Source organism: Scleropages formosus, chromosome 1 (assembly GCF_900964775.1).
Source record: "Scleropages formosus chromosome 1, fSclFor1.1, whole genome shotgun sequence".
Classification (NCBI taxonomy): Eukaryota; Metazoa; Chordata; class Actinopteri; order Osteoglossiformes; family Osteoglossidae; genus Scleropages; species Scleropages formosus.
In genome coordinates this window covers 21,337,454-21,398,401 of record NC_041806.1, presented here as the reverse complement: position 1 = coordinate 21,398,401, position 60,948 = coordinate 21,337,454, and the positions used below count along the sequence as shown (strand labels likewise).

General features: G+C 44.0%; 4 protein-coding genes and 1 non-coding gene across 7 annotated transcripts in view; 2 read left to right on the top strand and 3 right to left on the bottom strand.

The window, feature by feature from the left end:
- The first annotated feature begins 9,115 nt into the window (after nucleotides 1-9,115).
- On the top strand, nucleotides 9,116-15,565 carry LOC108933099 (gastrin-releasing peptide receptor-like). The gene is made up of 3 exons (XM_029251404.1): nucleotides 9,116-9,741; nucleotides 11,917-12,268; nucleotides 15,137-15,565. Exons 1-3 carry the CDS (start codon nucleotides 9,356-9,358, stop codon nucleotides 15,563-15,565), a joined length of 1,167 nt encoding a protein of 388 aa, XP_029107237.1. The 5' UTR covers nucleotides 9,116-9,355.
- A 28,575-nt stretch (nucleotides 15,566-44,140) lies between these two features.
- Nucleotides 44,141-46,609, bottom strand: piga (phosphatidylinositol glycan anchor biosynthesis, class A). The gene is made up of 6 exons (XM_018749963.2): nucleotides 46,419-46,609; nucleotides 45,308-46,079; nucleotides 45,066-45,198; nucleotides 44,842-44,974; nucleotides 44,542-44,748; nucleotides 44,141-44,454 (listed from the first exon to the last, which is right to left on the bottom strand). The coding sequence occupies exons 2-6, from the start codon at nucleotides 46,017-46,019 to the stop codon at nucleotides 44,230-44,232; spliced, it is 1,410 nt and encodes a 469-aa protein (XP_018605479.2). The 5' UTR covers nucleotides 46,020-46,079; nucleotides 46,419-46,609; the 3' UTR covers nucleotides 44,141-44,229.
- Nucleotides 46,610-46,964: 355 nt separating this feature from the next.
- trnae-cuc (transfer RNA glutamic acid (anticodon CUC)) lies at nucleotides 46,965-47,036 on the top strand. The gene has a single exon. It is a non-coding gene; the product is annotated as a tRNA-Glu (tRNA).
- Nucleotides 47,037-47,420: 384 nt separating this feature from the next.
- Nucleotides 47,421-56,359, bottom strand: vegfd (vascular endothelial growth factor D). Of its 2 annotated transcripts, none has more exons than XM_018749871.2 (7): nucleotides 56,257-56,359; nucleotides 51,789-52,068; nucleotides 51,394-51,584; nucleotides 49,828-49,955; nucleotides 48,738-48,853; nucleotides 47,805-47,958; nucleotides 47,421-47,576 (listed from the first exon to the last, which is right to left on the bottom strand). In XM_018749871.2, the coding sequence occupies exons 1-7, from the start codon at nucleotides 56,338-56,340 to the stop codon at nucleotides 47,567-47,569; spliced, it is 963 nt and encodes a 320-aa protein (XP_018605387.2). In that variant the 5' UTR covers nucleotides 56,341-56,359; the 3' UTR covers nucleotides 47,421-47,566. The 2 variants fall into 2 exon arrangements, with proteins under 2 accessions (XP_018605387.2, XP_018605388.2); XM_018749872.2 differs by having other exon boundaries at nucleotides 51,789-52,038.
- Nucleotides 56,360-57,130: 771 nt separating this feature from the next.
- The window catches only part of pir (pirin), an 11,716-nt gene continuing 7,898 nt past the window's right edge, over nucleotides 57,131-60,948 (bottom strand). For both annotated transcript variants that reach the window (XM_018749874.2, XM_018749873.2), the window contains exons 8-10: nucleotides 60,636-60,718; nucleotides 59,149-59,215; nucleotides 57,131-57,700 (exon numbers count right to left, since the gene is read on the bottom strand). In XM_018749874.2, coding sequence (XP_018605390.1) covers nucleotides 57,582-57,700; nucleotides 59,149-59,215; nucleotides 60,636-60,718 — 269 coding nt within the window. In that variant the 3' untranslated portion in view covers nucleotides 57,131-57,581. The remainder of the gene's footprint in view (nucleotides 57,701-59,148; nucleotides 59,216-60,635; nucleotides 60,719-60,948) is intronic.

The following is a 60,948-nucleotide window of genomic DNA, read 5'->3' as shown; positions in this document are numbered from 1 at the left end:
ATTCGAACCCCAGACCCACTGGAGAGTAGGACCGTGGTCCAACCCACTGCGCCACCGCACCCCCCGCCTATTCAAACTCAATCCATTGATATTTATTTTGCCTGTTTCAATTGAACACTCTGCATTTTGTTGCACTTGGAGTACAACATGACATTTTAATCTGCATGCATGTTTGGAATAATTGTAAAACTGCAAACAGAAAAGATTATTACAGAGCTATTTTCCGTGCCTGACTCTGTAAGGGAGTCACAAGTCTTGTTTTTGTAAAATGGCAAGGATGACATTTAGAAAGACTAATCAAGTTTTCAAACACAAAGCTTTATTTAGAGAGATCTAAATCGTATATATTTAGAATCAAAAGAATAATCTTGCTCAGCTAAAGGCTTATGTTAATGATGTACAGGTATACATAAAAAGTCTAATAGCTGGTACAAAGATCAATACCGCTTTTGCCCAGAGTTTTGAGCACACGGTGTGCTCAATACTTTCGAACATAATGCAGTTTATCAGAAGGAATGTAGAGGTGTCTATGATTTAATTTTCACCCAGTGTATTGAACCTGAAACTAACATTTCAGTTATTCATTTCTAAATCTTCTGTGCCTATTTATGGCAGATGTACTTATTTATTACTCTAACTCTGGACCTTTTTAACTGCAGCAGAACCTTGATGTTACAGCCATGCTGTTTGAGCACAATGCTACATCCTGCCACAGAAACCAATCTTGCACTATAATGTAAGAGTAATTATTACACATGACTTATGCTATATATTCTAAAAACATCATATTGTAAGAACATTTCAGACGTTTTTTTCGGGTCAGAACTATTCCCTACACTTACAGTTTTACTGTAATTCCTGCTTTGACATATTTGAGGGTCTTAAAATATTTTTTAATGCCAGCACCGTTGTTTTCGTTTGGAATGCTAGTGCTGACTTGTGTTTTCTTTAGTTTTATATTTCATGTAATTTCCTGAGCAGTTTCTTCGTGATCATTTTCCAGATACCCGTTGGGCTATGAAAGATCTTCTTCTCCAGATTCAGATTACTGAGCAGAACGTTTCTTGACATCACATTAACGCAACGCTCCTATTTTTTCCCTTTGGCTGCTTTCAGGAGCTGTGCATTTTTAGCAGGTCAGAGCTGCATTGAGCAAAGATGCTGATCTTTGTTTGCGTCAATAATTGGTCAAAGGGCCATGTTAAAAAAGCTGCAGGAGTCCTACACCTGCTGTGCCAAAGAACAAACAGTACTGTTTCTGCATGGATCATGATTTTCAGCAACTTTTGTTTCTTTCTTGCCTGTCCTGGAATGATCCGCCTTATCTGGTAACAAGGTTTCTTACTCCTTTCCAATCACCACAAGTGTGATTCAGTTATTATAGGGATAGACTTCATTTTCATGGAGCTCAAAATGTAAAAAGGGACAGCTGAGGTGTTTCTCACAGTACTGTTCTGCTCTGCAATAAGCAACCTGATTTTCTCTAAGGATCAGACCTCAAATCCACCTTTAAGCCTACTGCAGTATATTTTCATGTATTAGCATTTTAAACATTGTTTTTCCAGTTTTTTTTTTTGCATCACTCATGTTCTAGCTAAATACTATGTGCTTTGGAGTTCTGGAAAATTGATTGATCCAAGACAAAGGTCCTTCATTGTCAATAACGTTTCACTTTGGTCATCTGAGCAGATTCTAAATATGGTGGAGTGCTCCCATACCCTTTCTTCACAGCTGTGTGACCGACTGCCTCTCAGGTCTCTGTCATGCAGCCATAACCATGATCTGCAATGAGGTTAAATCAATCACAGTTTTATGTTACAACTAAGTTCTAATTATAATCCAATGGAATGTCAAAAGCTTCTGTTGAAGGTATCCAAGGACAATGACAAACACAAGATTAACAGGGGCCAGCAAGTCTCCTCATATTTAGCAACCGATGGACATTACTTCTTACACCAAGTCTCAGTTTCTGCCTGTAAGCGAGGAACCATTACAAATCTCTGTTGGGTTTTACTGTACTGTAGCAGATCAATTCATGTTTTTTCTGAAGTTTGCGTTATTATGTAGAAAATAATGAAGTGCTTTTGCTACAACACCTGCATTTATTTAATCAATGGGACTTCTTTTATATACCTTTGGGAAGAAGCGCTTACTCACAAAGGGATGAGCACTAGGGCTATACATCTTACAAAAAAAAACACTATCAATGACATGGACAGTATCTCTCCCAACTCTGAACCTGCTCTTCATTCTTGGCCAGACAATGGATAATTACTGGTACATCCATGGGCTGTATGTGCCACTCTGGATATATTCACCGCAGGCTCCTCCACAAGTGGAGAGCCCAGTATCCTGCCGTTATTTTAGTCCGTCTCCAGGAGACAAGCCCTAGATGTACTTAGGGCTTTTCAATGTGCCTGTGCCTCAAATGAAAGAAGGGGCCACAGTTTGAGGCTCCATGTAGCAGTTGGTTATGTCTGAGGTGCTTGCAGGGGGGCTTGACAATATCAGGGTCTGACCTTTATTAGAATACTTGTGGCAACAACTGTCAACACTGCCCAAGGACCTGGAGTGCATCCTGATGCCGGGTATGGATGCCAGTCTGAAAAGCAGAGCTCTGCAAGGTCAAGAGAAACTCCAGCACTTAAACAAGGCACACAATGGAAACAATGAAAACAATACACGTACTAAGGTTTAATTTCAACATAAATAACTTTCTGTGGTTGAGCAGCACAGCGAATGTTTGTAAAGTACACAGTTTCACAACCTAGAGGTTGCTGGCTGAACTTCATGAATGGTGTCATTTAAACAGCTACATAAATAAATGTAAAAAGTACAGTACATTTGAATAAAAGCACTGGCAAATGAACGGATTGATAATACGCAAAAAAAATTCTGTCATCAAAAGGGACGTGTGTTGTGCACTTCATACTGGGAAATCGAGCACCTCTATAGAGCTCTCTGAGCTGCCAATACACTCTGTCTCAGATTAACCACACATGTTCCAAAAACACATCCTTGGATTAACTGTCAACTTCTTTGAATTCATCCCTACTCAAGCCACATGGCATGTCTCTCTGTATTGTTTTACTTTCCATTTTGTCCAGGATGCTCTAGGACAGAAAGACATCTATCTAGTAATGTATCATTTGTCAGATATGCACCAAAGTAGTCTAAACTTGGTCAACCATAAATGACCATTCTAGTAAATTTTCAAGTGCAGAAACATTATTTTTCTCAAGTGATACAAACAGGAGGGACTGTTTCCAGGCTCAGTCCAACTGACTGGACAGTCAATGCAAATTGAGGGTCAGAGACACAAGTTAATAGCCTTGAGTCACACATCTGTTCTGCCCCATGTCTTAACCCTGTGTTTCCATGGCAACATCTCATTTAACATTGTTTTCAACATACTTGGCACTGCTTGACACTCTGGACTGTATGGAGGAACAAATCTGTGCTATATGAAATATTGATTTCAAAATGTCTCTCATTCTTTCATTTAATTTCTGTTACAAACTACTGTTTCATTGATTTTTATGGTCAAAAAAGCAAGAGAAAAATCATTAATTCATTCAAATCATTTTGTATAACTAATTTTTTGATTTTATTCTATCGATCCTGTTGTTAATCACATTTATAAACTTAACACACACACACACATTTTCAGAACCGCTTATCCCATACGGGGTCGCGGGAGCCTACCCAATAACACAGGGCGTAAGGTCGGAAGGGACATACCCAGGACGGGATGCCAGTCCGCCGCAAGGCACCCCAAGCGGGACTCGAACCCCAGACCCACCGGAGAGCAGGACTGCGGTCCAACCCACTGCGCCATTGCACCCCCTCATATAAACTTAACAATCTGCCCAAACAGATTGAAAAATATGGAGGTTCAGCAAAGCACTCAGATTTAATCACACAACACACACACACACACACACACACACACACACACACAGAGTCTGAAACTGCATGTCCTGAGTGGGGTCGCGGCGAACCGGAGCCTAACCCAGCAACACAGGGCGCAAGACTGGAGGGGGAGGGGACACACCCAGGATGGGATGCCAGTCCGTTGCAAGGCACCCCAAGCGGGACTTGAACCACAGACCCACCAGAAAGGAGGAACCGGCCAAGCCCACCACACACCCCCCCCCAGATTTAATGATTTTATTAAATAAGAGAGGTTGGAGGAGAATGGCCAGATTTGTTAAACTCAACAGGAAGCCCACAAATGTAAAAATACCAGCTCAGTATGGCAAAGGGGTGCGGAAAGGTTTCTCTGAATGAACAACTCATTGAACCTTGAAGCGTATGGGCTTAAGCAGAAGAAGATCATACCGACTTCAAGTCTTGTGAGCTCAAAGCAAGAGCTTGTGGTTCCAGGAAACAGGTTATCACCAAACAAAGACAACTGAAGTGTAGGAGAAGGATGCTTGATTTGTCAAACCTCAGTTTCTGTAGCAACACACTGAGGTCAGAAACTGGCGTAAAAAGAATGATTCCATGGACACAACTTGCTTGTTACTAGTGGTACAGATCAGTGGTGGTGGTATATTTGTGTGTAGAATGGCGCACTTTAGGTTTTCAGAATTTATGTGAATGCCACCGAACTATTATTCTTGACCAGGTGCACTCTTCATGGTCAGAAAAGCCTTTCTCATGTTGAAAGTTCTGCCATGAAGATGTGCCAGGTCACATAGCACACATCATCGGATGGTTCCACAAACAAGGCATTGCCTTTACTTTACTCCAACGGATCACCTTTTTCACAGTGCTGGGGGACGTAATCTAGGCAGAATGAATGTCCATCCATCCATCCATTTTCTTGCCTGCTTGTCCTTTTAGGGTCACGGCGGCAACAGGGAGAGCAGAGAGGCCAGAGGCCCCTGTCCCCCACAACTTCCTCCAGCTCAATCTGGGAGATCCCCAGCCGCTCCCAGGCCAACCCTCCAGTGGGTCCTGGGCCGACCTTGGGGCCTCGTCCCAGTTGGCCATGCCTGGTATTCCTCCAAAGAGAGGCGCCCAGGGGGCATCCTTACCAGATGCCCAAACCACTTCAACTGGCTCCTCTTAATGTGGAGGAGTAGCGGCTCTACTCTGAGTTCCTCCCGGCTGTCCGGACTCCTCACCCTGTCACAGAGAGCGAGTCCCAACACCCTGAGGAAAAAACTCATTTCAGCTGCGATTTTATTCTTTCAGTAATTACCCAGAGTTCATGACCATTGGTGAGGGTAGGGACATAGAGCGACCGGTAAACAGAAAGGTTTGGCTTATGGCTCAGCTCCCCCTGCACCACTACAGACCGGTACAGCGATCGCATTACTGCTGTCGCTGCTCCCAGTCTGCAGCCAATCTCATGCTCCCTTCTCCCCTCACTTGTGAACAAGACTCCAAGTTACTTAAACTCCTCCACCCGGGGCAAATTTTCTTCCCTTACCTGGAGGGGATGTGCCATCCTTTTCCGTGAGAGAACCATGGACTCAGACTTGGAGGTGCTGATCCTCATACGAACCGCTTTATGCTCGGCTGGAAACCGTTCCAGTGCGTGTTGGAGGCATCCATGTGACGGTGCCAAAAAGACAACATCATCTGCAAAAAAGCAGAGACATCACCTTCCGACTCCCACATAGAATGCTCTCCTGACCTTGGCTGCGCCTTGATATCCTGTCCGTGAAAACCACAAACAGGAGTGGGGACAAGGCACAACCTTAGCGGAGTCCAACACCCACATTGAACGGGCTTGACTTAATGCCAAGTATGCAGACACAGCTCTTGCTCCATGTGTACAGAGACCAAATGGCCTGCAGTAATGGTCCTGGCATCCCATACTCCCAAAGAACTTCCCAGAGAATTCCTTGAGGAAAACGGTCATAGGCCTTTTCTAAGTCCACAAAACACATTTAGACTGAATTAGCGAACTCCCATGCCCCCTCAATTATCTGTGAGAGGGTAAAAAGCTGATCCACTGTTCCACGGCCAGGACGGAATCCGCGTTGTTCCTCTTCAATCTGAAGTCCAGCTATCAGCCGAAGCCTCCTTTCCAGCAGCCTGGCATAGACTTTCCTGGGGAGGCTGAGAAGTGTGATACCCCGATAGTTTTCACACGCTCTCCTGTCCCCTTTCTTAAAGACAGAGACCACCACCACATTTGCCAATCCAAGGGCACTGTCCTCGAGGTCCATGCAGCACTGCAGAGGCGTGTCAGCCATGACAGCCCTACAACATCCAGGGCCTTAAGCAGTTCCAGGCGAATCTCATCCACCCCTGGTACTTTGCCACTGTAGGGCTTTCCAACTACCTCAGTGACTTTCACCAGGGAAATGGATTCTGATACCCTGGAAGTCTCTGGCCCTGACTCCTGTAAGGGAGGCATATCTCTCGAGTTTAAGAGTTCCTCAAAGCGCTCCTTCCACTTCCCGACAATGTCCTCATTTGAGGTCAGAGTTTCTCTACTTTTGCTGAGCACAGCTTGAACGAAGCTCCTCCGACCCCTCCTAAGCCACCGGATAGTTCTCCAAAACCTCCTTGAGGCTGACTGATAGTCATTTTCCATGGCCTCTCTAAACTCCTCCTATGGTCTGGATTTTGCTTCTGCAACCGCAGTCTCTGCTGCCTTTTTTGCCTGCCGGTACCTATCTGCTGAGTCAGGAGTCCCCAGAGCCAACGAGCCCCTAAATGCCTCCTTCTTCAGTTTGATGGCTTTCCTCACCACCGGTGTCCACCAGCGGGTTCTTGGGTTGCTGCCATGACTGGCAACGACAAGCTTTTGGCCACAGCTGTGCCTGGCTGCTTCCACAATAGAGGTTTTCAACAGGGTCCATTCAGACTCCATGTCCCCTACCTCCTCCAGGACATGGGAGAAGTTCTCCCAGAGGTGTGAGTTAAAATCATTCCAGACAGGGTCATATGACAGTCGTTCCCAGTACACCCTCACTATACACTTGGGTCTACTGGGTCTGTCCATCAGTTTTCTCCACCATCTGATCCAGCTCACCACCAGACGGTGATTGGTTGGCAGCTCAGCACCTCTCTTCACCCGAGTGTCCAGAACATGTGGCCTCACGTCAAATGAAACAACTACAAACTCGATCATTGACCTTTGGCCCAAGGAGCTCTGGTACCAAGTACACTTGTGAGCATCCTTGTGTTCGAGCATGGTGTTTGTTATGGACAATCATGACTAGTACAGAAGTCCAATAACATTTCACCATTCAGGGTTTAAATCAGGCAAGTCGTTCTTCCCAGTCACCCCACTATAGATTTCCCAGTCATTGTCAATGTGAGCGTTGAAGTCACCCCGCAGGACTATGGAGTCTGTAGGTCGGGCCCTGTCCAGAACCCCACCCACTCTCTCCAAGAAGGTTGAATACTCTGAACTGCTGTTTGGTGCATAAGAACACACAACAGACAAAGTTTTCCTCTCTGTGACCTTAAGTCGCACTGAGGCGACCTTCTCATCCACTGGGATAAACTCCAACTGTATGGCACCTGCCTGGCGCCTCTCACCTTGTGCAACTCCTGAGTAGGAGAGAGACCACCCCCTATCGAGGAGTTTGATTCCAGAGCCAACACTGTGAGTGGAGGTGAGTCTAACTATATCTAGTTGGTACTGCTCAACCTACTGCACCAGTTCCGGCTCCTTCCCCGCCCAGTGAGGTTATATTCCACGTGCCAAGAGCCAGTTTCTGCCACGACGGGTTGCGACAGCATGTGCCACCCTGCCCCCTCCTGCTGCCTGAAGAGCATTGCACCCGACCCCCATATTGGACCTTGAGGGTGGTGGGCCCACGTGGCCCCCCCACATTGCTTTTTTTGGGCTGAGCCCGGCCGGGTTACGTGGGCTGCGCAGCCCCTCAAGCGCTTGCCAAGGAACACTACCCCCAGGCCTGGCTCCAGGTGTAGGTCCTGGTGAGCATATTCTGGGTAGGGTAAATGTTCTCTTATTCCCATTTGCCATAGGGATTGTGTTAGTCTGGATCTTCACTCCAGACCTGGTCGCCATGGGAGGCCCTACCAGGAGTATACTGCTCTCGATGATATAGCTCTGGAGATCCCTAGATCACGAAAACCCTTCTGTCTTGAAAAGGCCCCAATCCAGGAAGGGCAGAACAAATGTGCTGCCAAAAAATCCAGTGAAAGTGTATGAAGCTGTGAAATCAGCATGTTCCAAGAACCCCATGGAATGTGTTTGGTGACTTATTTCTGATCTGATGTTGTTCCGGAGGTAAAAGGGGTTCAAACCTAGTAGGCTAGTATCTAGGTTTACCTAAGAAACTGGCTGGTCAGTATATGTTATACAGTAAACTGTGAAGGGATTAAAAAAATTTGGCACAGTGGGCAACACAGTGGCACAATGAATAGCGCTGCTGTCTTACACCACCTGGGTGGTGCAAGAAAACATGGGTTTGATCCCTGCTCAGTCTGTGTGGAGTTTGCATCTTCTCCCTGTGTCTGTGTGAGTTTCCTGTGGGTGCTCTGGTTTCCTCCCACAGTCCAAGGACATGCTGTTCAGGTTCACCCATAGTGTGTGAGTGACAGAGAGTGTGTTCCACCGATGCATGGATGAGTGACCCAGTGTAAGCAGTGTATCTAGCAGTGTAAGTCACCACGGTGAATAAGGTGTGTGGGCTGTTAACACTACATAGAGTTAATTGGAAGTCGCTTTGGAGAAAAGTGTCTGCTAAAAAGAAATAAATGTTTTAAAAAAAATTGCCCTTTTGAAGGTTCTTGGTTCAAATCCCACCTCTGCTATCATACTTGAGCAAAGTATTTGCACTAAATTGATTAAACAAAAGTACCCTGTGGGTGTAAATGTCTAAATCTTTGTAAAGTTCATCATATTTAACCGGTGACCTTGGACAAAAGTGTCGTATGTGTTTATGAAGATGTGCGGCCCCAGCTCCTGCGAAAGAGCCGTCAACGATGCAAAAATGAGCTTACAGAGGCTCGCTGCTCCGACTGCATCTCCGACGCGGAGAAGCGAAGCTGGCGACCGGACGCAGTGCTGCGCACGTGCAGCTCCTTCCTGCGAGGCGGGAAAGAGCGCAGACTGCGCAGACACTCCGCCGCCTGCACGTAGCAACTGCTGGCCATTACTGGAGAAAGTGCAACTTTCACCATGAGCGCGGTGCAGAAGGTGTAAGTAAGGCGTGCTTCTGCGGCGGCTGGTATGAAAGTATTGCGGGAGACGACACAAAGCTTGGGGAACAGTACCGTAAGGAAAGTGTTGTAGTAATTGTTCCGTCCGCGAGCGCGCCGCCTCACTCTGAGGCAGCCTGAGGCGAGCACGAGGACGCGCTTCCTCCCGCGGAAACATCCCCCAAGAGCAAGACCCGCAACTTAACGCAAGATCATGTCTATGGAGCAAATGTTTGTTTTCAGCGCCGAGCCGGAGGACGGGTCGCTCCCCGCGCACCCGGCGGAGCCCTTCGTGTGGTACCCCGGCATCGCCATCGCCACCGTGTACGGACTGGTCATCCTCGTGGGGCTCGTGGGCAACATCACGCTCATCAGGACGTTCTGCACGGTGAAGTCCCTGCGCAACGTGCCCAACCTGTTCATGTCGAGCCTGGCGCTAGGGGACCTCTTGCTGCTCGTGACCTGCGCGCCCGTGGACGCCAGCAGGTACCTGGCGGACGAGTGGCTCTTCGGCAGGATGGGCTGCAAACTCATACCCTTCATCCAGTTCACCTCCGTCGGGGTGTCTGTGTTCACGCTGACGGCGCTAGCGGCAGACCGGTAAGAGGACGATGGCCGCTGCGGCAGCAGCTGCAGTGAAGGCGGCCACTAGGGGGCGTAGTGGTTGGAGCTCCTCCTGTCTCTTAATCTTAGGTTCTCGGGTTAATCACACTCCTGCCGTAGTACTCTTGCTCAGTGCCCTTACCCTGATTTCTGATTTGATACAAAGGGAATACCCTGGTGTATAAATTAAGCATTTGTGACAGCTGGTAGCGTAGTGGTTAGAGCTGCTGGCTTTAGACCCGAAGGTTGCGGGTTTCATTCCCACCTCCAGCTGTAGTACCCTTGAGTAAGGTGCGTACTCTCGGTTGCTCCAGTAAAAATTACTCCTATGTATGTGCAAGTAATTATTTAAGTGCGATTATAATTGGAGAGAAGTGTCAAATAAATGTAAATTATTGTACTTAGACAAACGTGTCAGCTAAATAGTTACAATGTGTTGACGAAACAACAGTCTTAACCTTCCACTGGTGAAAGTCGAGCCATGTGTGGTCATGAAGGCTGCGGAAAATGTGTTCGCAATTAATACATCTGCAATCTCCAGTTGCATGTTCTTTTTTCAGAATTTATACAGTATAATTATCAAAGGCACAGGGCATTTAGTCATTTGACACTTTTCTCCAAAGCAACTTACAGCATCAATACCGCAGTTATTACAAGTTATTACAGTTATTTACCCGTTTAGCTAGGTAATTTCACTGGCGCAAGTACCTTGCTCAGGGGTACTCCAGCCAGGGATGGGGATTGAACCTGTAACCTTTAGTTCCAGAGGCAGTAGTGCTAATCCCTACGCTACTGGACAAGAAAAAGTAACTTTAAAAGAAGTTTAAAATGTTTAGAATGATTCTGCATTCCGTTAAACAAGCAATTGCCAGCATGTTGTTTCTCTGGAATGGGTTTGAACTGAAGTCCAGCAGTTAAGGTCCCACAGATTAAATTTATTTTTTTCAGAAATACCACATGTCTTTCAGAACATACAAATTAGCTACATTCTTTATACTTAATTTAATTTTTTTGTATTTAAAAACAAATGGATTAAATGACTACTTCTATTACCTCTGATGGACTATTATTAGGTGGATATTTAATTTATGTGCTGCTTGATTAACTACTATACAACAAACTTCACAGTTAGCAACCAATATCAGTTTCATTAGGAAATCACACACACACACACACATTGTCTGAAGCTGCTTGTCCCAAGCGGGGTCACAGTGAACCAGAGCCTAACCTGGTAACACAGGGTGTAAGGCTGGAGGGGGAGGGGATGCACCCAGGACGGGACACCAGTCTGTCTCAAGGCACCCCAAGCAGGATTTGAACCCCAGACCCACCAGGGAGCAGGACCTGGTCAAACCTGCTGTGCCACCGCACCCCGCTTCATTAGGAAGTTTGAACATTTAACTGTAATTGAGGTTTTACATATGAATTACATTCTAAAAGTATTAAGACAATCACAGTGATACTCTGCATGATTTAGATGGAAACTGGAAGATTTATTATCTAGATTTATTATCTATTGTTTGAAGAATGATGCACAGTTTGGACTGCAGGGCACTTTGAATAAGTAGTGTATGTTTCACAAATAATGTACAACCTCACTTAACATTCTACTTGATTTCAAATAAGTATTGTAAAGTGGTGAGAAGTGTAGACTCGTTGACGGGGAGTTTCACAGTGTTTTTCCATTACCAGTTTTCCCCCTTAAATGAAGACAAACTACTTCTGTTTAAGCAGACATTTAGAAGAACTTATGAGACTCCAGGTTTACAATTATGTATCTATTTTAAATTGGCCACTCCACTGTCATCTCATTTTTTCTTATATCCCTTTCAGTCACATTTTCTAACAGTCTACATGGAGACTGTTATTATTAACTTATCCTGCCTGGTTCAGATGTCTCTATGAGGTGAGGATTCATAAGTTTCACAGGCTGCACAAGCTTTTCTGGAAACTTTGGAGGACCGAGAAAAGTTTACAAAAGTTCTTGAAAGATCTGAATATCGACTTGTTTTTAATGGACTTCACGTTGTAAAAAAATTATGGGAGATGTGTTTTATTTTATTTATGGAGGTTCTGGGTTGCTGCTACAGCTGGAATTAGAAGTAGAACTTTTTGATTCTTCCACAGGGGAGCCATTTTTGATCATTGTCTTTGTTTATTTTGTTTTCTTAGATACAAAGCAATTGTGAAACCAATGGATATAGAAACATCCAACGCCACAGTAAAGATCTGCATCAGGGCTGGAATTATCTGGGCATTTTCCATGACACTGGCCATCCCTGAAGCCATTTTCTCTGATCTCCACACTTTCCACATTGCCAAAACCAATGAGACATTTGTCACCTGTGCCCCCTACCCTCACAACGGGGATCTGCACCCCAAGATCCACTCCATGGTCTCCTTCCTTGTGTTGTACATTGTACCGCTACTCATCATCACTGTCTATTATGTCTTCATTGCCAAGAGTTTGATGAGCAGCGCATCCAACATGCCTGTGGAAGGAAATGTCCAGGTCAGAAAGCAGGTGAGCATTTTCAGCTGCACAAACAATGACCTCTTGGCAAAACCATAAACTGTTCATGTTCTGTTAAGTGTACATTATTTACTGCACAGTATTCTACAGTAGTAGGTGCTGACAGTGCTCAAAACTTTGTGTCAGTAAACACTTTTTATAGACTATTCCTTTATTACATTTTAATGTTGCAGTGCATTGAAAAAAAATTTAAAGATAAATTTAAATGTATTAATATTTAAATTAAAATAAATGTAAACAAATTAAAATTTTAAATCAGGTCGGTTTTGTTGTGTGCAGGGTTGCGGTGATCTGGAGCCTATTGCTACAAAGCAGGGTGTGGAGTACAAACCGAGATGGGACATAACATTTTAAATGTGAATTTTTTTTTTTTTCATAAGATCAGTTTGGTGAATTAAGGAATTCTGTCACCGGTCAATAGAAGAATATAAATTAGGATGGTTTGTTCAGGAACATCTGCTTATAAAGATAATTTTTTATAAAAAGAACTCTGTTAGCTATAATTTAAATGGGAATAATAGAAATGCCTTACTGAACCACAAAGTTTCGCCAAACATGCTGTATTTAAAAAAAAAAAAAAAAAAAACGAAGAAAGTATCATTTGAAAACAAGTCCAGATAATCGGAACTACTCTGGACATCTCTAAATCCAGGCTTAAGACCCACATGTTTAAAATCGCTTATAGATAATACATTTGCTTGTTTCCTAAAACCCCTTTCCCCCTTTCTGTCTCATTATTTATGTTACTAATATTTTCTCTTTTTCTTTATTTTAATGAATCTGGATCAGTCGGTGCAGTTTATCGGTTTTCCTGCTGTTCACATGGGCTTTTTCCAACAGTTGAAAGACTTCAACTGAACTAGTGTCTACAAATTAGCCTTATATTGTATATGTGAGTTAATGAGTGTGTGTGTATACATCTGTGTATGCTGGGCAAGTGGTTATTAATAATGCTTAGGTTTTGTTCTTTTATTGTAATTTTAAAATGTCATTGTTTTAAATTTTGTTCTGTGGTTTTTTAAAAAATGTTTAATAAATAGTTTAAATAGCTTAATTCACATAAATTTCCATGTGCTTGTGATGGTGAGAGTCATTTTTAATTTTGAAATGCCAAAATTTATTGCTAATTCAAATTTTAATCCATATATCTTTCATTATTCTAAAAGACTTGAAAAAACTGCTTTCAAATACTCTACATATTCTAAAAATTATCCAAAGAGGCAATTTTCGAAATGTAATCACTGTAATCTCACATAAGGCTAATAGTCCCTCTCTGCAGAGCTAATTGTGACGAAGGAAAAGTAAATCAAATCCTGACACGCAAAGTAATTGGTAGCTATCCTGCCTTTGAAGACAATTCTGTGCTTTTTATCAATTCAACTTTTGTATAAAGGTTTTTTATATAAGGCTTCACTTTGTCTTTTCAACTTTGTGTACTTGCTTTAAACTGTTTTGCTTCATTTCTCATTATTATTATTATAGATGGGTATTTGAAAGCTCACATATGTGGTAGGATGCATGCCACACCTGTTTGACTTGTGTGTTGCTCAGCATCGCCAAGCATTCTTTCTGAAATGAAATTTTTTTCCTCATATGCAGTTTCATAGGTAAGAGCTTGTAGCTTGTAACGCAAATTTTACAAGTTAAGTACAAATTAAACTGCCTTTGCTACACAAGAGAACCCTGCCTTTAAAATTTGATACATTGATGTGTGATGCATCTGCAAAATGAAAAAATGTAAATGTAATGATTTGAAAACTATCTTGCTTAGTCTGACTAATGAAATAGGGAGTCTTCTTAAATAGACCTAAACTGTCATGCTTCTGTCAGGGAAGAGAGTCGTCAGACACAAGTGCAGCGCAGAGGTGCACAGGATAGGGGAGGAACTGAGAAATGTCGTCCGAAAACTGGTGAAGGTCACCGAGGCGCTGTCGTTGTTACTGGGATAATCCGAAAGCCGTGAGTGGAAGAACAAGCAATGGGTCGAGGGAGGCGAAGAGGGTTAGGTGATTCAGGAGGAGGGTTGAGGAACAGGGACAAGGATGGGGAGGTCAGGAAAGGTATCCAAAGCAATGAGAGAAACGAGCAGCAGCAGTAAGGCTGAACGTGGTTCCACGTCTTCCTGCACTCCGTGCTTTCCTTTTATGTGCCCAGTCCCTGATCAGTCGCAGGTGTTCCTCGTTGTGCCGAGGTGGAGGGCGTGACATAAACCAGGATAGTTTTACACTGATTGACTTTTTTTTTTAAAAAAGAAAAACAAACATTCCTAATTGGCTGCTTAGTATATGGTATCCTATGTATAGCCAGAGACTTACCATATTTAATGTCTCTATACTATTCAGTGTGAGAGTTTGGCACTTCACAGATAGCGGGGAAGCACGGTGGTGCAGTGTGCAGCGCTGCCATCTCATAGTTCTTCCTGGGTATAGGTTTGAATCTGGCTCACTCTATGTGGAGTTTGCATGCAACTGGCGACACTAAATTTCCTGTATTTTATGAATGGGTGAGTGAGTGTGTGGCAACCTTGTGATGGACTGGCAACCCACCCAGCTTGTACCAATGATTCTGGGATAGGCTCCAGACTGCTGCAACCCTGACCAGTTCTAGTGGTTAGTGCAGTGAGTGAATTCAAAGGAAATGAAATCAAGGGAAAGCGGGACTTGAACCAAACATCAAATTTAGACAGGAATGTCCAGCAGATATATACAATTAATAGTAAAACGGACACATTGCTCGTGTGCAAAATTACATGTTAGCTGAATGTGAATCTCCTCTGTACTCCAAGGTTAAAATGTGAAGGCGGTCCACTGTGAGCAAAACTCATTATTTGTTACTTTCCTGTGACATGCTCCGTTGCAGATAGAGTCAAGGAAGAGGCTAGCAAAGACAGTGCTAGTCTTTGTGGGCCTCTTTGCAATCTGCTGGCTCCCAAACCATGCTATCTACCTGTACCGCTCCTACCACTACGCCCAGGTGGACACATCTCTGCTGCACTTTGTCTCTAGCGTTTGTGCGCGCCTCCTGGCCTTCGCCAACTCTTGCGTCAACCCCTTTGCCCTCTACCTGTTGAGCCGTGGCTTCCGGAAGCAGTTTGACAGACAGCTGTGCTGTGGCCGGGTACCCAGGTGGGCAACACGTGCCCAAAGTGGAGGGTGCAACAACACACACGTGACCTCGCTCAAGGGGGGCAGTCACTCGCTGCCCAGCTGCAACCTCACCAATGTCAAACCAGTGGGACAAGAGACCTCTGCGTTTGGGACACAGGGGACAGAGAAGGGCAGTGTCTAGATAAGGCCGAGAGGTTTACATTTTATCAGGTACAACAAATGGTTGTGATTTACACTTAATTCTCCCATTAGAAAAATTACGTAAGTTGTTGATTTGTCAAAGCAGAAATGAAAAATTTCTTGCATTTTTGTTATGGCTGAAATTGTACATGTATTTTCAGCATATATATATGTACTGTGCTGTTTTCCTCATTTGCTCTCGTAATATGTTTGGTATGTTTATTTTTTCAGTTTTAAAATGCCATGAAAGCTAACCATTTCAAGATTCAACTGCTTGCATTTTATTTATTCAGAATATGTTTTATTCTCTTGTTATATAGACACAATGAAAAAAGTTTTCTGTGTCTGAATCATGCAATGAAAAAGTTTAAAGTTTCTGAATCAGATCAATGTTTTTTGTTATCAAGTAATGTTGTAAGGAAGTTAGTGAAGAGAGAATGCTAATTTTTGCTCCTTTAAATATTTGCATGACACATTCTTTAGTTAAGTTTTTTAACAAACCAGGCAAGAGTTTTTATTCAGCACATCTATTATTACATTATTTGGTGAATATAATTATCTGCTGCTAGTCAGAGATGGTAAATAGAATTACTATAATCATTTTGAAAGCGTCACCTGGATTTAAAGAGAGGATTTAGCAGTCATTCTTACAAGTCAAGGGAAAGCACAAGTATGAATTATACCATTAATACTCTGTCAGGATAACAAGTGCATACACACAGTGATAGACACGCAGGATTGAACTAAAGGGCTCTCTTTAAAAACGATATCATGTAGGATGTTAAAAGGATGTAGAAAAGCAGATTAGTGAGCTCAGTGAGCCCACTGTATAATCTGTGCTATCTATGTCTGGCCGCGTGGGTGCAACTCTCATCCTAGTGCGGTTCGCACCCTGAACGCCGAAGGGAGGACAGGGGGTCTCGGAACTGGCTGGATGTCCTCCGAGGCACATGCCAGGAACATGACTGGCTCAGCTGCAGTGAGGGGTGGGGAGCATAAGAGGTGGGCGTTGTGGTTGCCAAGCTTGCTAACAACAGTAACAGTATGTTAAACATATCCATTTTGAGCATAGTTGTTTGTGTTCTTATTTTACAAGCAATGGCAAGTAAAAAAGCTTGGTGTTCAAACATTTGTTACCTCATTGTTGCATGAGCGTTTTTATATTTGATCTGGGATCACTTGTAGCCTGGAGCACTTGCTGGTTTGACATCAGATCATGTTTACAATTCTTGTTTACAGATTTTCTTATTGTGTGTCTACAGTTTGTTTCACAATATCATGTATATATACAGTATATGTATAATATGGTAGAGCTGATATATTATGCTATGTATTTCTCTGTAATTAAGATAAATGTTAAGTTCTTATTTTTATGTTTCAGTGAAATAACAATATTAATATCCTGCATATTCTTGCCATCCAGGAAGTGAAATACAAGAATTATACAGTCATCCCATGGGACATGGGGAATATCTCTCTGTGCAAGATGATAGGTCACAAAGCAATAAAAGTTAATGAATGGTTTGTCACCAGAATATGGAAGAGGCCATTACAGAGGTTGCACTTTAAATCAGTCAACAACTTTGAAATAAAGTGGTAAGCAAAACTATGGCAATGTCAAGATGGACTTCTTGAGTAGCAGAAATGACTAATCTCCTCAATTTACAAACACAGTTGAGACCGGAAGACGGTTCGTAACTCAGCTTGTTTGTAAATCCATCTTCTACGCCAAAATTGATAACAGGTTAAAAAAAAACTTCAGAAAAAGGTATAATGTATTGAAAATTCACTGTAAGACTTTTTTTTTTTTTACTTTTCCATTTTCAAAAACTTCTTGGCCTTTGAGTGGCTGTGTTTCAGAGTCTGTCTTAGACCCACAGGGTGTGAGGAGGAAGCACATCAGGACATTTATGTTTTTTACCAACTTGAAACACCATGTACAACATTCTGTATTTCAGCCTACAGACCCTTTGAACGTTTACTTTATTTCTATAAAATCAATATAAATATAATAATAGATATGTACTTTGATTTATCTGATGGGCAGGTCCTGTAAAAGTCATGAATATGGCTATAATAAATAAAAAATACACTGTAAAACTTTCAACATTTTTATGAACTTTGAGCTACATTATAATTAAAACTCATTTGAAATGGCTGAAAATAAAAGTATACAATTTCCACAAATTCCTGTTTAATGCTGATTGTTGACTGATTTATCCCAGAAGCGGGGAGTTTTTCAACTTGTTTTTCATCAACAACACTCAGAAATCAGAAACACTCTAACTATAGTTATAGTTGTAAACAGTGTGGAAACAAACTGAGTTAATCTAGTCCCACAGTCCTGCTCTGTGCACATTTTACTGCCAGCTAACATGTGGATGCTGAAACACAGGTGAAACAAACACAACTTTGAAAATTTAGAATTGAAGAAAAGACAACTAAATAAATAAACAAAAAAAGGTGTTCATCTTCAAAAATTTGCAACTCTAAAATGTACTACCAGCATCCTGGACACATACTGTTTTGCGTAATTCATTTAATTCCATAATTATCATAATAATTCCTCAAAATGTTGGATCAGACCAGCAGGTATGAATTGTTTGATCTCACCTTGTGCTAAAAGATACATTATGGTCCAAGCGCATTATTGTATTGTAATACCCGCTTGTTGTGTGCAATTATTATCACCGTGATCATTTTAAGAGCTGGATAATCAGTCTTGATCTATGCAGGAAACTGGCAGACTGTGACAAATTGTACATCAGTTCAGCTTGGACCAGCCCACTAAAAAAAGACTCTTTCTGGATGCACTTTTGTTTGAGGTGGGGGTTTAATCTCTGCAACATTTTATTGCAGCAACATAGAAGCATTAGCATGAAAAGCACTAGAAAATTTGTTGTCGTTATTTTTCCATGTTACTGAGTACTGTGTATTTAAAAATAAGAAACTATCAACAGGAACTGCAAAATTCTTAAAACAAAAGTAGTAAGTTTCTTATAAGAAAAAAAAACATTTTATTTTGGGAATTTTTTTTGCATAATCACTGTCAACAGCATCTACCAGTGTCTAAGTACACATAACTTCCCGCAAAGCTTCACATGGTGATATTCAGTTGCTCCAGAATTGTGGATTTTGTTGTCTTTTGTGTTTAATTGTGGAGTTTATGTTCATGTAATGTTTACATGTTTCTAACTAAATCAATAATCCAGTTATGATTCATCTAAATGAAACTGAAATAACAGTAAAACTAGTGAAATAGTCCATGAATGACGCTGATGTGAAATGTGCACATTTTACAGTATCTTGTTGTATACTGTGTTTTACCAGAAGTTGACCGTTTCATCTGTCTTTGTGAGAATATGTCCTGTCAACGCAGTGATGCGGTTTGAAAGTGGTTCACTGTCTGAAATGAAATAATCTTGTGATTCTCCAAAATGTCACTAAATGTAACTTTTTGCGATAATGTATGAATATAACATTTAAGTATAATAAAAGCTGTCAATTGTTATGACTTCAGCTTGGCTTTATTTCAGATCCTTTGCAAGCCCTGAATTTTTTAAATAGTCATTGCTGCCTGCAAACACTAATATTATGAGCCAAGTGTCTTTGTGTTGTGCTTCTGCTTGTCTCCCAGGAGAGGACAAAAATGTGAGAAGACATTAGCTTGTCCTTCCCTCTTCTCTGAGTTTTGTGCCATTTTAGTGTCTTCAAAGGATTCTTCTCCTTCTGCAAATGAAATTCTCACCCGCACCGTGGACTCAGTAATGGCAATGCTGACATTTAACAGCCTGATGGAGGAATTATACATAATATGACTTTATGATGACTTTATTTCTTAATTACTTTTAAAAATTCAAACGGCAATTCAAGTCACATAATTGCTCTCAAATAGTCATTTACCGGGGTAATCTTGGCATAATGTCATAGGTACGTATAAGGTCACCATGCAGCGGATGTTCTTGAAGGACTGCACCCGAACAAAGACGACTAATGCTGGAAGAAATTAGTTAATACTCGAGAGGAGAACATTAATAAATCACAGCGCGAAATGGTGTCTGGTCAGTAGCGCACGCTCTTGTGTTCATTTAGCACACCGTGGAAATGGTCTTATGCCACATGCACATCGAAGCGGATGCTCGGTGTGTATCGGCTCAGGACCTGGACTGGCGATCAAGAGGTTAAAGGTTCAGAGCAAGAATGAGCCTCGTGAAGCTTATTTTGTAGAAATGGCGCTTGTGACAGGAAGCCAGATGGCACTATAAAGCAGCGGCCACGGAGCCAAACACGGACGTTCTGGTCGGATTCCAGAAGCTTCCAGGAGACCGGTGCTGGGAGTTATCCCACGTATGAACACCTGCCAGCAATGTCCTCATTTAGAGCACATTAGAATAATTACTATTGTTATTACTATAATTTTACCATTATCATGATTATCCCAACTGAGATGTTTAAAGAGATTTTCTCCTCTTATGCAATGACTGTACTGACCAAACTGAAAGGCTGTTTCCACCGTGGCAACATCTTGTGAATAAAATGTCCGCTTTTTCTTTTCATGCGTAAATAGATGTTCGGTACAACATTAGAAGGCTTTTGAGTAACGGGTACTTCTTGAAAAGAGAGGTTCTGGTACGAAAAAAGCAAAAACATCGAATATCCACTGCGTTACGCTGCGTACAAAAGCTGTCCTTGTTATTTCCGCACATCTTTTCATGGCGCCCTGTTTCGCTGGGGGAAGCTGAGCCCAGATGTGTTCTGATTCGCTGTAATGCTCCTTTCCTGTGTCTGTTTAAATCCTCGCGCTGGACTTGTGTCAAAGTGCGTGTCTCTTTATGTATTTGTGTCCACCTGTTTGTCCAGACAGTTGCGGCAGGGACAGAGATTTATCAGATTTGCGGCCGACTAGAGGAAGGGCATCACTGACCAGGAACCCATCCTAGCAAAAGCCCCAGGGCCCAGATGATTACCAGCTCACCTGTTCATGTTTCACAGGTGTACTCAAAAAAAAAAGGACTCACTTTTTAAAGGGCAGCTCTTGGTTCCAGAGACCATCACTGCTACATAAAAATGTTTAGCGTCAGCAGCAGAGCAGCTCAAACGGAAGAAGTTCCGAGTCCCGACCTCAGTCCCATTGAAACGCTCGAGTGTGACCTGTGGCCAGGCCGCTAAACAATGACAACCCAAAAATATACGTGAACTGAAACAGTGCTGTATGGAGGAATTGCCAGAATGTAGAGTGTGAATATATGGTATTGTTGGGGTTACAGATTGTAGATTTGATCCTCACCTCCGGCTGTAGTACCCTTGAACAAGGTGCTTACCTTGAACTGCTCCATCAAAATTACCCAGCTGTATAAATGGGTAAATAGTTATAAATACCTTAACACTGTAAATCAGTTAGGAGAAAAGCATCAGATAAATGTCTATAGAGAATTATTTCTAGTTTGCAGACAGTTGTCCTTGACTATTATTTCTTAAGAATTTGCTCTCTTATATTATATTATATGATATTATATTCACATCATCTGAAACCGCTTGTCCCATACGGGGTCGCTGGGAGCTGGAGCCTAACCTGGCAACACAGGGTGGAAGGCTGGAGGGGGAGGGGACACACCTGTCACGTCCACGCCCACAACTCAACCGACGGCACCTGCCTCTACTCCAGCACCTGATTAACTGCTCACCCTTTAAAAGACCCTCCTCAGCTCCCATACCTTTGCGGAATCTTGTCAGAGACAACCGCCCTTCTTTGTGACGTCCACTCAACCCTTGTTCTCGGTTCTCGTCCTCCGGTTTTTGTCCCTCGCCTTGTTTCCCGACCACGTCCACGGATCTTCATTTCAACGCTGACCGCCAATCGACCGACTCTTCGCTTCGTCTCCTGACCTCACCCATTGATACCCGCTCTGACCATGACTGCCAATCAACCGACCATTCGCCTGTCCCTGACACCGAGAACTTGCCTGATCCCCTGAATCCAAATGAACGACTCCGCATTTGGGTCCTGCCGTCACGGGTCTCTCGGCCGCCCATGACAACATCCAGGACGGGACGCCGGTCCGTCGCAAGGCACCCCAAGCAGGACTCGAACCCCAGACCCACCGGAGAACAGGACCCAGTCAAACCCACTGCACCACCATGCCCCCCCTTATATTATATTATATTATATTATATTTTGGCATGGTTAACCATTAAGAGGTGTAAAAACAAAATGCTCTTAAAAATACCTCACACACATACACACACACACAATCTGAAACCACTTGCCTCGAGCAGGGTCGTGGAGAACTGGAGCCTAACCTGGCAACACAGGGCACAGGGCTGGAGGGGGAGAGGACACATCCAGGACGGGACACCAATCTGTCGCAAGGCACCCCAAGCAGGGCTCAAATCCCAGACCTACCACAAAGCATGCACGGACCAAACAAGTGTTTCAGGTCAGCTGGTGACTTACCTGCCTATGGTGAGTGTTCTGTATGCATGAGTCTATTGCAGTGTGTGTGTGATTGTCCTCAGTGAGCCTGGATTGGACAAGCAGTGATTGAAAATGAATGAATATCTAAAAATGTCTTGAAAAGTCAGTCACCTTTATTATTTCCTTCCATGCATTTTGCACCCTGGCCAACTTCATAACTATATTTGTCCGCCTCACAAGTCTGACAGCAGCGAAAAGGAAAAAGCAATTTTCTGATTTTCTGTGAGTATACAGGAGAGCCGAAAGTGCCTGAGAGCTCCGTAAGAACACCCGAAGTCCAGATGTGCAGCCATGAGGAAGAATGTTTTGTAAATCTAAGTGGTGCCAGGAAAGTTCTCAATGAGTGTCACAGTTCATTCAGAAGCTTCTGCATTGCAATCACGGAGACCAAGGGGAAAGTTATGTAACGCTCTGGTTGTATAACCTTCAGCAGCTCCTTGCCTGGCTCCACAATTTAGCTGCAATCATTTCAGAAACACATTGCCGCTGCAAGGAGCATGAAAATGAACCGATACCACATTGAAATACCACATGAAAAGACATAACGCACATGTCGCACCTCCGCTATTTCATACAAAAGATTTACGTTTAGCCAACGCTTTTCTCCAAAGCAACTTCCAATGAACTTTATGTAGTGTTATCAGCCCACACACCTTATTCACCAAGGTCATTTACACTGCTAGATACACTACTTACTATGGGTCACACTATGGGTGAACCTGAACAGCATGTCTTTAGATTGTGGGAGGAAACCAGAGCACACAGAGGAAGCACACAGACATGGGGAGAACATGCAAGCTCCACGCAAACTGAGTGGGGATCATATCCTCTCTCACCACCCAGGCGCTGTGAGACAGCACTGCTACTTGCAGTGCCACTGTTCCAAAATTAATAGAAGTTAATCTTAGATTTTTGTACTTCTGTTCATGACTGTTATTAAAGACAAAGTGAAGCATCTTAGAGGAAAAGCATGAGAAATGTTACTCATGAATGTCAATAAAAGACTGTTATTCCATTTTCCAGTCCACTTTGTAAAATATATCCATGGTTTGCAGACAAATTAAATGTAACTGTATTGTAATTTAATTTTGAATTATTGGTGCACTGCAGAGTGATATAATTTTGATACTTTATTAATTTAACTTTGCTGGCCATCTCTCATGTCTCTATTTTGTTTCCTTGTTGCCCCCTGCGACCCTTGTGACACAATAGTATTTTCAGCTGCAAATCTCTGCATTTGACTGTCTCCACCTTTGCAGGGGAGGACATGGGGGCTTTGACATTCTATCACTGTCTTTCTGAAGGCTGCACCTCCACGTCAGATAAGTCTATATGGTGAAAAGACATGTTATTGTGAGGCGCTTGAGCTATTCTGTGTTGATGCTGTTCACAATGCCAGGTACATCTATGTTTATTCACTTAGCTGACGCTTTTCTCCAAAGCAACTTCCAATGAAATCTATGTAGTGTTATCATCCCAGACACCTTACTCAAGAAGGTGATTTACACTGCTAGATACACTACTTACACTGGGTCACTCATCCATACCTCAGTGGAATACACTCTCAGTCACTCACACACTATGCTTGGACCTGAACAGCATGTCTTTGGATTGTGGGAGGAAACCAGAGCACTCAGACCCCAGAGGAACATGCAAACTCCACACAGACCGAGCAGGGATCAAACCCATGTCTTCTCACACCACCCAGGCGCTGTAAGACAGTAGCTCTACTCACTGTGTCACCATGCCACCCACCTTTGTGGTAGTACTGGTGTCTTGTGCGCATTAAGTTTAAATAACATACCCTCTGGAACAATAATCTGCCCTCTATATTCATAGAAATATGACAGATGGCACCAAAGTGCAAAAGGAAGAAAAACAGATTCCTTCTTTAAAAACGTACTCTGGCTTCAATATATCTAAGTGCAAATCATTCAGCACTAAGAGCAGTGTAATGTTTTCCAGATATAATGCGAAAATGTGACTTTAATTAAGGTTCTTTTTTTTGCTCCTTGTTCATTTCACTTATAATAAAAGCCTTCACGAAAACTCACCAAGGTTGTATGCTGGCTTCATATGGAGTTCGACTTTTGCTTTTTCGTGCGGTTGCGGAGTATTTATCATTGTTGAAGTAAAGCTCCGTGGCAGTAATGTACACAACATGTGGATGGAACACGCCCAACGCATGCAGCTATCAATCTTCCACCTGCTCGCTCTACTAAGTAGCGGCAATGGGCCGTAATTCCCTCCGAATGCGGCCTTTGTGTTTCGGCTGTGTTCCGTTTGCATGTTCCCCGTTGTCTTTTTTCACGACTCAAGCCGCAGTATCATTACTCACGCGTTCGGGCCCAAAGGTAAGGAAGTGGTTAAAGACATGGACTTGTGATCCGAAGCTGCTGGTTGAGTCCCCATCCAGTGAAATACAGCTGGTCCCCGATTTACGATGGTTCGACTTACGATTTTTCGACTTTACGATGGTGAGCTGGCGATAGACGTTCGGTAGAAGCCGTACTTCGAATTTTGAATTCTGATTTTTTTTCCCGTCAGCGATCCGCATCTCCCACATGCAGAGGTGTGTATTAGGTGTATTAAGTGCATTTTTGAATTACGATATTTTCGACTTACGATGGGTTTCGCGGAACGTAACCCCACCGTAAATCGGGGACCACCTGTACACAGCTGCATAAACGGGCAAAACACAATAGGCTCCGTCGTATCGCCGCATCAACTAGGTGACAAATCCAAAATATATATTTCTATTAGTCCTGTTCAACACCGAATTGCTGCAGGTTTGAGTGTCAGTACCCCAGCGATATACTTGACCCGACTTGCTCCGCTTAAGTATCCGTTGTATAAATTATGCATTTTTTGCTCTCATTTATAAATACATGCTGAAATTAAACACTGTTGCGAGAATGTCTGCTTTCAAGGCCGTTTCTTATCTCACCGTAATTTCTCTCTGTGTAAACACGCGATATGTTTGCGGGGAAGTGAGATTTAATGTGCCGTAGCGTTCTGCGAAAGCCGTCCATCCTTTCAACGAAGGGCAAACACGCAGAAGAAAACCAAATGTGAGCTTGAACAAAAAACGACAAAGCTACAGCGTCGAGAGAAAACGGCATTTAATAGAAACTGATAAAAAAAAGGCAATGGAAACAAAGGCAGCCGAATAGAAATATAAATATTATCGCAGACATTTCCTTCATAGAAACATCTGACACATTAGGCCACAAAGGCTTCTTTCATTTTGAACTGACAACAGATCAGCAACGATCCATCTGCTCCCGTCCGCTTCGCTGGAGCTGAAAAATTAATGGCGAAGCAACACGCCGAGACCGGCGAAGTCCAACGTCTGTGACCTTTCGCGAGTCGAAAAGAATGAGTCAACCTGAAGAAGAATTTAAAACTTTCGCATGAGCTTCTCAACCATTGCATGGCTTTTGCACAGAGTAGCTCGTTTTGAAATTGCTCAACAACAAGAGACAAAGGTGCGATGGAAAATTTCCTCGACTTTTTTCTCGGGATTATTAGCTGGGACACGAATGCGTAATAACAAGAAAAACACAAAGAGCGCTTAATCAGATTCCTAATTTTCTTGACCTTGCTTTGACACATGCGACAAAGTCAGTGGTACAGTATGTAACATGGCATAAACATACCATAAACATGACAGTTATCTTTAAAAAAATATCCCACACCCCTCCCACCCTGTAAAAACTGTTATGATTAAAAGAGGGAAACGCATCGGAAACAGAATAACTTTTTACTCCGACTCTTTCGGTGCCGCAACTTAAAATATCTATCGGTCGCTGTTCTTTATACGTAATTTATTTAAATCACAAACTTTCAAGAGAATTCATATATTTGTCCAGTTCCGCGCCTATTTTCATACAGAATTTCCCGCTCTGTCTAATATCCATTTCCTTAAGCCTCATAGATTCTGCCCCAGTGTATTAGGAATTAAAATGGAAAAGAGGTTTCTAGATCTCCTCTATCAAAGGCATGGTCAACAAACAGTATTTCTTGAGAAGGACCATACAGACAGTGCTGACTTTGTTTGTCCTTGGGAAGGGGTGAGAACACATAGGTGGCACGGTGGCACAGCGAGTAGTACTGCTGTCTCATAGCAGTTGGGTCTGCGAGAGGATGTGGGTTTGATCCCTGATCAGCCTGTGTGGAGTTTGCATGTTCTCCCCGTGTCTGTGTGGGTTTCCTGTGGGTGCTCTGGTTTCCTCCCACACTCCAAAGACATGCTGTTGAGGTTCCTCCATAGTGTGTGAGTGAATGAGAGAGTGTGTGTGTTCATTGATGTATGGATGAGTGACCCAGTGTAAGTAGTGTATCTAGCAGTGTAAATGACCTTGGTGAATAAGGGGTGTGGCCTGATAACACTACATAGAGCTCATTGGAAGCTGCTTTGGAGAAAAATGTCTCCTAAATAAATAAATGTAAATGTACATTTGGTAGCGGTGAGCATGTGCGTCGTTGAAAACAACACGCCACCGATTGTTTGAACAGGCCAAACTCCACTGGTTATACAACGGGTGTTGCAACATTCTGCAGAAATAGGAGATCAAGATCTGGAACTCATTTGGTTTGCACCTCGTTTCCGTGTGTCAAGTTATTTTGTTGGGTTTGCATACTGTCAGTGGAGATAAATAACGGCGTGTGGAACGCTGGGAATTGTAAGTTCACGCATGGATTTTCCATTGTGTCCCAGAGGCTGTGGAATTTAAGACTCATTTCTTATACGTTGTTGCCTTTCACTCTTAAAAAGCAGCTGCGGAGATGAAAAAAACACACTAATGATGCAAGGATCTCAGCTCCCAGGGCCGCATTATAAAGCAATTCGCGATTTTCAACACACGTACACTGCAGCTGTAATGAATGTCGTGGCACAGCAGGTCGTTCTCCTACCTCACAGTGTTTGGGTTGTTTGGCTGTAGGTTCAAAACCAACTCAGGCTGTGTGGGATTTGCTTTCCCAGTTATTTGGTAGCTCTAAATTGCCCATAGCGTGTGTGTGTGTGTGTGTGTGTGGGTGTGTGTGTGAGTGGGTGTGTCTACTCTGCAGGGAACTGGTGTCCCGTCCAGGGTATACCACTCCTAGCCTGGTTCCCAGTGGTTCTAGGATAGGCTCTAGACCACAATGATCCTGACACCTACTGTACCACTTCAAAGTATGTGAACTCTATAGGGATGGTCATTATTCTTGTATAAAATAATAAACTTATAAAATGAATAAATGACTATGATTTACACACCTGATTCTACTTACCCACTTGATTTAAGCAATGCAACTTTGGGTTGAATTATTTTACACTTGCACTATTACCGTGTTTCTACTACACACACGATTTCCTCTAAAGCGACATACGGAACTGGTCTTTACACACCTGTTATGTCGCATGAGAAACACTGATTCTCATTGAATAACCATTTTGTGGTAAAACTGAGGGGCACAAGGGGTTACTGTACTTTCAAGCAGCACTGCAGTTACAGAAAGTGAGTGAGGGCAATTCCTTGTAATGCTTTTGATTTTTGATCATGCCGGTGCTTTGTGTGGTTTTCGCCCTCACCTGCCCTGGGTTCCCTGCCATCTCCAGACTGCGTTGAATGCTGTTTTTTTTTTTTTTTTTTTTTTTTTTTCGTTCTTGGAATAGCTTTAAAAGCACCAGGAAATATAAAAGATTGAAGTCAATTTTCTGATGAAACAGGGCTCAGGCTGTTAACTTTAAGATGAACAGATGCAGAGATGAAAAGACTGCAAGCGGTCAAGAGCTGAATCCTGACTCGTGGAGAGTCACATCGAGCGCTCGCGATTGGGCTCACACCACAGAGCGACACTGCCCAAGCTGATTCCATCACAAATATTTGCAGAGAAACATGTCTCGCAAGTCACAGATTAAGTTGTAAAGCGAGACAGTGGGCTGTACGTCACAAGTGTGTCTATTCCGCTTCTGGTTTTAATTTTAATTTCCGGTTTTAAACAGGGCGGCGTAGTGGCACAGCGAGTAGCGCTGCTGTCTCGCAGTGCTTGGGTGGTGCAAGAGTTTGGTTTGATCAGGAGGGTTTGATCAGCAGGGTTTCATCCCTGCTCAATCTGTGTGGAGTTTGCATGTTCTGCCCATGTCTGCGTGGGTTTCCTCGGGATACTCTGGTTTCCTCCCACAGTCCAAAGACATGCTGTTCAGGTTCACCCATAGTGTGTGAGTAACAGAGAGAGAGTGTGTTCCATTGATGTATGGATGAGTGACCCAGTGTAAGCAGTGTATCTAGCAGTGTAAATCACCTTGGTGAATAAGGTGTGTGACCTCATAACACTACATAGAGTTCATTCGAAGTCGCTTTGGAGAAAAGCATCTGATAAATAAATGTAATATAAAATGTAATTTCTCAAATACCTTTAAAAGGGAGCGTCCTTGTACCTGCGCCGTTAGAAGCATCAGGTGCAGAATGTTAAATAAGTAGTGAATGCGGGAGGAGAGTTTTCTGCTGCTGTCAGATGATCGCGTGGAAGAATCCTGAAGTTTGGCCTTGGTGGACCCCTATAAATGTACGACATGTCAGAGTTAATGAAAGGGAAAGGATGAAGTGTTTGAGGAATGCAGATGCCTTCATCCAACACGTCTCCTTTGTATTTACTTTTGTTTCCAACTGCTGGACAGCAGCATGGAAGATCAAATAGCGTGAAAATTCAGGGACGGGGCAGGCCTGCTTCTTGCAGTGCCGTGGTAACCGCATGCCACGCTCAGCTTAGACGTTAACTTGATTTTGAACGAAAGAGGCATATTTGTTTCTGGAGTTTGCTCAAAGTTGTGGGATGCCTGCCTGCTGTAGTCTCTGCTTCTTTTTTAGACAAATCCATAGCGCATGCAGAGACAAACCATACTGGCGTACAGCGTATCCTTACCTGCTCACATTTGAATCTGCTGCAGGTTCACATTGCCACGATGGCACGGAAAGTAGTGCTGGTGCCTCACAGCGCCCTTGGTTTGGGCTCGGATGAGGGTCTGGGTGAGGGTTTGAATCTGGCTGAGTTTGTTTGGAGTTTCAATGCTCACCTGGGTTTCCTTAGGGTGCTCTTGTTTCCTCTCACAGTCTAAAGACAAGTGTTTCAAGGTGAAATGTTGACTCTCAATCGCCCATAGTGTCCAAATGTCCGTGTGCCCTGTAACCAACAGACCAACTCCCTGCCCACAGTGTACCAGTCTTGTGCCTTGTGCCCTACATTCCAGTCCAGCTCTACCCTGCCCCGGTCAAATAGTTTACATGTTTTCATGTAGTAGACGCTTTTCTCCGAAGCGACGTACATCTCACGAAAAATACGTGTGCATTACATTAGCAGAAAGAGAGACAGATGCAGAAGCGTAATTCTTAAGTGCATTTAGTTTCTTTCCAGCATATGAACGAATGCTCATCACACGAGTAGCTGCATAAAACTTCATCAGAATATCGATGATTCCCGATCACCTTGCTAGTAATATTTTTTTGAGAAACATATTAACATTTACATTACTAGTTACATTATTACATTCACTTACTTAGTAGATGCTTTTCTCCAAAGCAACTTCCAATGAACTCTATGTAGTGTTATAAGCCCACACACCTTATTCACCAAGGTCATTTACACTGCTAGATACACTACTTACACTGGGTCACTCATCCATACATCAGTGGAACACACTCTCTCTCTCTGTCACTCACACACAATGGGTGAATCTGAGCAGCATGTTTTTGGAATGTGGGAGGAAACCAGAGCACCCAGAGGAAGCCCACACAGACACTGGGAAAACATGCAAACTCCACACAGACTGAGCAGGGACTGAACCCACATCCTCTCGTACCACCCAGCCTCTGTAAGACAGCAATGCTACTTTCCATGCCACCCTGTCACCCAAGTTACAACAGTAGTTACCGATAAGTAATACAGCAAGTTCATTTTCAACAACCTGAAGTTTCCTTAAGGTCACAAAAACACTTTGGAGGACATCTGTCTGGCATGGATAACTCAATGGACAGGTAACCCAAGGCCTTCTCGCCCTGCATGCTTCCATTCTTCAGCCACATTGTTCTGATTTGCACCCGTGATGTGACAATAGTGATGACGCCCTACTGCCTGCTGATACAATTTAAACTTCACTGTCAGCAACAGAGCAAGAGGCCAAAACTTATATAAGATCTGTACTGAATTCAAGTTAACTTGTTTCAAATGAGCACTGCTTTAAATGTCCTGATTTATTGTTACTATATAAAGCAGAAAAGGAGGGTGAGGAGCAGTCAGATCCGTGCTCAGGTTCACCAGAGACCATTATCTGCTCGGAGTGGATTTGGCCGAAATTGCAACCCATTCTGTCATCATTCGACTCAGCAGGAGGTTTCCTTCTCTGGGAAAGAGGTTCGAAGGCCTGGCAGAACCAAGGGCCAGTAAACAGCCTGACTGCGTGTAGACATGGAGCAGAACAGAAGGTGCTCTCTTGGCGTTGAAGTGATGATCTGAGTATCTGTCCAACGCTGGCTGTCCACGAACAACAGAATGGGGGGCTCCTTCTGTGTACCATATCACTGCCACATGTGTTTTCTATACATCGCGTGCAGATGCATCCCATCATTACTGGTGATGCAGAAAGAATATGGGTAAAACGTCAGTATGACTTATAATGTCATTCTAGTACTTGAAGCTTGAAGTGCTCTGGTTTCCTCCCACAGTCCAAAGACATGCTGTTCTAGTTCACCCATAGTGTGTGTGTGTTCCACTGATGTATGGATGAGTGACCCAGCATAAGTAGCCTATCTAGCAGTGTAAGTCACCACGGTGAATAAGGTGTGTGGGCTGATAACACTACATAGAGTTCATTGGCAGTTGCTTTGGAGAAAAGCGTCTGCTAAATAAATAAATGTAAATGTAGTAAATAAATCAGTCACATCACTCATGTGCCATGTTTGTATAAAAGGCTTTGTGTGTATAAAAGTGTGTTTTTATACATCTATTCCTACTGTTCTCTCTTTCGGTTTCACGTCTTCTTTAGTCTGAAATTAGCGTTAGCTCCTGAACATGCAAAAAGCGAAATGAAAAATACCTATAAAATTCACCATTTTGTTGTTATCGTGATGGATATTGTCTATCCATTTACACTTTTCATGGGTAAATAATCACAACACTGAAAACAAACATTATAGGGTGAGAGGAATTTGAACATATTCCATCAAAACATGGTATTCCCACATTCCACATTTGTTTTTCCTTCAATCTGCATGTTGTACCTACAGGAAGCTGCTTTGTGCAACTCACACACACACACACACACATTTTCAGAACCGCTTGTCCCTTACGGGGTCACGGGGAACCGGAGCCTACCCGGCAACACAGGGCGTAAGGCCGGAGAGGGAAGGGGACACACCCAGGACGGGACGCCAGTCCGCCGCAAGGCACCCCAAGCAGGACTTGAACCCCAGACCCACCGGAGAGCAGGACTGCGGTCCAACCCACTGCGCCACCGCACCCCTCGCTTTGTGCAACTCAAAATGCAAAAAAAAAATGATCAGTTCAACTGGTCAGGAATGGCTTTTCAAGTCAAAGTCAAAGTGGTTTTATTGTCCTTTCAACCATATACAGCCGGTGAAACATACAGTGAATCGAAACAACGTTCCTCTAAGACCATGGTGCCGCATAGAAACAACTCAGAGCTACCTATACAATAAACAATAAAAAAAAAAGAACTTATTTACTGGCTGGTGCAGCGGGTTGAGCCTTTGCCTGCTCTCTGGGGGGGGGGTCTGGGGTTTGAGTCCCCTTTGGGTTGCCTTGCAATGGACTGGCATCCCATCCTGGCTGTATCCCCTCCAGCCTTACGCACCGGGTTAGGCTCCGCTTCTCCACAACCCCGCTCAGCACAAGCGGCTTCAGATGGTGTGTGTGTACTTATTTATTAATTTAAACATATTGATTAATATTATCAACGAATAATAAATGCCGTAAACGTAAACATTGTTCTTAAGTGTTTTAGCAGCGGAGGGGGTGCGGTGGCGCAGTGGGTTGGACCGCAGTCCTGCTCTCCGGTGGGTCTGGGGTTCAAGTCCCGCTTGGGGTGCCTTGCGGCGGACTGGCGTCCCGTCCTGGGTGTGTCCCCTTCCTCCTCCGGCCTTACGCCCTGTGTTGCCGGGTAGGCTCCGGTTCCCCGTGACCCCGTAAGGGACAAGCGGTTCTGAAAATGTGTGTGTGTGTGTGTGTGTGTGTGTGTGTGTGTGTGTTTTAGCAGCAATTTCTCACGCCCCCTGATCACCTGCTCCGTTGACTGGACCTGCAGCTGATTTAGAGCCAAGGGATAAAAAGGCAGCCCAGACACTTCTGAGCGTGGGACCTCATCTGAGCAAACCACCGTGCTCCATGGTCTTCTTGTGGACCTTCCCTAGCTCTGGTGCTTCAGCTGTTTGGCTCCTTGTCCTTCTGGATTTTTCCGCTTCCTATCCCTGGGAACGACCTTCGTAAATCGACCGACCCGTGCCTGTCTCAGACCACCTGCTTGCCTGTCCCTTTGAATGAAGCAGCACCTGCGATCGAGTCTGTCGTTGACTGGATTTTTGTGCCTGCAATGACACAATTTAAGCAAGAAGAGCGCAAGAAATTTCCAAGGGAGTGGAATGTTTCAGTTGAGTATGGGCGTGTATTTGCGCGTGGATTCGTGTCAATCCGGTCCCTGGGTACCGAGGAATCTGATGGCTTCGGGGAAGAAACTGTTACACGGTCTGGCCGTGAGGGCCCGAACGTTTCGGTACCTTTTGCCAGATGGCAGGAGGGTGAAGAATGAGTTCTGTGTGGTTTCTGCTCTTCTGTATAGCATCATGTAATATAGTCTCATATGAAGCCCATTGTTAATATTGTAATGACCCGCATTACTGCCATTTAGGTGGGAAGATGTTTTGTGTTGCATTGTGGGTAACTTGTAAATAGTGTGCGTAACCACTGGGGGCACCTCTGGGGGAAATTATGGGGTGACTGTGCCTATGAGAGTGTTGGGTGAGAGAGCCTGGGTGTGTTAAGCAGGCTGAGTCTTGTCCTTGTCCTTGTCCTTGTCCTTGTCCTTGTCCTTGTCCTTGTCCTTGTCCTTGTCCTTGTCCTTGTCCTTGTCCTTGTCCTTGTCCTTGTCCTTGTCCTTGTCCTTGTCCTTGTCCTTGTCCTTGTCCTTGTCCTTAATGCTGCCTCTGTGTCCTTTTTTTTTTACCCCATCCAAACCCTGTGTGCTGCAATATTTTTCCACTGCGTTTTCTGGCAAAATTTTCTTCTCTGTATTAGAATAATACACACACACATTTTCTGAACTGCTTGTCCCATATGGGGTTGCGGAGCCTAACCCGGCAACACAGGGCATAAGGCCAGAGGGGGAGGGGACACACCCAGGACGGGACGCCAGTCCACCACAAGGCACCCCAAGCAGGACTCGAACTCCAGACCCACTGCGCCACCACACTATTGGAGTAATAATATAGCAAAAATAATTTCTTACTATCTATTATTGTTTGATCTAATCTATATTTGTGTTGGTTCAATACATGTGCCTAACGGATTAAATGAGGAAAATTATTAATATAAGCATTCTTGGGGGAATTATTATGAAGTAATCGAAGGCAGTGCAATATCCCTTGATATATATTTCGAAAGAACGAATTTTGGCTGCCTCCATGGCAAGGAATGCGCAAACGCAAAAACTGAATACCGTTAAATAATTGCGCCGTCCTCAAACGCGCCGTAGATGGACACATCTCTGCCGAACAACATTATGGCTCAATAAAGCGCTGATGTACTGAGCGGTGTGTTTAGCTCTCCTTATAAGAGGAATTATAATGAGACTAACCTTTCGTTCTGTTGCGGTAGCTGTATAATTATGTGAGCGCCACCGTCCGCATCCTAATTAGTTTTGTTTTTGACGGAAAGGTCTTTCCACGTATTTATCTTCACTCGCGTTAATCACCATACAAGGATATAGAAAATTATTAGGCCAAGTAATTCGTTATATTGATGAGCCGTTTTCTTTCCCGTCGCTGTATTTGACCTTAACGTCTGGCCCTCGAAGTACTGGCTTCAGTTAGCCTTTCTTCCGTGCTTTCGATCGAGGGTCACATAAAGTGCACGTGCGTTTGGCCGAACCCAATGTGAAACCGAAATGTACTTTTAGAGGCGATTATTCACCTGCATGGCCGTGTCCCAGTACAATACTGTGTAAGATGGACTACGGAGTGCGACAAATCCGTCCTCGCCTTTAGCGCCTGAACGTGGCCATGAGCGTGACAGGCTCCTTCATCTACAGGTCTTACCATGAAACATCTTTTCCAAGAGCTAATCTCAGTGTTTAGACAAGGATGGACCAAGCATTATCAGCAGTAAAGAGGAACTTCATTCATCCTGTCAAACCAGGATTTTAGCTGTAGTTTTGGTTATTCCGTTCAATTTATTTTTATAGAGCGCAGTGACACAGAGCGCTTTAACACAGGCATAAGGGAAAAAAAAAAGATGATATAAGAAACAAAGAACACAGTTGACCAATGACTACTATAATCCAGTACTTTTATAGAGCTATAAGTATGCCTACTGGTCACGGAGGAAAGGAACAAAAACTCCCAATTGAAAGTTGAGGGAGAAAAAACCTCTGGGGGTCCAAGAGCCAGTGGTTGCCCACCCCTCCTGGGCATTCTAGATTTAGTAACAATTCTAAGCCGGTTAACAAGTAATAACAATATTATTGCTATAAGGTATCTTGAATCCCCAGCTCAGCATGGAACGTCTCGTCCATCATGGCAGTTGGTCATCATCTTCAGTCAGCATGGGATTCGTCCTTATAAACTAAACTTATGCATCATGAGCTAGTTGTGCTGCTGTCTCACAGCGCCTGATGGTGCGAGAGGACGTGGGTTCGATCACTGCTCAGTCTGTGTGGAGTTTGCATGTTCTCCACGTGTCTGCATGGGTTTCCTCCGGGTGCTCTGGTTTCCTCCCACTCTCCAAAGACAGGAGGTTCAGGTTCACCCATAGTGTGTGAGTGACACAGAGTGTGTTCCACTGATGTATGGATGAGTGACCCAGTGTAAGTACGGTATCTAGCAGTGTAAGTCACCACGGTGAATGAAGTGTGTGGACTGATAACACTACATAGAATTCATTGGCAGTTGCTTTGGAGAAAAGCGTCTGCTAAATTAATAAATGTAAATGAGCTAAAATCCCCTATTATACTAGCTAAGTGTACTAATATCCAAGGTCGCAAATTTGTATCTCAGTCCATTATTATGCAATGATTCAGAAGAGGATGGCAGCTGGTTAAAGGAGGAGAATAAAACAATTGTACAACTACAACAGGACGAGGAGGGAGGGGGCTGAGGAAGAATGCAGACTACAGATTTTTACTTCACTTTTTGATATGTTGGCAACGGTCAGTAGAGACAAGACGAGAAAGAAATCTGATTCTGAAAAAGGTCAGAATATAAAAGACAAAGTTCCAGCTGAATCCAAACGACTTTAAAAATCATGATGGTCAAGTCAGTGCAGGAGTTTGGGAAACGCATGATCAAAAAAATGGTTTAAAAAAAGAAACACAACACAGTCTGTTTCTCTTCTTTATGGTTTTTGCAGTTTTCCCTGATCTGCTAGAACTGTACTTGTGATCTGCTTTACTAAATGTCAAATGAACAAGTGGCAGTGATTTGGCCTAGGGACATGGGACGGGAATGTGATGGTTTGCGTTAATTTATCTGCAGTTATCATAGCAATTCAGAATGTGTTTAAGAACATGAAGGCTGAGAGCTGAAGCTTCACTCTTTGCTACTTGTACAGTGGACCTGAGCAAGACACTTTCCTAGAATTCCTCCAGCGAAAGGTTGCATGGGTTCAACAATATCACTTTTGACAAGTGTTCTCGGTTCTGGCTCCGTTGTGGTGGAACGACCTCCCCCTCTCACTCAGAACTGCTGAATCTCTGCTCACATTTAAAAAGGATCTAAAAACTCACCTCTTCCACACTCACTTCACCCATCATCCCTTAAGTTCATGTAAGGTGTAAATGTTCGTGGTCTATAACTTTAAGATCATGCCTGGATAAACCTCTGCACAGCTACTCCTGTAATGTAACATTAATGTTCATATGTATCTCGGAAAAAATAGTAGGAAGGTGATCAGGAATTGTGGAAATTTTGAAAGTTTTACGTAGCTACTCGTGTGATGAACAGCAGCTCATATGGTGGAAAGAAACAAACCGCATTTAAGAATCACATGCCTGCATCTAAGTCTTTCTTCCTGCCGATGTAATGCGCACATTGTATTTTCTATGAGATGTATGTCGCTTTGGAAAAAAGCTTCTACTAATAAATGTAAATGTAATTATTCCATACCTAAGAGCGTCCACTGTGATTCCCTTTATGGTCTGGCATCAAAACATCAAGCATAGCTCTTACAGAGTTGAGGGTAAAATGAAATACTCCAGGAAAATATGCCCTGCAATATAAATGTGTAAGTCATAAGATGCTTTGGAAAAAAGCGTCAGCTAAATTAATAAATGTAAATGCGTCAGCTTGGGAAAAGAATCTGTTTGATGTAACACTTATGACTAGTTAATTTACTATGCAGTGTATTAATGCAATTTTTAATGGTGGTTGGCATTCTCATGCAGCACTGGTAGAACGGGTGCCTCCCACCTCCTACTGCCAGCGGGTAGTGGGTTCCGATGTGGGTCTGAATCCAGCTCTCCTTCCACAGAATTTGCATGTTGTCTCAATGTTTGTATGGATTCCCTCTCGGTGCTCAAGACCCGTGCTTCCGGTGAACTGATGACTTTAAAGCGCTCTCAGTATGTATGTGAGTGAATAAGTGTGTCTTCTTGCCCTGCTGGGGACTAGTGTCACATTCGGGATGTAACCTGCCTTTGACCCTGTGCTTCCAGCATTGGCTCTTGACCACTATGACATGTACGGTATTTCTACGAGCAATTACTGATAATGAACGGATGGGTAGACTTTAAATTTCTTCTGAAATGGTTTCACTTTCATTTGCGTTACTGGTTAAGTGAATCAAGTATAATATAATAAGAAAAATGATATTTTACAGGGGACGTAAAGAATGGTCCCGCACAAGGCCTGGAGAGTATATTGAATAATATTTACATCAGTAAAGCAAAGCAGCAAATCAAGCAAGTAATTAAATCAAAAAATAAATCAGCAAACATTAAAATATAACTTATTACTACAGGAACAAGCTTGCAATTTTTCTATTTTGTAATTTCACTAGGGGGGCGCAGTGGGTTGGACCGGGTCCTGCTCTCCAGTGGGTCTGGGGTTCGAGTCCCGCTTGGGGTGCCTTGCGACGGACTGGCATCCCGTCCTGGATGTGTCCCCTCCCCCTCCAGCCTTACGCCCTGAGTTGCCTGGTTGGGCTCCGGTTCCCCGCGACCCCGTATGGGACAAGCGGTTCAGACAGTGTGTGTGTGTAATTTTGCTATAATAGTTCAACCGCATGATAATTCTTAGCAATATTCTTTCAAAGTATTTTCAGTTTGTGGACATACTGAGAAATCTATAAATTGACCCCCCTAGGTGCCTGCTTTTGTGTTTCATTTTTTTATTGTCTAAGAATGAGAGCTTCATTTGCAGTTTTCATTATACTGTGTTAAAGAATAAAAGGCCTTCAGCCAAAGAGTGAAATTTGTAGACGACTATCAGTCGTCTTCCTAAAGTGAATTAAGTCACCTATAACAACACAAGACAGAATCGACAAGAGTGCTAAATTCTGTAAAAAAAAAAAAAATCTCCTTTCCCTCAAAGATGACCTTTTTCCTTTCATCAATTACAGCAACAACATCCGGAACATTCCTTTAAAAAAACTTCAAAACAGATTTTTATGCTTGATTTACATTTAAACAATCGTATATAAAGGTGTGTTATAGGATATAGTAAAGAATATATTCAATTTAATATTTGCCAAGATGTAGAAACAGAGAAAGAAATTACAAATCAGTACGGGTAACTTCAACACTATGTTCAATATATATTATATTCTGTAGACATAATTTTCACAAGATAGAAGAATATAATAGTCCAGTTCTGTGTTTCCTTCGCTGAACACCTGTCGCATATAATTCTAGGGACTTCTTTTAACATACGGTACATGCTACTGAAAGCTCTGGCCCCAAACTACATTAGTGATCTTCTCACCAACCACAAGCCCAGTTGTGCTCTGCATTAACAGGATGCCGACCTGCTTGTGGTGCCCATTTGAACTATCCTGGCTCTGAACTGTGGAATGCTCTCCCTACCACGGTAAAGAATGCCCCATCTTGTGTAACCTTATATTTCAGTAGCTGGCCATAGCTGATGAGCGCATGAGCTGCCGTCTCTTTTCCTCCTCTCTCTCTTTCTCCCTGCGGTGTCCATTACCCTGGAAGACTAGACCCCAATGCTGCTGCCCCATGGTCAAGCCAGGCCATAACTGCTTATTAGACCATCTGGGATCTGGATTCAGGAGTCTGTGACTGCCAACTGCCGCCAAATGGATTAGCATCCACAGACCTGGACAGAGACTTTGACATTTTTAGTTTTTATCTCTGCCGAGACACATTTTGGACATATCTACACAGAGGTCCTGTGTCGCCACATGGAATGCCCGGGAGGGGTGAGCAACAACTGGTGCTTGGACCCCTCAGAGGTTTATATTTCTCCCCTTCTTCTCTTTCAGAGGTTTTTGTTTTCCTTTCCTCAGTTGCCAGTTGGCTTACGTAATAGCAGATTATTTCTTATTATACCTTTACTGCTTTTTGCACTATATTTTCTGGAACTTTTTCAAGTGTTCTGTGTCACTCCAGTGAGAAGACACACACACACACACACACACACACACACACAAACTGAAACCACTTGGCCTGAGCGGGGTCACAGGAGCCAGAGCCTAACCCGGCAGCACAGGGCGCAAGGCTGCGGGGACACACCCAGGACAGGACGCCAGTCCATCACAAGGTACCCTAAATAGGACTCGAACCCCAGAGCCACCAGAGGGCAGGCACAGGCCAAACCCGCTGTGCCACCGCACTCCCCCCCCCACCCAGTAAGAAGAGAGCTATATAAAAATGCACTCATCTGTGTGAGAAAAGGTTGATATGGTAATCAGCACCTCCGAGTCTGAGGACATGTTGTTTCCCAGAAGAGGGTAGGTTGCTCTCGTCAGATGAGCGAGGGATCAACTGCCCCTAGCGGAAGACTTCTGCTATCTCGGGGTCACGTTCTCAAAGGAGAACAGGGGATTAAAAGGCAGACTGGGGCAGTGTTAACACTTCAGCAGGCAATCTACCAGTCTGTGGTGGTGAAGCGGGAGCTAAGTCTTCGGAAAAAGGTCGTCCTTCCAGCTAAACCGTCATTGTCACGTACGGTCAAGAGCTTCAGGTAAGGACCGAAAGATCTGCAAGTTCACAGAATGGGGAGCTTGGCAATCTGGGAGAGCCCTAAAACAGATTCTCTGCGCCCCTTCGAATGAAGAGGTGGTGGAGGTGTTGAGATTTGTAGTAAGGTTGCCCTCTGTTCGGCTCCCACCGGAGTAACACGGGGCATGTTCTACCGGGAAGAGTCACAACGACTTACCTTCTTCTCCTGAGCTTCATCCATGTAATACTTCATTCAGTCAATACTTCATGAAATACTTTGCAAAAAAAAGACTCAGCATAATCAACAAAGGCACAGCTATGTACCAGATTTCTAAAAGTATCCTCTAACCTTTTATTTTCATGGGGTGCATAAGGGCGGCATTTGAGACACCCAAAGAAAATCTTATTATGCCTCATTTTCAAATTAATAGAAAAAAAATTAAGGAGTGGCACAGTAACACAGCAAGTAGCACTGCTTCTGAGAGGACATGGGTTTGATCCCCGCTCGGTCTGTGTGGAGTTTGCATGTTCCCTCCGTGTCTGCGTGGGTTTCCTCCGGGTGCTCTGGTTTCCTCCCACAGTCCAAAGACATGCTGTTCACGTTCACCCATAGTGTGTGAGTGACAGAGAGAGAGTGTGTTCCATTGACGTATGGATGAGTGACCCAGTGTAAGTAGTGTATCTAGCAGTGTAAATGACCTTGGTGAATAAGGTGTGTGCGCTGATAACACTACATAGAGTTCATTGGAAGTCACTTTGGAGTAAAGAGTCTGCTTAATAAATAAATGTAAGAGATTTGAAAACAATCTGCATATGGCTAACTTTAACCAAAAGGAAATGGTAAATGAAGAAAAGAACAGATTGCATTTAATAAGAAAAAGCTGGGTCTCTTGGGAGTAGTTGGAAAGCCCTGAAGGTAATCTACAGCTCCTTATGGGTATGTTCTGTTTCCTGTACAGCAGGATTTCTCAGAGGTGGTGATATTGTGGAAAATGAAGGTGGGACACGAGATGGAGCAGTGGTGAAGCCAGACAGAACTAGACACACGAGACAGGGTGTTGGGAAGGAGAAACGTCTCACTGATTTCTCCCAAATCCTTAACTCTAGCGCTGCCCACGGGGAGCTTGACCTGCAAGACCACAGCAATGAGTGTGTCCATCTGTGTGTCAGGCGTTACTCTCCATCTCTCAGGAACGTGGTCACCTCCTCCACACCATGAGCCGTTCCTGTTCTGCATTTACATATTTAGCAGATGCTTTTGTCCAAAGCAACTATGAATCAACTCTATGTGGTATTATCAGCATCAGCCCACACACCTTATTCACTGCAGTGACTTACACTGCTAGATACACTACTTACTATGGGTCACTCATCCATGCATCAGTGGAAAACACTCTCTCTGTCACTCACACACAGTATGGGAGAACCTAAACAGCATGTCTTTGGACTGTGGGAGGAAACCAGAGTACCCCAAGGAAACACACAGACACGGGGCGAACACGCAAACTCCATACAGACTGAGCAGGGATCAAACCCACATTCTCACACGCCACCCAGGGATGACGCAGCAGCGCTACTCGCTGTACCACCATCTTCCGGCAGCGCCGAAGCTGACACACTGGGCTGCAGGGCCACGCTACGCAGAAAGGCACCACGTAACCTGCCGTCACGTACGTGCCCACGGTCACTCACACACGTGGCTGGCTGCTGGCTGCAAGGCGCAACTCATGGCTGAAAGGCAGGAAAACATAGTAAAATTCACGTCCACCTCTCATGAAACAGTGTTTGATGGAAAAAGAGGAAAAGGGGACTAAGGTGCAAGAACATTAGACTGTTAAAGAGGAAAGGATCTCAGGCAGATCTCACTGTGACGGGCCATGTGGATGTAGGGCTGGCCAGTAGCGCCACCTACGGATCTTCATGGGAATGTAAGGAAGACCGCCCAACTTGACTGCGACTCCTGCCGTTGCACAGTACAGAGGGAGAGAAAAGGGAACGCCGGCCCCAGGAGCGTCCCTGTGGAGTCACCTTCCAGGGGATGCGGTGGACTGTCATACCTGCTTCTTGGACTCGGACTCAGGTACAAAGTGAATAAGAAAAAAAATTATTGACATTCGATGCCAAACAACCACTCTGATTGGACGAAGGTGTGGTATTGGATGTATGAAATGTAATATTTAATTTAACATTTGCCAGGCTGTACAAATAGATTCTTTAGTAGATTAAAGAAAACTCAAAAAGAAATATGAAATAAAAAAAATAAATTTTTAATAAATCCCAAACCTATTTAATGACTATTGCTAGTGTTTCTTATGGCGGCTGTGTTCTCAGGGTTCCAAAGGGAGAGGTATCCTCCTCACTGCACCAGTGTGCTTCCCAGCTCTGGGATATTATTTTTATAGCCATTCCTAGCATTCTGATGAGTAGACATCATCTGTTTGGCCATAAGCAGCTCCCTGACATTTGAACGAAGCCTTATGGAGACAACGTGAGGTTTGTTCTCCTGCACTGGGCCGGCCATCCAACCATAGCTTGTCCCAAGCAGGATTGCGGCAGGCCGGAGCCTAACCCGGCAACACAGGGTGCAAGGCTGGAGGGGGAGGGGGGACACCCAGGACGGGACGCCAGTCCATCACAAGGCACCCCAAGCAGGACTCGACCCCCACACCTGCCAGAGAGCAGGACCCGGCCAATCCCGCTGCGCTATCGCACCCCCATGGAAAAAAACTTACTGAAAATTAGTTTACAGCATTTCCTCCCAAATGTAACTTTAATGTTCAATGTAGATTTTCCTCTGCAACGTTGATCAATCCTTCCACATTCATCGTCCCTCCAAAGACTCTCTTAAAGATAGCACAAAATATTCACAAATATCACCACTTGAAGTGTTTCCCTCTCAGTCTAAGTTGTTAAATGGAATTAAATGAGCTGGTTAGGTTTTGACAGAGTAGACGGTTGCAGCACTCAGGACCAGAGTTGTACAAATATGTAAATGATAATGAAATGACAGGTATATAGGTACCAACAGGTGAAATAGGTAAAGGATACGACACGATAAGGGGAACCAAAACTGGCAAGTCCTTTATTTAAAATTACATCTCAGTTTATATTTCAGTACAATATCAGACTGTCATAAACATGTAAACATTTCTTAGCTGATTCATCAATAGACATTACTTGTTTAACAGTGCATTTATCTTAAAAAGCTAAAACAAAATTTAGTATTAGTTCTCAAAAATAAAAGCTTTATTATATGAAATATTTCAAGTTACAAGGAGTGAGTTCAAAGGAAACACGCAGAAACCAATATTATACATCAACTGTAAATTTTTTTTTTTTTTTTTTTTCGCCTCGAAGGTTCATAATATTCTACTCTTAGACAATTCAGTCACAGTTTTCAGAGGCTTATCGCCACTTTGTCACCTTTTATTCCTCCCGTTCGTTTTTAGGAACTGTTTACCCGACTGGGCTCATGGTGATTCACACCCCGTACGGAACAACCGTCCACTGTGGGGCCCTGGACCCGGATTTGAATCACAGCAACTACTTTCTCAAACCTCACAGCTTCGCTCCCAATGCAGAAAGAGAAGGAATTTTTTACCAGTTTGTACTGAACGTTATATTATACTTCTTGAACCGGCACCTGCAACCATCCCGTGTCTGTACATATTCAGCACGCAGAAGAGACCGAACTGCGGCATTTAAAAATCCAGCCCGATCATGCTCAGCCATTAAAGTGTGCTGATCACAGACTGCCCACTCAAAACAAAGCCCACATGATCATACACTGAGAAAACTGCAGCATGAGCTCATTTATAGATCTTTCACTGACATTCGTGAGTAGCGGTCAACACAGTAGCGATCGGGCATCTTTACCGCGCCATGTCTTCACGCAGGGAACGTCGTTGCAGAAGACAACAGTATCCTTACCAGCACTGACACTGTGATACAAGTACCTTGTATGAATTCGATTTGCAGAGGATATGTCACTACAGTCATTATATTTGGTTCCTGGAGGCTGAATCTGCTCCTTGGCACAAGAGTAAGGAGAGCTGCTCCTGATTCTGTCCAAAGAAAGTGACATCTGTGTACCTGATCCTGATTTGGCAAGGACTTGGAAAGAAAACAGCCGACGCTCAGCTCCCCATCCGACACATTTTCCAGGCGATACAAAAAATTCCGAAACGAGTTCAATAGATTACCATTGTAATGTATATTTACTGAAACTATTTAAATGACATAACTTGTCATCAAGTTCAGCAGCAGGACCCGCCTCCTGGGATGTGAACCCATAATCTCCTCATACTAATTACAAACCTACACACGCCACAGACCAGTTTGCCCATCTAGGAGACTTATCTGAGAGGGAACAAAATATTTCCCTTGTCCTGCAGTCCCTTCCCTAACTACCGAAGCGTTAGCGAGGGGAAAGGGGGGGGGGGGGGGCGGCGACACAGGTAAGGCAAGGAGAGCTTAAAAAGGTGATAAATACAAAATCCATTAAACAACAGTCAGGAATGGAAGTAAACTTTTGTAGGTTCAGCCCTTAAAACTCAACAAAGAAATAAATAAGTACTTTCCGAGACCAGTATAATGGATACTCTATAATGGAGAATGAACTCGGAAAAATTCCCAAACTGACGGTTACAAAATGCGCTCAATCAGGCAACATAGAAAAGACTTTCGTGAAATATTAATGTTTAAAAAACGGGTTTGCCTAAACAGGCAGCATTGCACGCTATCATATGGGCTAGGATTGACTCGATTTTGTGTGTTTATAGTGCCTTGGACCCACATTCTCTTATCCTTTCCAGGTTTGAGTCCAAAGTCCGTTAGGACCAGTGGCATCCACCGCAACATCGATGAGCGAATCCGGCACCAGCCAGCGCAGCAGCAGCAGGAAGAGGAAGTCCAGCACAGCCATCAAGGCAAAGATGGAACCGGCGACCGGGCCGCAGCGCGCCCTCAGTCGGCGGAGACGTTGGTCCAGGGGCAGAACCGCTGCCGTGGCCACACGGTCATAGACCTGCAAAGACACCACCCGTGAGCGGTGACACCATTAAACCCTGTGCTCCCCGTGTACTCGACCACGACGGCGGGCTGGCTCACGCACCTTTTCCGTGCGCTCGGCCACGTTCCTCCAGGTGTACAGAGTACGCACGCGAGAGTGGACCGCAGCGGGGGGCGGCGCGGTTCCCGCTCGCTGCCTGCCGATGACCAGCTCCAAGCCCTCGCACAGAGAGCCCACGGTGGGCTCGCATAGCGTGATCAGGTCTTCTGGGAGCACCTCCGGGATGCCACCCACACGGGTGCTCACCACCTGGAACCAGAATCCAAAGCTTGTTACATAACACCAGGAATCAGAACCCTTCCCTGTTTGAAAGAGAAATAATAATGGAATCAACAGAAGCACCTGGAGTCCACAGCTGGCTCCCTCCACGATGGCCATGCAGAATGCTTCAGTCAGCGAAGTGTTAAGGAAGATGTGTCCCTGAACTAGAACGTTCCTCACATCCTTGTGTTCTAGGGCCCCTAGGAGACGGACCCTGCAGCAAGGAAGCCGATCACACGTCGGTGTCCGAGTTGTCACACGCTGCACTCCTACTCAAAGAAAAACGCGCTCGGTATAATTCTCACCTGTCATGCAGCTGATACTTCTCCCTGACCTCCTCGAGCACGATGCGCTTGGGCCCCTCCCCGCCGATCAAAAAATGCAAATCGGGATATTTGAGGCAGAGCTCAGGAATGATCCCACCGAGCAAGTCGATTCCTAGCAAAAAGAAGAAATGAAAATGAAATTCACTCCAACGGCTTATCGCAGAACATGTCGCGAGGGAGAGCAACCAGAAACTAAATCCCACGAACAGGTTCAGCCTCACCCTTTCTGTAGACGAGCCGACTGACCACCACGATGGTTATTTTGCCGTCGTCCCTTTTGGAGGGATCGGGAGTGAAGTCACCGGGATCCACGGCGTTGGGAATTACAGACACGATCTCGGGGTCCAAGGCCGCCCTCAGCACAGTGTTCTCCTTGCTGGTGTAGGAGACACAGATGATGTGGTTGGTGTCGCAGAGCGAGATGGTGAGCAGCTTGTTGGTGAGCACCGAGCTGACGTCGGCGAAGCCGAAGAGCGAGTGGTCCGTGAAAACCGTGTTCAGGCCCATGGCTTTGGCGTGGAACAGGGAGTCGTGAGCCATGGCCGAGAAGGAGCTGTGGGCGTGGACCACCGTGATCCGCTCCCGCACAAAGATGCAGCGGAGGAGAGGTAGGCTGTGGAAGCAGGTGGTCACCGTGGACTGGTTGTACATCACCTGCAGAGGCAGGTAGTACACTTTAAGACCGCTGCTGAGGTAGCGGATGCCCTTGCGGTTTCCGTACGCGTGGGTGACGACGATCACTTTGTGCCCTTTCTCGATCAGACACTGAGAGAGCTGGTAGATGTGGCTTTCCACACCCCCCATGTTGGGGTAAAAGAAGTCCGACACCATGCACACGTTGTGCTTCGCCGATTTGCGCGCCGGAAGGGCGATCCGGCCAGGGGTCGCGCTCGTCAGGGACCCCCTGGCGCCGGGCCTCTTTCTCTGGCCCATGACTCTGTCATCGGGGAAGCGGGGTCCTGAAGGCTCTGGGTTCGAGCACCATTGAGCCGCCTGGAGGAACGCGTCAAATAAACACGTTTATAAATATGCACAAATTACAAAAGTGCCATTTATTATTTTTTCAGCCATGAAGGGAATACATTTGTGATTTGAAGACACACACCCAGCAAAATTTTGCAAAGATTTTTGAGACACTAAAATAACTGTAGCTGTATGTACCCATTGAGGATATTACAGTAAGGTATTCTGTGTACAAGTAAAGGATTTTAATTAGAGGAATTTCATTTATCACCTAAGAGTAGCCAGAAATTAACTGTTATTTTTGGAGACAGATCTGATCATGACGTGACAAGGCAAAGCAGACCGGCGGGGAACACACAATCTACAAACCTTCTTTTTTAAATCGTTGTTCCAACTTCAGCGCCGCATTTTTCCGTTCAGCTTCCCTGCCACTATCCAATCAATCAATCAATCGATCAATCAATAGATCAATCATTCAGACACGTCTTGTTCTACGACTCGGACTCAGGCACACCGCCTAACGTTTCCGGCATTTCTACCGTCGACACATTGGCTCAGTACGTTCACTGTCACGAACTGACCCTGGACCTGTAAGTTAAACGAGCCGCTTCTGGTGCGGGCAGGATGTAGAAGGAACGGTCTGATTCTAAATCAGTCTCCGATGCTCATCGTGTTTCAGCATGCGCAGTATGTACTCGTACTTCCGTATCTTCGTCACTTCCGCTTCTTGACTTTGGATTGAAGATAGAAGGGAGTGAAACCGACTGTGTTATGTAGTAGTTCACTGTGTGTCGGTAGGCAACATTTGTATGTTTTTATAATATAAATTATATATTATATTACAAAAAAAGAGAAAAATATATATATATATATATATAGTATTTAAGAGTTAGTGTCAAACAGTAATTTCAGCTATCCCTGGTGGTCTAGTGGTTAGGATTCGGCGCTCTCACCGCCGCGGCCCGGGTTCGATTCCCGGTCAGGGAAAATTCCTTTTTAATTTTTCACATGGTATATGAACGAGCTTTATTTGCGTAAAACAGCCGCAATAAATCAAAATCGTAAATTATATGAACTATTTTAACGAAAAAAATCACAGCCAGTCACATTAATCGAACTGGTTAATCCTAAAAGTTACAGTGAGATCATAGAACTGTTAAACTAAGAGACAACAGAGATAATGCACCAATTTATTTAAATAAAATACATAAAAATTAAATCTCGAAAAGAAAGAAACAATGAAAAAATATAACATTTTATCATTTTGAAAAGTAATACACATGTTGTTCAGTGCATATATGACATTCATATGAATAATTTACATACACAAAACACACATTTTTACATGTTAAAGCACTTAACACGGTCCATTTTTTAATGCTTGTCCAATAGTTTTATTTAATAATTGACAAAAATGCATAATATAATTTAAATAGAGATTAAAATAATAAATAAAGAGCTTGTCTCTGTTCCAAAGCTTTCCTGCAAAGCTTGCAGGATGTCAGACCTGGAAGACTTTACTTGCAGCTGGTGAAAAGAAACGCATGAGAAATAAGAGTATTACATCAGATGAGAATAACATTGTTCATTGTCAGCAACACAGTAATTATGTTTTCATTGTTTCACTTGAACCAATAAATTGGTAGATCAGCATAACAATGGAATATGGTAACTAATCTGGAGAGTGGAGCATTTCAAGGAAAGCAGCGGGGATGTTTCGGTCATTTCGGATCATATTTCTGGGAGTATTTCTACCTGCAGGAGTCCAGTTCCAGGCGTTTGCCCTTTGTGACGCATGCAGCAGAACTCAGGCCACAAGGAGGCTGCTCTTTGGTTTTGTTTTTGGACACGCAGTCGCACTGGTCGACATCGATTTCGCAGTCGGACACCTTGGGACTGGGGGAAAATTCTGTCAAAAAAGCAAAACGTAGGAAATAAGAAATGAGTGTTGCCCTGCTGAGGAACAAAAAGTCAGAATCCGTCCGTCCGTCCGTCCGTCCGTCTTCTGACTGCTTGACCATCTAGGGTTAGGGTGGCAATAAGGAGAGCAGAGAAGCCCAGACTTCCTCCAGCTCAGCCTGGGGGATCCCCAGGCCATTCCCAGGCCAGCTGGGAGATATAACCTCTCCAGCGGGTCCTGGGCCGACCTCGGGGCCTCGCCCCAGTTGGCCGTGCCCGGTATACCTCCAAAGGGAGGCGCCCAGGGGGTATCCTCATCGGATGCCCGAGCCACCTCAACTGGCTCCTCTCAATGTGGCGGAGTAGCGGCTCTACTCTGAGCTCCTCCCGGATGTCCGAACTCCTCACCCTGTCACGGAGAGTGAGCCCCAACACCCTGAGGAGAAAACTTATTTCAGCTGCTTGTATCTGCGATCTTATTCTTTCGGTCATTACCCAAAGTTCATGACCGTAGGCGAGGGTAGGGACGTAGATTGACTAGTTGATTCGCCTTACGGCTCAACTCCCCCTTCACCACTTTAGACTCCTCCACCCGGGCCAAAGTTGGAATTCACCTCTTAAAATGTAAAACCACGAAGCAGCAACACGGTACGAGTCGTGTAAAACCTCGATTTGCACTGAATGAACGCCCCCGACACAACCTGTATGATGTATCTCTGGCTGAAGAGGTTTAAGACCGCAACAGGCCCACGTCCCACTGCTGGTAAGAGAAGCGAAAGTAAAACGCACCGTGTCGGCTCGACGGGTACGGAACACACTGGTCTGACATGCAGTCCCAGATCAGTCCAGTTGCACACAGTCTGCTGGAATCTCCAGACCCCGAGTTATGCAGCACTGGGTTACACCTGTAATGAACCAAAATTCTCCATCAAATGAGCAGATTCACTTACAGTTATACTTGAATCGGGCTCCCTTTGCAGGGGGTGTAGTAACAAGACGGAATTTTTTTTCACATTTGTTCTGGGAATATAAGATACATGTGTACCGGACAGCAGTTCACACAGCCATTCCAAGAACCCTTCACAAAGATTTGATTTCTCTCTATTTTCTGCTTAAATCACAACCCAGATGTCTTTCTTGATGATGTTATGTTACGTAAAATGCATTTCCCGTCAAGGAAATGTATTTTAATGCTGTCGTCAACATTTTTCCCACTTGAAAAACTAACATTTGATTTGCATGACAACTCGAAGGTTTGAACAACTCAACGGAAGTCAAGTATTGCATGATCACACCTGCGATATGTTGTAACCTTTTGACCTTGAGCCCTCACTCTATGTATGCGGACATATTTGCAATTGCTCAGTGTATTGTCTCTACCCTGTGCTGTTTATAAAACTAACACACACGCACACTGCCTGAACCGCTTGTCTCATACGGGGTCACGGGGAGCCAGAGCCTAACCTGGCAACACAGGGTGTAAGGCTGGAGGGGGAGAGGACACATCCAGGACAGGACACCAGTCCGCTGCAAGGCACCCCAAGCGGGACTCAAACCATAAACGCACCGGACAGCAGGACCTGGTTCAACCCGCTGTGTCACCCCATAAAACTCACTATAAAAACTAAATTTCCCCCTATAATCTGAAACTGAACTTTTTAGGTACTGGTGATCAAACTACACTGCCCCTAAGTTCATGGCTGCATTACTATAATAAAAGCGTCATTTAATTTCCAAGGTCACCGCATGCAGCGTTTCTGATTTTTCTCCATACGAACCCATTTGTGCCGTCAGCAGTGATGAGAACTCGACCGAGCTGCGGCGACTCGATGATTGCAGTGGCACTTTGCGGAGCGTGTGTGTTTTCCACTAGACTCACCTGCTCTGCCTGTGGGTGGGAACGTGCCGTCGGATCAGCGCCGGCTCCATGCACTTGCACTCTGTGTGATTGGCTACCTTTATCAGCACCGGCTCTGGTCCGTATTTAAAAGGTATCACCGTCAAGAGCTAAGGGGATTTCAATGCAGAGTTTTGTAAAAGACCTCTACATAGCTGCACAACAAATCACTCTTGTGGCATTTAAGCCCTTTACAGTCAGTCAGCGGAGTTAAACTCGGGATTCAATAACCTTTTTCATCGTTATCATGCATTGCAGTTGGTCCCCGACTCATTAACTTTTGTTAACTCAGGTAGCAGACTTTTCGCTGCTACAAACTTTTTAAAGAAGCATGTAGGCTGTCATTCCGCTTCAAATGACTCTGTGGCTTCCGAATTTACCAGTTTTGAGCCCTCAGCGAAGTGCCGCCTTCTCATGATCCTTCAACTCCATGTAAAACCTCCATCTCAGAGTTCATTTGTAGTTACGGTCTATGCTTCAATTACAATAATAGTCAACAAAGTGTTTTTAAAATTTCTTGTAATCATGTTTTTATTTATTATCATTATAATCATTAATATCAATATTATTACGCTTATGTTGATATATGCCTATATTGCCTCTATCCCTATATTGGTATGGTGGCACAGCGAGTAGCGCTGCTGTCTCACGGCATCTGAGTGGTGTGAGAGAATGGGGATTTGATCCCTACTCAGTGTGTGTGGAGTTTGCATGTTCTCCCTGTGTCTGCGTGGGTTTCCTCCCACAGTCCAAAGACATGCCATTCAGATTCGCACAGAGAGAGTGTGTTCCACTGATGTATGGATGAGTGACCCAGTGTAAGTAGTGTATCTAGCAGTGTAAATGACCTTGGTGAATAAGGTGTGTGGGTTGATAACACTACATTGGAAGTTGCTTTGGAGAAAAGTGTCTGCTAAATAAATGTAATGTATTAGTGAATTTTGTGTGATGTATGTGGTAGGAAAAAGAGGTCTTTTTTTTCCTACAGATGAGAACAAACACCCTGGTCTAGCTCTGGGCATTGCTCTTAATTGTGCTTCCAAATTTATACATCACAGATACCTCTGCTAGGGGACTCAGAATGCCAAGTCACGTGCACAAGTCACCCCGGCTCACCAGAGGGAGCGACTTAGAGGGAGTCCGTCTGCTTTGCAGCTCTGTTCCCATCCAAAAGCCCCCACCGTTGCCATCCAGCAAAGCTGTCAGGGTTGTTGACATTTACACCGACGTCTGTTCATTTACCAGACACTTTTCTCCAAAGCGACGTCCAACTCAACGTAAGCTAAAGCGCATTTCACCAACGGACAGTGAAATACAGATGCAGACATCTGATTCTCAAAGTGCAGCCCCCAGCTCAACAGCACTATATTGCCAGTGCACGTTACGGTCGTAGCTGCGTATAGAACTGCTGAGGAGCCCCTCATCCGCTCCCTGTTACGTTCAACTAGCGTACTTTTTGAGTCACGCATCGAGTTCCGGTTGAGTTCATAAGTAGGAGACCAAATGTATTTGTTAGCGCTGAAGAAGTTGAGTAGAAACACCGCTCACAGTTTTATTGACGTAGGTGGTGCTCGTGTTCCTGCATGTCACACCCTCTTTGTTGCAGCAGCCGCTGCACCTGTAGACGGACACGCAGGGCGGCTTGAAGAACATGCCGGTGTTGGTGCCCAGCTCCTTGGCCACATCCACGCACGTCTCCCTGGGCATGCACTGGGTCTTTTGCCATTCCTCATCGATTGCTGCCCAACACAAAGCATATTCTCACAAGATGCCAAACAGTGAATGGCCAGTTATACAATACGGCATTAGGCCACTGTCTGCATTTCCCATAACCATAAAGCAGATGCTTGCAATTTATAAGGAGACGGCCTATGAGATATTCCTGCAAATGTGTTCCCATCTGTTCAGAGCATAAATGTTAATGAGCTTTAAGGGTAGTTGACCTTGGAGGATCTCCAGGCTGTATGAGGCGGCCGCATAGCGTGTGGATCGGTGAGAGCCTGCGGAGGATGAGGAGGAGGAGGAGGAGGAGGAGGAGGAGGAGCGCGAGTCTCCGCCGGACGTCGATTCCACATTCTTCAGTTTAAGGCGACACTTCCACAACTTCCAGTCTGGGAAATCCGTGAGCATCAGCAGCTCTTCTAGACTGGCGGCCGACCGCACATCCTTCTCCCATTTCTCCAGACTTCCTGCCTGAGGTCCAGCCAAGGCCAAGTTAGAGGGCTTGTGGAAGATCAAGTATTGGAATACAAATCAGAAGGGAAAAGAAGAGGAGACGGGAAAACGCTGCTTTGAAGTGTTTAGAAGACAAGGTCAAACAAGTTAATTCAAAGTTGAATACATTAGATGGTTGTCTAAAAAAAAAAAAAAGGTCTATTCTGAGAGATGGTATCTTGCTGTTTCTCTTCCTGGCTCATCATTATAGACTATACAGGTGATCCCCGATTTTTGTTCGACCTACGATTTTTTCAACTTCACGATGACGAGCTGGCAATAGACATTCAGTAGAAACCTTACATTGATTTCTTCCCGGGCAAGTGATATACTCTCTCGCGATGCTGGGCAGCGGCAGCGATCTGCATCTCTCAGTCTGTCACGCAGAGGGGTTTATGAGGTGTATTAACTCCATTTTCGACTTTCGATATTTTTGACTTATGATGGATTTCGCAGATCGTAACCCCATCGTAAATGTGGGACCACCTGTACAGCTAACACCAATTCATCTTCCACTTGAGGGCGTTATAATGTTACTTTTTTCGGTCAGACAGAAGTCAAATGATGAAAGAACAGATGGGAATTTGCAACAAAAAATGAGTTTTTTCTTTTGCCCAAAAAAGATTACCATCCTGTCCTTTTTTAGAAACTGATAGATAAAAAATCATGATAATTTCCACACAAGACACAATCAAGAGAAATGTCCATCTGGAGGCTGTGTCTCCGGCAATCTCTGACGGCTGGTACCCTAGTTAGGAACTCACCTGGGAGCATTTGCACTGATAATTTTAGAGCTGCATTGAAGATTATTGTGGGGGTGTTGAGGCTACACAGCACCATATTGTCATCTCTAACAAACATTTTGTTTTGCAAAAGTAAAATTTGTGCTATAGCTGGAGTGCTAGTCTGATGATATCACCGGCACAAGCCAAAGGTCCTCTCTTTGGCGGGTGTTTCAGGCATATTGACACTGACAGTTTTACATTAATATGTCTGGCAGACACTACATTACAGAGTACTACTTTGCACATACTTGTACTTACTGTATTTCCTACAGATTGTCAAACAATGCACTTGTCTCATGTCTCGTGCCCATGGCTCAAAAATCCATGGGTAGATGGTTCCAGGACCTCCGTGGATGTGCAAAAACCACTCAGGACACTTACATAAAATGATGTAGTTTTACCCTATATGTGCTTATAACTTGAAACCCCACCTACATGTACTACTAAGAACTGCAAAAACCCACATAAATCATACTGCCTACAATATTCTAGCATACAGTATGCCACCATAAGAATACAATTTACTATACAGTAATATATAACTGTACATACATACAGAAATGTACAGTACATTAATAATGCACAATAGAACATCTAAAAAAGAAAAAGATTAGTAACACACAAAATTAAAATGCATAAATTGTGTTTGTTTTCCAGAATATTCTGGATTTTTAAAAAATATTTTCGAACCACGGTTGGTAAAAACCGCGGACGCCAAACCAGCGGATAATGCGAGCCGACTGTATATATCACGGATAGACTGCAGAATTTGAAAAGAACTGGTCGAATTCATTTCTTCTTAAAGTATGTTCACTTTTGGAAAGTAAAGCTGATTATCACTTTTTCCATTGCTGGAATAACATATAAAAGGTTTTTGGATTTTTTTAGTGCATTATATTTCTGAATATCCAAAAAAGTAAAATTGTTCATTTCTAGGGGATAATGGTACATATCATCCTCATTTGCAAATATTTGCAGACGTGTTTAGCAGAGACACCATTCGGCTGAACCACGTGAATTTAGTGCCCGACCCCAGTGGAGCTGAGAGTGGGAACGCTGGAGTAGGTTGACCTTCGAACTGGACGGCCTGAAGCTGGAGCTGAGATTTATGAAGTCTGTGCCCCTTATATTAATTTGTAGCTTAATAATGAGGAACGTGTACCTGGAGCGACGGAATAGAACCCCTTTAGGTAACCGAGAAAGAGAAACTCCACAACTGGAGGTTCTTGGACACCTCAAGGGCCAGTGTGGGAAAGCCGGACTGCAGACCTGCCTGGAGCAGAATGGATAGACCTTCCCCAGGTTGTCCTCCTGGCTCAACAAATCACATGAAGGGACAGTGACCTACAATCTCGCAGTGGTGCGGTTCTAATTCTGCATTCTTTTACCTGGTTCTGAACCAAAAAATAACATCCACCTTCAGGAAAAAAAAGAAGCTTGTCCTAACATTGGTTTCCAAACTATTCTATTACTTTCACAAGACATATGAATATAAATTCCTTGAGCAGGTCTTCTGCAGCGAGGACTGGAAAATACGTTGGAAAACAACTGGATTTAATCCCGAAATGGCTGGAACCGCAATGTTAATGATGAGATAATCGCTATTAAAAACTTGCAGCTGTACACGGAAACCCGTATCTCATGTCACGGATGACCACAAAACGGGGCAACAAAGTGTTCCACGGCGCTCTTGGAACGGGGCAAACCTCGGCATCTTCAGCCACGCCTTCCGCCCATGTCCTGTCACCGAGTTTCAGCTTTGGCACACGGGGAGTCTCGTGAAAATCACACATCAAACTTGCGAGAATGACCACGTTTCCTGTCGGAGGACAACAATTCGACTGGACAGTCATTGCAAGAGGGCACCTGGCTGGGACAGGGGTTTGGGAAGGAAGCCGTTGACCTCAAAGAGGATCCCGGGTCTAAGCTGTTAGTTAACCACTAGTGGGATACTGTTTGAAACAGCTGCACAATAAAAATGTCCAAACCATCCAGACCACTCCAAAAAAAAAAAAAAAAAAAAACAAAACTTTAAACTTCTTCCTGGACAGACAGTAAATGGCAAATAAATAGAGAGTTTGCAAAACGCCTTCATGCATTTTACAAATTTACTGGCCCACCTAGACAGGATGGCAGCCAACCTGCATGAGCAGAAAGGATAAAAGATACAATAATCATTGCATTTAAGCACCACTAATTCGACAGCGACCAAACAAACAATAGACTATTTATCACAAGCTGCGCTTTAACGTTTGCCAGATGCTTGCCAAGTGAATGATGTCAATTTCCAGCCTGCACTTTGTACACATAAACAAAACGGTACAGCGCTGACGAAATTTATACAAAGTCTTGGGCAGACTAGTTAAAAAGTCCTCTTTGGGTGCAGCCCTCAAGACCTCGGAGCAGATGCTGCGGGAGCAGTACGGACGCAGCTAGAGGGGAGAAGCCCCAAGAGAGGCGGGAGCGTCAGATCATCCGCGGAGCACACGGACAGCCGAGATGCTCCAAGCGGGAGCGGTGGGAGGGCTTTTGCCGGATGTTCGACATGACAGCTTGTGCCGAAGCCCATTCAAGAGTCCCATTCCGGTCCGCGTTGCAACGCGAGTCCTCTGATCCGAGGGTGGAGCTGCCTGCTTGCACTCTGATCAGAAAAAGCTTGAAAATACTGAGTGCGAGTGTGCGGGGGGGTGGGGGTGGTGCAAGGACAAAAAAAAGTTTTCCATTTCCAAAAGTGGCACAAAAAAAAAAGAAAAAGTTGACTAACAAGAAGCAGGATCATGTCTGGAGAGGCGGTAAACAGAGCAATGTTCACGACTTCATAAGCCAAAGCTTCAGGATCTAGGAACCCCTCGCAATTCTGTCCCAAGCAGCTGGACGTGGTGTATCTATGACCTGGACTCAAGACTGACCTGCACTTCCGCTGCACATCGGTGGACTTCACTACACTCCATAATTTGTTAAGTCTTCATATTTGAGATCATTTCTGACAGGTCCTTTCCACTACTGCGATTCTCTTTTTTTTGCAGATCATGGACTGTGCCACTTACTTGCATTCAACTGTATTCCTTTAAAATCATTTTCTATACTGTTAGTTTATGGCTTCTTTTTAGCACATGACAGAATTAAAAAAAAGATTAAAATTATGATTGTTGAAAGTGAACTATTGCATATTATAAGTGTGACCCTAAATAAAAGGTTTTCACCATTTCAGAACAGTTTTGGTTTTTTATTGGGTTGTTTTATTAGCCCAACTCATGTTTCTGTTTCATATTAACTGAATGACCAAAAAAATGCTACTTCTGTAGTTAAGACATGGTGATAAATGTCACAGTGAAGAGGATCATGCTGGTTTCCTCAGCGCTGTCAGACATGCACAGTGACAATGTGGTACCAGAAGTGTACGTTTACTTACTCTCTGAAGGCTGTGCTCTTCATGCGAAAAGATGAACCTCAAGAAGGAAATCACAAGGAGATTCAGCGCAATAACTGCGTGCATCTTGATCGTTCCTCGAGCAGCCTTCTGCCGACTGGGATCGTCCAGAGGGGCGGTAACGTGTCTTCCCAAAAAAAAAAAAAAAAAAAAAAAAAAGCGAAAGGAGCTCTCACGAACCTGCTGGGCGGAGAGCGAGAGGAGCAGGGTTCACCCAGCTGTGCAGCAGAGGACTCCTGGTCATCTGCTGGAATCACTGGTGGGGCAATATTCAAATGAGCATCTGGAGCCCCCACCGACCCGATCCTCACCCCTCCCGGGAGCACTTAGTGCAGAAAAGAAAGAGCGTGTCTCGCCACACCTTCCCACTTCAGTCCAGACCTCCTGAGAACAATTAGGGTGGTACCCAGCACTTTGGATTGGGGGGGATGGATCCTGGGTTAGAACGTGACACGGGGGGTCATCCCCCCCTCCTCCTCCTCCCTCCCCCTTGGCTTACGCATCGTCCGCAGCACCGTCTGTGAAGCAAGCTAGTCTCCCTAGTGGTCGTCTGGTTTGCAGTTGGTGCGCCTCAAGTCCCGGCTGGCGGCCCGTATGGAGACGCACGGAAACATGTGTTTTAAATGTGATCCAGACCTTCGCGGTGGGTGGGGAAAGAAGCAGGACAGGCCCCGTGGGCCCATCAACGCAGGCTGGCTGCGAGGAGAACCCTATAGACTGGCTGCATGGAACATCACTTCCCGCATGTGACGTACGTCCTCGGACAGTAAGGCGTCTCCGATCGCTTAACAGCTCAATCCGCAGCGCGGTATTCAGAGGTGGTGCGATTAAGCAATTTACATTGTTGACACATTTCAATGGCATATAAATTAGTATCTTATTTATTGAAGAAAGCTTTATTTCGGACAGTCATCATAAAAATTTCTGAAAATACAGAGTCATAGTAAGGTAATGCTCTACAATGCAGAGACCCAGCTAAAATGACCAAGAAATTCTATAACTGAAAGGCAGATATATATAGTATAAAAATATAAATTGCCTCTACATAATAGTTAAAGACTATATTGTAAAGATTATGTGATATGCATCAAATTAATATTAGGAATGTTTTCACCATGATTCATAAGAAGCTAAAGGTATTTTGTCAGCAACTTGTAACTAGACACAGAATATTAATGTCAGTGATCCCTTGAACGGTGAAATAACATAGCCGCGTTCGTGAAAAGATTTTAAAAAACAAAGACGAAAACTCAGCAACTGTCAAGACTGAAATCTGCAGAAACCCTGAAGTGAATTATAAATATGTATTACGAGGAATCGCGTATTTTGGATCTCCATGATTTTGCCCTTTCGAACCCGTTGGTCGCAGACCTGAAGTCGCTCATTGCTTGGTTGACTTCTTCATTTGTATTCATGACAAAAGGACCTTGAGGGATTAACAGAGACACAGTAACATATTTTTCAGTTTTGTGTTCAAATGCAGTTCACGTCAATACTGCAAAGTCCATATATACATATATATATTTATACATACACACAGCTGGTCCCCGATTGACGAGGGTTTGACTTACAATTTTTTGACTTTACAATGGTGATCTGGCGATAGACATTCAGTAGAAACCATACTTTGAATTTTGAATTTTTCCTGGGCAAGCGATACGCGGTGCCATACTCTCTCGTGATGCTGGGTAGCGACAGCAGTTTAGATCTCCCAGTCTGCCCCGTGGTCACCAATACAGATACCCTCCTGTATATACATTGTTTTGTGCATCCATAATGTCACAGAAACACCCATCTGTGTCTCCTGCAACTGGTGAGAACAAGAAAAGGAAGGCAATTACTCTTGAGAAGAAACTCAAGATATTTGCCCAGCATGAAGGTGGCAAGACCATAATGGTCACTGCATGTATGTTAAGCTATGATGTTCAGTAGATTAGGTATATTAAATGCACTTTCAACTTACAATATTTTCTACTTATGATGGGTTTCTTGGAACGTAACCCCATCGCAAATCGAGGACCACCTGTACACACACACACACACACACACACACACACACACACACACACACACACACACACACACACACACACAGTATTGAGGAAAAGTTTTAGGCACTTAGGGGAAAAAGGTGTAAAGTGAGAAAGCTTCCAAAAATAATGCTCTTAATTAATAATCTTCCTACAAAGCTTAATAACCATCCATCCCCAACAACCGTTTGTCCCGAGCGGAGTCCTGGCGGGCTTGGTCAGGTCCCACTCTTTGGTAGGTTTGGGGTTTGAGTCCTGCTTGGGGTGCCTTGCAATGGACTGGCGTCCCGTCCTGGGTGTGTCCCCTCCCTGTGTTGCTGGGTTAGGCTCCGGTTCACCGTGACCCCGCTTGGGATAAGTGGTTTCAGACTGTGTGTGTGTGTGTGTGTGTGTGTGTGTGTGTGTGTGTGTACAAAACCCATACTCTAACTTTTTGCAAAAGAAATGCTTGGAAATCTAAAATATGGTATTTCCCATTGATAGTAATGCAGAAGACATTAGATAACCATCTAAAACAAATATTTTTGTGAAACATCTAAGTGCCCAAGACTTATGCACAGTACTGTATATACACAAAAGTTTGCATTGTTTCATGTTGTAAATTGAATGCAACTCAATTTATTTATATATGGAGCTCTTCTAACCACAGTGGCACAGAGCGCTGAACAAAGTTGTAATGCTAAACACGCTTCCTGAAAATAAAACAAAATTACAGATATAGCAGAATAAGTCAGCTGGGAAAAGAGGAGAGGAAAACAAAAAACACCAACCAGAGTCAGAGGGAGACAAAAGAGGAATTCACACAAACATGCTGCTTTAAATAAGAATGAAAGATCCATCCTACCATGCTGGACAACTGGCTCATTGATGGGCTCTCCAGCGATCAGCACAAAGTGAGAAACTTCCGATCCCTGAAAACCGACACGCCTGATGTTTACACTAGTGTGTAAAACACGCAAAACTTAAAGACTCACAATGCCTGCGGAAGCAGCACTTTTAAGACTAAGGACATCCAAGTTAACAAATGGCAGTGAAGTGCACAACAGAACAGGCCCGTGGGACCAGGTTGATTCAACCCACTTCCACGGTGTTTACAGCTGGTAACTGGTGACCCTGAGTGTCAGTGATTCAAACGGCGCCAGCAGGAAGAGCTGTACTGTTACCATGGAGGTCAAGCGGAGATAATAAAGCTCAATGTGGTAAGATGATGACAAAATTAACTGATTTACTGGATAAAACATTCAACAATCAGCACCGAATAGGATTTTAGCATTTTCAGAAATTTTAAATCAGTTTACACTGTGATGTAGCTCAAACTTAATAAAGTACAGATGCTCCTCGACTAACGATGGAGTTACGTTCCGATACGATTTTTCCATTTACGATGGGTGGAAGTGGAAAAAGAATACAGTACTGCACCTACTGAGCATCATAGCCTAGCCTGGCCTACCCTAAATGTGCTGGAATACAAATACAACCTTTTTTCAGCCACCACTCTGGCATTGTACTTACTTATTTGTGTATCTTGTAATATTTAAACTAAAAAAAAAAATTGGTGGGAAGGTATCAGGATTTGTCTGTCGTGTTTTATGCACCTACTCAATCAATGAAGCTCAGTGCAGCAAGTGGTAGGGAACAAACTATGTTTGAGATTTTCATGTCTGCAGCTATGTCTCCTTCTCTTAATGCATAAATTGTACTTTCGCCGAGATGTACGTCGCTTTGGACAAAAGCGTCTGCTAAATGAATAAATGTAAATGTAAACGTTCTCAGAGAACTTACCATAGCCTACAGCCAAGCAAATTTTCGCACGAGACACACATGGCCATTTAGGAGACATGATGGGGTGCGAAAACGCAAAATAAAAACTGCTTTCAACACAATATTGGTTGTTTACACTCATTCGCGTGATCGCTACAGAGACTGCGAGCGCGGTTCAGTAGATGCTGTTACCATCACCCAGCATCGGGAGAGAGTATTGTACCGCATACTGCAAGCATGGGAATAGATCAAAATTCAAAATTCCAAGTACGGATTTTTACCGAATACGTATCACTATCGTACCATCTTAACTTCGAAAAAATCACAAGTCGAACCATTGTAAGTAGAGGAGCATCTGTACTTGGGTGTTGCAGACTATTCTTCAAATGTATTACATATATGCAAGTTTTTTTTTTTATGGAACTTACTCAACAAAGTGCCTTATGTTCAGCCTTCCAGCACCAATTAGATTTTTAATCTGATTAGCCTGTGTGTTTTGAAGTGAAATTAAAAAAAAAAAAAAAAAAAAAAAACCCAAAATATAGTTTATACTTTACATGTCACCATTACCTTGTTTTCAACTTTAACACAATCTCCATCTCCCAGAACCACAGTATGATGAGGCTCTATTTCACTTTGATTATCATCAGGACCTTCAAGGAGAAGGGGGGGGGGGGGGGGGGGGGAAAAGAAAGTTAATCCTAACAGCAAAAGTTTTGCCTCTGGGATTCCTGCTAAGACATGTAGCCGGTCTGAGGGCGCCCCGGGACGCTGACTACCGCATCCAGGGCAGAACTAATGAAGGAAAGTGTGTAACGTAATTACTGGGGGAAACATACCTCCTCCTCGTTTCTGTAACTTCAAAGAACGTTTCGGAACAAGA

Excerpts from the sequence above, each read along its gene's own strand:
- LOC108933099 (XM_029251404.1), top strand. The coding sequence starts at position 9,356 with ATGTCTATGGAGCAAATGTTTGTTTTCAGCGCCGAGCCGGAGGACGGG. Across the intron at positions 9,742-11,916 it reads ACGGCGCTAGCGGCAGACCG|ATACAAAGCAATTGTGAAAC; the intron begins GTAAGAGGACGA and ends TTGTTTTCTTAG. Across the intron at positions 12,269-15,136 it reads ATGTCCAGGTCAGAAAGCAG|ATAGAGTCAAGGAAGAGGCT; the intron begins GTGAGCATTTTC and ends GCTCCGTTGCAG.
- piga (XM_018749963.2), bottom strand. The coding sequence starts at position 46,019 with ATGGGCCAGAGAAAGAGGCCCGGCGCCAGGGGGTCCCTGACGAGCGCG. Across the intron at positions 44,975-45,065 it reads AAGTATCAGCTGCATGACAG|GGTCCGTCTCCTAGGGGCCC; the intron begins GTGAGAATTATA and ends TCCTTGCTGCAG. Across the intron at positions 44,749-44,841 it reads GAGCCAGCTGTGGACTCCAG|GTGGTGAGCACCCGTGTGGG; the intron begins GTGCTTCTGTTG and ends TTCTGGTTCCAG.
- vegfd (XM_018749871.2), bottom strand. The coding sequence starts at position 56,340 with ATGCACGCAGTTATTGCGCTGAATCTCCTTGTGATTTCCTTCTTGAGG. Across the intron at positions 49,956-51,393 it reads CCACCTACGTCAATAAAACT|CTCTTGACGGTGATACCTTT; the intron begins GTGAGCGGTGTT and ends AAATCCCCTTAG. Across the intron at positions 48,854-49,827 it reads CCCACCCACAGGCAGAGCAG|GTGTAACCCAGTGCTGCATA; the intron begins GTGAGTCTAGTG and ends GGTTCATTACAG.